We start from the raw sequence: 63,852 nt of genomic DNA on the forward strand, positions 1-63,852 counted from the left end.
AACTTGAGGTTGTGTGGTAGAGAACTTAAAATAAATGAAGGTTAAGGGAACTTAAGGTTGAAGTACATGGTGGTGCTTGTTTTTACCTGACTAGATAGTCACGGGAGAAACTTATCTTCTGTGCAAAGCTCAAAACTCGTAACTTCAAAAAGGGGTTTTCTGGACTACAGTTCCCAGAAGGCCCCAATCAGGGTGACTAGTGGTCATGCCTGCTAGGGGATTCTTTTGAGTTGCAAGACGGGATCTCATCTGATCCACCCAGAAAGAATTGCTTTGCTGGGCATGCTCTCCCTCCAATTGACTCTTCCATCTAGGCAGAGATCTCTCCAACCCGCCCTCCCCACCCCAAAAGGTCATCATAGAATCATCGTTAGGGTCGTTAGGGACCTTGGAGGTCTTCTAGACCAACCCCCTGGGGACCAAGGCAGGAGACCTCACACCATCCCAGACAGAGGGCTCTCCTGTCTTTTCTTGAAAATCTCCAGCGATGGGGCACCCAGAACATCGGGAGGCAAGCTGTTTCCACTGCTTCATCGGCAAGAAATGCCTCCTCATTTCCAGGTTGGATCTCCCTCTGACGAGTTTCCACCTGTCAGTCCTTGTCCTACCCCTCAGGCGCCATGGAGAAGCCATGCTGCTAGACAAAAAAACCCAAAAAACTGCAATATGGGCATGGATCCGGCTCATGCTATGTGCTCTGATTGCCAGGAAATACAGTGGTGCCCCGCATTGCGACGATAATCTGTTCCGAAAAAATCGTCGCTATGTGGCTTCATCGCTATGCAGGGCAAAAAAGCCCATAGGAACATGTTTAATGCGTTCCTATGGGCAAAAAAACTCACTGTTATGCGGAAAATCCTCCATGTGGCCGCGATTTTCGCTGCCCGGTAAGTGAGGAAAGGGCGCGAAAACACAGCGGGCACCCATTTTCTTCAACCGGCAGCCATTTTGGAACCACCGATCAGCTGTTGGAAAACATCGTTATTCGATAATCGGTAAGCGAAACAGCTTACCGATCATCACAAAGTGATGTTTTCCCATTTAAAACATCGTTATGCAATCGCTTTTGCGGTCGCAAAAACTAAATCGCTGTGCGGATTCCTCGTTAAACGAATCGCTCGTTAAGTGAGGCACCACTGTAGCTTAGAATCCTAGAGTCAGGGAGTGGGAAGGGGCCTAGAAGGCCATCCAGTCCAACCCCCTGCTGAAGGCAGGGAAATAAACCAAAAGATAACTGCCAGAGGATTGTCTAAATTTTTCTTGAATGCCTCCAGCGTTGGGAGTGCTCACTACCTCCCGAGGTCATGGGTTCCATTGTCGTCCTGCTCTAACCGTTAAGAAGTCTTTTCCCCCCTGATATTCAGCCTGAATCTGGCTTCCTGTCGCTTGAGCCCATTATTGCATGTCCTGCACTCTGGGATGATGGAGAACAGATCCTGCCCCTCCTGCATAGGACGGCCTTTCCGTTGCCCTGGGATGATACCACAAAGGGGTTCAAAATGCAAGCTGTTCCCACGCCCTCCCATGAAAACAGGTCTGCCCCACTGGTCCCCTCTTGCGAGGCAATTAACCTGCCTTTTCTTGCTGCCCAGGTGGAACCGGTCTTTGCCCGCGATCTTTTCCTCCATGCCCAGCAGTTGGGGCCTCGCTCGCTCCAGGACTCCCAGGTGTGGAGTTCGGATGCTCCCAGGAATGTCATCCGGATTCTGAAGCAGTTGTGCTCACCCTGATTCGGCTGGAAAGGAAGCAGAAAAGCCCACCTCAGGGCCACACTTTAAAAGACCTTCAAGTGGTGGAATTCATCTGGACGAGAAGCCTTGGGTGCCATAACAGTCGCCATCTCTGCCCCACAGCGGGTGCCTCTCCTGAAGGCTGAGCGCACACCTCTGACGACTCCGGCCTGCACGCGGCCTGACCTGGCTAAACCGTTGGGGTGCCTCTCCGATCTTCACCGAATTCTTGCCCGTTTGCAGGATGTCTGCACTGCCTTATTTTTGCCAGCACCTGATGACCTTAATGGGCTACTCACGTCAGGCTTCAGGTGAGACTGGCCTCCACGTCTCGGTGTCAAAAGCAACAACGGGTTGATGGGGGAACCAGTGGCCAAGCAGGAGGAAGATATTCGTCTGCCCACCTTTCTCGCGGTCTCTGGCGTGCCTTCCATTGGCAAGGAGGGAAGGTGAGGGGGGCGTTGTATCGGGGGAGCCTTCCCCTGCCCTCGGAAGGAGCACCGTGCGCCCAGAGGCCAGCTGGCTACCCCATCGGCTGACTATGAAAACTCTTAATGGTGTTCAGAGGACCATATTGGGTTGAATCTAGTCTCAGCACTTGCGGTACCTGGGAAAGAAAAAGGTGTGTCTCAAGGGAGGGAGAGAGTGCGTGCCTGGTCATGCTGGATCCTAGCACGGTGCTGACTGAATGATTCCAGAGGCCTTTGTCCAAAACATGTAATAACTTGAGCAAGCAGAGGTATCAGTAGTTTTCCCCCCATGAGAGGCATTCTGTCCTTCACGCCCCCACTTACAGTCTGACGTGGTCTCGTCCAGACACAAATATACCCTTCCTGTGAGGCCTTTCCTCTCTCTCTCTCTCTCTCTCTCTCACACACACACACACACACACACACACACACATACACACATGGTGTGAGCATGCCACCAGCGTTCTGGGTTAGGTCCTCCTGTACAGAGCAGGGAAAGATCCAGCGTGGCATTAAAGTTCATGTCTTGCTTTTGCCACAAGGGGGAGACAAGGGTCCGTTTAGCATGCTTCGCAATGGGCTGTGGTCTTAAAGGCTTCCGTGTTTTGTTTTAAATCGTTCAGTTCCAGCCCCCGGCACAGTCTGTCATCCCCACATACAAGCAGAGGAGTCAAGAAAGAAAGGTCCATCTCCTGAAACCCTTTTCACCTTCGTTCTCTCCAAGAGGCATTTGTAATGCCAATGAGCAGCCTGGATGATACACTTTTTAAAAGACCTGTAGACAGTCCGTGGGAAAGCATGTAGAGCGAACAGGCAGCTATTCTGCATCTTGACCCTCCTTCTAGACTGCCTGACCCGTTCGCTCTTTGCATACCTATAAAGTCCCCCCCCCCCCCTTTTCAGGTATCATGGGATGAAGTCTGGCTTCTGTGATTTCATCTTTGAGGTCCCTGGAAACCTTATACTTCCTCTTTGTAAGCAGGATATTGCCTGGAGAAGCTCATTTTTGTGGGGGGGGGGGGAATGGCAGCTTCTAGAATCTTCTGTCCACCCAGTCTTCATAAGAAGTGACTTTCTCGGTCTTTAGAGAGACCCCCGAACGTTGTGCGTCTACCAAGCTCCAGTTGGTCTCAGACTCCTAGGATCGTGGAGTCAGAAGGGGCCTCGAAGGCCATCAAGTCCACCCCCCCCCCCCCGCTCTGGGCAGGACTACAAATCAAAGGAGATCTGTTGGGAGGGGGGGTCACCTAAATCACAAAGAATCACGACACATTTGTGTACACACCAGGATCCATGTACCTGAAACGTGGACAAGAAGACCTGGCTTGGGAGGTGGGCGAAGCTTCCCTTTGGGGGCTCCGTAGGGCTTTAGAGCAAACGTCTCGTCCCCAGCGGTGACATGAGAATAAACTCTCCTAAACTAGGTCAGAGAAAGCCGTGGAGACCATCCGTGCTTCTGTCTCTTACGCCGATGGGTTCCCTTTACATTCAAACGTGCCTGTGGGGAGACCCTCGGTGATTTGTGACGAGGAGCCGCTCTTGGCAACCGCCAAGTACTTAACAAGTCTTTGGCTACAGAGTTAAGGATGTGTGTGTTTTCCCATCATGGTTTTGAGGTTTTACTTTCGGACTTCCAAGTTTTTGAATTACTCCTACATAATAGTTCAGGGTGTGTGTTTTCCTCCCCCCCCCCCCCCACTTTAGTGAGGTTCATTTTCCTTCCTTGGCCTGGCATCCCAGCCAGAGGGGAGACCCACGGAATCAGCTGCTGACACTTCTGCAAACCTCCGTAGTTTCAGTAGGTTTGCTCTAATTGCACTTCCCAACCCGATGGAGCCCCCCCTCTTTTTTAACTTGGTTCGGTTTGGTTTCTTTCGTTGAGTTTTCATGGCCGTCGCTCTCGTGTTGCTGTAAAGCGTGACTGAAAATGGTAAAGAGCAGCAAGGTGGCCGTGGAAAAAGGGCCAGCTTTAAGCCTTGCTCGTGTGTGCTGCTTCCTTTAGAAGGGTACCTATTTTGCAGCTGCTTCTCTGGTGGAAGGGCAGGAGACGAGGCTGTTTCACCTCAACAGTGGTTTAAAAGCAAACTAAAACAAGAGCATATGTTTTAAATAACTTTTTTAAAAATAAAGCCTTTTAAAAACTCCCAACGTTGGTGCGGCTCAGTATTTCTGGGGCAGACGATATGGGTGACCACAACTCCACCCTATTCCCAGGAGTCTTTCTGCATGAAGACGAATGGTTGTCCCTCGTTAGCAGTTGGAGATAGGATCACGATGCTTGCCACAGGGCTCACCCTCTGAGGCACATTAGATCATCCTATCGGCAGCTGGAAGGGCCCTTCAAATGGCTTGGCCACCCGTTTCGTAAAATCCCGAGCTGTAAGCTTGCAATCCGGAAAGGTGCAGCATGAAAGGAAAGCAGGAGGGGGAGGGAAGAGGAAGACCAGAATACCTGGGTGCAACTTTAAAAGGCTCCACAACCCTGTTTGAACAGCTCTTGGATGTCTCAGAGAGGCAGAGACCCCTGGAGCTGGCAAGCCCAGTCCGGGTTGAGATGTGGAGCCGGTGGGGTGGGGGTGGGGGTCACCTCTGGGACCTGGGAGCTTTGCCCATCCTTATACCAGAGTCTAGCAGAGGGATGCTGAGTTGAAAGGGTAAGAAACGGCCAGTTAGGTGGGTTGCAAGCCAAGGCCCACATGTGCGGGACGAAACCCTGCCAAATTCCACCAAGTGCAGAGGGACTTGCTCCTGAGTAAATATATCAACCATTGCACCTCGTTTGCAAAATGTTGACCACCACAAAGGTCTTGGATGTTCTGTGTCAGGCTCCAAAGGCCTTCAGCGGCGAGCAAAACAGAAGGGTGTAAAACCTCTGAGCCGATGCCAAGACATTTAAAAATGTGGAAACCGTAACATGATGTGGACCTGGCTAGGCAGGAGTCCACGTGAAAAGGGTTTCCGGAGGGTCGCTGATCACAAGCTAGGGACGTCGGCGATCTGGAAGGCATGCAAAAAAGGCAAAAGACCGTTTTTGGGCTGCGTTTCCAGGAACTCTGTTTCCTAGTCAAACCAAGATTATCCGCAACTTTGTCTTTCCAGTCACCGTTTATTGGCTGTGAAAGCCAGACAGTCGAAGAAAGCTGACGGGGGGGGGGGGGGATGGATTAGTTTGAAATGTGATACTGGAGGAGGCCCCTTCTTCATGGATTGCTGCCTTGTCGTGGCGAAGGGGCTTGAGTAACTCAGAGAAACTATGGGCTGTGCCGTGCAGGGACACCCAAGACGGACAGGACATAGTGGAGAGTTCCGACTAAACGCAATCCACCTGGAGTAGGAAATGGCAAGCCACTCCAGTATCTTTGCCAAGAACGCCCCATGATCAGAAACAAAAGGCTAAAAGATATGACGCTGGAAGATGGGCCCCTCAGGTCGGAAGGTGTCCAACATGCTACTGAGGAAGAGCGGAGGACAAGTACAAGTAGCTCCAGAGCTAATGAAGTGGTTGGGCCAAAGCTGAAAGGACGCTCAGCTGTGGACGTGCCTGGAAGTGAAAGGAAAATCCAATGCTGCAAAGAAAAATACTGCATAGGAACCTGGAATGTAAGATCTATGAACATTGGGAAGCTGGAGGTGGTCAAACAGGAGATGGCAAGAATAAACATCGACATCCTGGGCATCAGTGAACTAAAATGGACAGGAATGGGCGAATTCAGCTCAGATGATTATCATATCTACTATTGTGGACAAGAATCCCGTAGAAGGAATGGAGTAGCCCTCATAGTCAACAAAAGAGTGGGAAAAGCTGTAATGGGATACAATCTCAAAAATGATAGAATGATGTCAATACGAATCCAAGGCAGACCATTCAACATCACAATAATCCAAGTTTATGCACCAACCAGCATTGCTGAGGAGACTGAAATTGAACAATTCTATGAAGATTTACAACACCTTCTAGAACTGACATCAAAGAAAGATGTTCTTCTCATTCTAGGGGACTGGAATGCTAAAGTAGGGAGCCAAGAGATAAAAGGAACAACAGGGAAGTTTGGCCTTGGAGTTCAGAACGAAGCAGGACAAAGGCTAATAGAGTTTTGTCAAGAGAATAAGCTGGTCATCACAAACACTCTTTTCCAACAACACAAGCGGCGACTCTATACATGGAAATCACCAGATGGGCAATATCGAAATCAGATTGATTATATTCTCTGCAGCCAAAGATGGAGAAGCTCTATACAGTCAGCAAAAACAAGACCTGGAGCTGACTGCGGTTCTGATCATCAGCTTCTCATAGCAAAATTCAAGCTTAGACTGAAGAGATTAGGAAAAACCACTGGGCCACTCAGGTATAATCTAAACCAAATCCCTTATGAATACACAGTGGAAGTAAAGAACAGATTTAAGGAACTAGATTTGGTGGACAGAGTGCCTGAAGAACTTTGGATAGAAGCTCGTAACATTGTCCAGGAGGCAGCAAAGAAAACCATCCCAAAGAAAAGGAAATGGAAGAAAGCAAAGTGGCTGTCCAACGAGGCCTTAGAAATAGCAGAGAGGAGAAGGGAAGCAAAATGCAAGGGAGATAGGGAAAGTTACAGAAACTTGAATGCAGACTTCCAAAGAATAGCAAGGAGAGACAAGAGGGCCTTCTTAAATGAACAATGCAAAGAAATAGAGGAAGATAACAGAAAAGGAAAGACCAGAGATCTGTTCAGGAAAATTGGAGATATTAGAGGAACATTTTGCGCAAAGATGAACATGATAAAAGACAAAAATGGGAGGGACCTAACAGAAGCAGAAGACGTCAAGAAGAGGTGGCAAGAATACACAGAGGAATTATATCAGAAAGATGTGGATATCCCGGACAACCCAGACAATGTAGTTGCTGACCTTGAGCCAGACATCCTGGAGAGCGAAGTCAAGTGGGCCTTAGAAAGCCTGGCTAACAACAAGGCCAGTGGAGGTGATGGCATTCCAGTTGAACTATTTAAAATCTTGAAAGATGATGCTGTTAAGGTGCTACATTCAATATGCCAGCAAGTTTGGAAAACTCAACAGTGGCCAGAGGATTGGAAAAGATCAGTCTACATCCCAATCCCAAAGAAAGGCAGTGCCAAAGAATGCTCCAACTACCGTACAATTGCACTCATTTCGCACGCTAGCAAGGTTATGCTCAAAATCCTACAAGGTAGGCTTCAGCAGTATGTGGACCGAGAACTCCCAGAAGTACAAGCTGGATTCCGAAGAGGCAGAGGAACTCGAGACCAAATTGCTAACTTGCGCTGGATTATGGAGAAAGCCAGAGAGTTCCAGAAAAATATCTACTTCTGCTTCATTGACTATGCGAAAGCCTTTGACTGTGTGGACCACAGCAAACTATGGCAAGTTCTTAAAGAAATGGGAGTGCCTGACCACTTTATCTGTCTCCTGAGAAACCTATATGTGGGACAGGAAGCAACAGTTAGAACTGGTCATGGAACAACTGAGTGGTTCAAAATTGGGAAAGGAGTACGGCAAGGCTGTATATTGTCCCCCAGCTTATTTAACTTATATGCAGAATACATCATGCGGAAGGCTGGACTGGAAGAAACCCAAGCCGGAATTAAGATTGCCGGAAGAAATATCAACAACCTCCGATATGCAGATGATACCACTCTGATGGCAGAAAGTGAGGAGGAATTAAAGAACCTTGTAATGAGAGTGAAAGAGGAGAGTGCAAAAAACGGTCTGAAACTCAACATCAAAAAAACTAAGATCATGGCCACTGGTCCCATCACCTCCTGGGAAATAGAAGGGGAAGATATGGAGGCAGTGTCAAATTTTATCTTCCTGGGCTCCATGATCACTGCAGATGGAGACAGCAGCCCTGAAATTAAAAGGCGCCTTCTTCTTGGGAGGAAAGTGATGACAAATCTGGACAGCATCTTGAAAAGCAGAGACATCACCTTGCCAACAAAAGTCCGAATAGTCAAAGCTATGGTTTTTCCTGTCGTGATGTATGGAAGTGAGAGCTGGACCATAAAGAAAGCAGACCGCCGAAGAATTGATGCCTTTGAATTGTGGTGCTGGAGGAGGCTCTTGAGAATCCCCTGGACTGCAAGGAGAACAAACCTATCAGTTCTAAAGGAAATCAACCCTGAGTGCTCACTGGAAGGACAGATCCTGAAGCTGAGGCTCCAGTACTTTGGCCATCTAATGAGAAGAAAAGACTCCCTGGAAAAGACCCTGATGTTGGGAAAGTGTGATGGCAAGAGGCGAAGGGGACGACCGAGGATGAGATGGCTGGACAGTGTCTGCGAAGCAACCAACATGAACCTGACACAACTCCGGGAGGCAGTAGAAGACAGGAGGGCCTGGCGTGCTCTGGTCCATGGGGTCACGAAGAGTCGGACACGACTAAACGACTAAACACACTGGAGGAGGAGAATTTTGCAGATCGCCTGGACGGCCAGAAAGTCGAACAAACTGGATCCTAGAGCCAATCAAACTTGAACTGTCTGTGGAGGCAAAAATGTTGACACTGAGGCTGTCCTCCATTGGGCACCTCATGAGAAGACAGGAATCTCTGGAAAGACAATAATGCTGGGAAAGGTGGAAGGCGGCAGGAAAAGAGGAGGACCCCATACGAGGTGGACCCACTCCCTAAAGGAAGCCACAGGCTTGTGTTTGCAAGAGCAGAGCAGGGCAGTTGAGGGCTGGACATTTTGGAGATCGTAGGGTTGCCGTACGTTGGAGGCGACGTGACAACATAACAAAGTTTATGCTTGTTGCCACCTTCGCGTCTATTTTGTGTCCTGCTTTCCAAAAGACTCCCAAAGTCACAGGGAAAGGCATATTCCGAGCAACGTTTGGGAAAGTTACTTTTAAGGGTGACACCTCCTCGGAAATTCTGGGAGTTGTAGGCGAAGAAAGTCACTTTACAGACGGGCTCCGGGGCACAGGGCGAGCCATGGATCTGCCATGCATCCAGCCAGCCAGCCACCTCCAGATGCACACCAAGACGGGCGCCGTGGTGGTCTGGCCGAAGACCTTGGTGACGGGGATTTCAGCTTTTCCAGCCTGGTCCGTGTGGCTGGTTTCCCCCACACCCACCCACCCACCTTTTGTATTTTCCCAGTGGCAGCATGACTTGTGCATCATCTCTGTGTTCTCCGTTGGCTGTTCTTTTCCTCTCCTCCTCCTCTCCCGCCGCCACCCAGCTGTGTCTGGGAAGGATTCTGCCCTGCTGGCCGGGGCCGTTTCCTGCTCGGAGAGATGCTTGGGTTTCTTTGGCTCTGGGGGCTTGGAAAGGCTTGAGATTCTCCAGGAACGTGGCTGGAGTTGCTTCTTGCTCCCCCCCCTTCCCTCCCTCCCGGGGTCATGGCCGTGGGCAGGAGGTGGAGCCGTCTGGTCCAGCCGGGTGCCTTTTCCAGGAGGAGGAGGAGAGGCTGGACCTGACAGCGTTTAAACCAAGCGATGGGACTGTTTTTTCCACCAGACTCTGGGCTGGCTCTCTCCAGCCTTCCACCTCGCCGGCTGGACGATGCAGCTCGACGCTCCCAGGCCAGCCTCTTCTTCTCACCCGGTCCGGCCTGCCGTCGGCCAACCCTCCGGAGCCGGCCAGCCGGCCATGGGGCTTCTGGGCTACTGCGCCTCCGAGCCTTTCCTGGGGTCCCGTCTGCAGGGGACCCCCAATGACGGTGGCAAGCCCCCCTACAGCTACATCGCTCTGATCACCATGGCCATCCAGAGCACCGCCGAGAGGCGCATCACGCTGAACGGCATCTACCGCTACATCATGGGCCGCTTTGCCTACTACCGGGACAACAAGCAAGGCTGGCAGAACAGCATCCGCCACAACCTCTCGCTCAACGAGTGCTTTGTCAAGATGCCCCGGGACGACAAGAAGCCCGGGAAAGGCAGCTACTGGACCCTGCACCCGGAGTGCTACGACATGTTCGAGAACGGCAGCTTCCTGCGGCGCCGGCGGCGGTTCACCCGCAAGCGAGGGCCGGGCCCTCATCAGCGGCCCTTGGCAGAGGCCGGGGAAGCCCGCCCGAGACGCCCAGCCTGCCCGCCTGACCCGGTGGGCCAGCTTTTGGCAGAGAAGCCGATCAAGACCGAGGACGCCGGTTCTCCGCCCACCCCTTTGAGTGCCCTCCGCAGCTCCTGCCGGGAGGTGCCAGGCCCCTCACAACCTCTGCCCTTAGAGATGCCCCCAGGCGGCCAGAGGGACCGAGAAGATGGCCCGGGGCGTCTGGTCTGCGGCAAGGTCTTCCCGCCAAGGCCTCGGCCACTGGGCCTCCCGGCAGGATCCAAACCCCAGCTGTGCCACCGAGCCCTCGGTTACTCCTCCCAGACGGACGGGAATTCCCAGAGGATGGAGGATGCTTTTGGGGACCCCCCGGGCCCTCCCCTGGAGGAGCGGGCGGGAAGTCAAGCCCCCCAGCCCGGCAGGGAGGCTGGGCAGATTCTCGACAGCCTGCCCAGCGAAGCACCCCGAAGGCTTTCCGAGGGCGGGCATGGCGGGAAGGAGATGTGCCAGCCCTCGGACTCCGTGGCCCCATCTTTCCCGGCCTTCCTGGCTTCGTCCAGCCGGTCCTGCCAGACCTCGCCCACCTGCCCGTCCGCCTTCGAGGACGAAGGCTACCCCAAGGCCTCCTCGGGGCTGCCAGTCTTTGGGTCTCTGGGCTACCCTGGCCCCGATGCCCGCAGCGGGAACTACCAGTGCCGCCTGCAGGCGCTGAACTTCTGCGTCAACGACCACAGCTATGGCGCAGCCTTGGACCACCTCTTGGCCGGACCCCCAGCGGCCGCAGCCTCTTCAGCGCCAGCCCTCCAGCCAGCCCCCTTCACGCACCTCCTGGGGGAACAGGAGACTTGGGCTGGGGGGCCCTTCTCCCTCCCTGGGGGCAATGGGTACCCTCTGGGCCTCCCCCACTGCCTCTACAGGACCCCAGGCATGTTTTTCTTTGAGGGATAGGGTGGAGGGGAGGGGGTTAGGGTTCGGAAAAGGGTTTAGGGGCCTTTTAAAAACCAGAAGTCTCAAAATCCCCTAAGAGACTAGGAAAGTAACTTTTCCAGACTATGGGCTGTGGCTTGGCATTCACGATTCGCTTACGGACTCCTGCCGTGAACAGTTGGAAAGGACGATGAGAAAGAAGCTGCCACTCCTCTTTCTGGTTTCCTCCAGATAAAAAAAGGTGACACGCTCCTTGCTGGATGGGACCAAGCGTTTTATTTTATTTGCATAAACATATGTGTGCCTTATTTAATTCCCTTTATCGGAGGCTTTCAAATAGGGTTCACGCTGCCCTCGGTTAGGGATTCTTGAACTCAGGATTTCCTGCATCCGCGATCGGGTAGGACTCGGATGGCTCTCGGGGGGGGGTCCCCCTTCCAACTTGACGGGTCGGTGATTCTAGTGTTTTGATTTGAGACTAGCCAGGTAAATGCACTTCTGTACAGACCCCGTTGCTCTGCTGGAAGAGAGCAAAACATTTGCTAGGGAAGGTGGAAGCTGAAAGCCATGTTTGGGAAAAGTAGAAAAAGTCAGAAGTGAAAACTTCAGCTCACAAAGGACGGCCAAATCCTGGCCAGCCTCCGGTTTCAGCTAAATAACCGCAGGACACCCTGGTCAGTAACTTGCTTGGTGGGCAGGCACTTGTTCTACCTGGTGTGGCCGAGCTCTTTGGCAGCAACTGTTGTGAACCGCTGGCATGTCCTTTTGACCAGAGAGAGTAAAATCGAGGGGATCAAGATAGCACTAGTTGGTTTCAACTATGTTGTTTTCTTCTAGAAGAATTGTTTTTTTTTAAACAAAACTGAACCAAAAACATTGGAACCCTTAAAAACAGGGTACTTAGCACATGACCCGAGGTTGCCCAATACACAATTCTTATGTCAGTGTACTGTATTCAAATAGTGTGATTGCAGATCAGCCTAGCTGTGTTATTTATTGAAATTTGTTCCAGACCACTTCCCTGTGCAAGGGGGAGGGCGCCAGTTGGCATAGATCAGTGGGTCCTCCTTACTTTGGGTGACCCAGGTTTTCTTGGACTCCAGTTCCCAGAAGCCTTCACTGCCAGCTGTGTTTCTGGAAGTTGCAGTCCAAGAACACACGGGTCACCCCAGGTTGGCAACCCCTGGCGTTGATGCTTCCTGGGGATTTAAATGCCATCTCCTAAGTATGAACCATCTAATGTCTGTGCCACACTGTTTTCCGGAGGTCAGTCTTTACCTTTTTTTAAGGCAAACACTCTTCACATGCTCAGAATCAGATGCGCTCTGTTTCTCTCTCTCTCTCTCTGAGGACCCGAAAACCACTCATAATAAAAATCAGCTGCCTTTGCCACAGCCTTTTCGCTTCCGGTATTTGACATCTCTCTCTTGGCATGGCTGACTTTATGCGTGGGATGGGTTCGTGGCGGGGAAACCGCCCAGTGGGACTGGCGTTTGGGCAGATGGCCGTGGTGGAACTCCAGAGAACCCAGTTTTCCCCAAATCTCTGGGCTGGCAGATTTGGAGTGGGGTGCGGGGGGGGGCTGAACCCCATGTGAGCATGTTTAAGCAAGAGGGAGGGAGGGATGGCTTTTTCCCACCACCTGGCCAAAAAATGGGATGCCCCTCCTTTCTTAGCATCAAGGCAGACGTGAGCCTGGCTTGGAGTGGCAAGCGAAGTGTCTACTCGCCCCGGACAATGCCATGCGTGTATGTTTGGGGGGGAAACGGGGGGGGGTGTCCCTCTGTCAAAGGATTCCTCTTGTTCCCAGAGCTCAGGAATGGCTACAGGACAGGACCCCCAGCCAGCCAGAGGTCCCCTGGGGTGGTGGCCTCGCCTGCATCCCCTTCAGAAGAAGATTGAAGAGTTAAAGAGACCCTTTCGGGTGCGGATCCTGGCCAGCTGGGGGCTGAAGGGGCAGGGGCCCATTTGCTGGCTTGTTAAAACCATCGGGCGTCTCAAGGAGGGAAAAAGCCCCAGAGAGGGAAGGAACCGGGTTCCCGAAACCCTAAAAGGAGGGGTGCCGGAGAACAGAGGGCAAAGGTCGCCCGGAGGGATTGGCATTCCCCTCTTTTTTTACACAGGAAAAGAACCTCTTAAAAATCGGTACGACAGGATTTCCAGTGCACGCAGAGCTGTCTTTTTCCTCGCGCCTGTCATCAGGAAAGCACCAGCCATGGAAGAGGGTTAGGTGTGTGTCCGTGTTGTAACTAGCATCACATACAGACTGGGTTTTGCAGATCTTATTTCTTGGCCATTCCTATGGGGTGGGTGTGCGTGTGTGCCCAGTGCGGTGTGTCGTGGACAGAGTGACCAACTGGCGAGACCTGAGTTCGAATCCCTGCTCAGCGATGGACACTCACTCAGGGTAGGCAGAATTGGTTCAGTGCCCTGATGAGACTCTCACAAACTTGGGGGGGGGGGCCCTGCAAGCCAGAGTAAGGCCACTTCCGGCAGCTGCACAGTTCCTTTTTTTTCTTTATTCACATGGTTCCCATCCATGCCCTCCCTAGCAGTGTGGGCAAACTGTGCACTTTGCCACTGGCCGTCGGCTTGCTGGGGCAATCGCTGCCGAGCGAATTGCCCCCCTTTTTTTTAGGTGGCTGAGCAACGCCAAGGACTGGGAGCCATAAAGAAGGAGGAGAGGCAGGATTTATCCTCCTTCAAAAGACGGTGAGTGACTCAGAAGAGACAGCTTGTGGTTCAACACGCCGCCCGTCGGTATCTGGATAGCCAGCTGGAGAGAGTCCACGGGCAGGAAATGTGTTGGCTGGCGCTTTCCGTCTCCTTTCTTCCTCGGAGACATCAGATCTGACTTAAGCCCGCTTGACAGAGTCCGTCGCCTGGCTCAAAGGAAGCCGGCGCATCCCAAACAAAGCGGGTTAGCCATGCCAAAGCCCATTCAGCCGTGGGCGTGGGGGTGTGCGCACATGAGCATCGTGGGACATTTAAACGATGCGCTGTCTTATAAGTGGCTGTTTGAGTGTTGCGTTGACTTCGGAGAGGTCTGAGTTCAAATCCTAGCTTAGCCACATAGGATGATTGTAGGCTGATGGGGGGTGGGCAGCCTCTCTCTTTCCTCTCTCCTTCCTACCTTCATTGGCAATTTGAGTGCGCTACATGACAGCAGGGATGGGGAACATCCTTCCCTTCCGGAATTAACCCCCCCCCTTCCCCGATGGTTGTGAAAGCTAATGGTCTGGGTGAGGTGAGGCTGGGTCCAAATTAGGAAACGCAGGGGAGCTTCGGACTAAAACCCTCAGAGGTCCAAAAGAAACCCAGGATCTCCGAACCTTTGATTGGGGCATTTACTTTTGCGATGTGAGCAAAATGTGTCTGGGGTGAGGAATGAGAGAGAAGGAGAGCATGTCTTGACCAAGCTCGGACGTCTTCCCTCAGGGCCAAAATCTCCTGACGGACACCCCGATTGACTGAGCAGTGGGGCAGATTCAATGGGGAAATCCCTCTTTGAGACACAGATCACTCTTTGGAAGGAAGTGATGACCCAAATGGAGGATCCTCCCCAGGGAGAGGGGTGGTCATCCGGGGTTCCTTGGCCGCTCCCAGTTTCCTCCACGACTGTCTGCCCAGCCTGCCCAGCGTGGGCCATGGAGTTTGTTAGTTGGTGCCTCTCCCACCCCTCCAGCTTTTCCGGTGCCTCTGAGCAGCTCCTGGCCTCCTCCTGCTTGGAACGGGTGCCACCCCTTTCCCTTTCTCACACCATCTTGGATCTTTCCAGCCCGAACCCAGCATCCTCCCCTTGACCCCTTGACCGGGTGTCAGCTTAGCTGTTCTGTGACAGTCAAGCAACCTCCAGAAGCGGGGGGGGGGGGTTACGGTGGCTCTCGGAAGGAGAAGCTCACCAACCCATGAAGTCGTGCTGCGTGAGCCCGGCGCACCATCCTTGGGGAGTGCGACCAGCAGGAAGGTGGTGAGACGCAAAGAAGGCTATCCACATTGTGGCCAAGGGCTACAGGTCCCTCAATGGCTTTGCTGGGTCACCCTAAAGTGGCTGAAACTCGGAGGCCTTCAACCGGATGGGTTTGCTCAACGCAAGAGGTCCCTTCAAGAGAGCAATCATGAGCACATGAAAGATTTACAGTGGTGCCTCGCTAGACGGTTACCCCGCATGACAGTTTTTTCACTAGACATTGACTTTTTGCGATCACTATAGCGATTTGCAAAACAGTGATTCCTATGGGGGAATTTCGCTGGACAATGTTTGGTTCCTGCTTCGCAAACCAATTTTCGCTAGATGACGATTTTGACAGCTCCCTCCGTGCTCGCAAACGGGTGTTTTCGGGACCTAAGCTCCGCAAGACAGCGATTTAAACAGCTGATCGGTGGTTTGCAAAGCGGCTTTCCTATGGCCGGTCCTCGCTAGACAACGATGATTCTTCCCCATTGGAACGCATTAAACAGGTTTCAGTGGGGGGAATGCTTTTTGCTAGACAATGATTTCGCTAAACAGCGATTTCAGTGAAACGGATTATCATCGTCTAGCGAGGCACCACTGTATTTTATTCCTTCCTGCTTACGAGACAACCCATGGATGCCTTTTCTAAACAAGTGGGGTTGTGCGTCCTTAGGTGTCATATAATGCTTTAGAATGACTACTTCTTATTGTGATATTTTATTTTAGCAGGGATGGGGTGTGGATTTGGGGGGCTGCCGTTATATAACATAATAAGCCTGGAAGGGGGGGAAATCCTGACCTCTCTGTTTTAATCAGAGCTTGGAACAGTTACGGTATCTTTTGGGATAAAAACATCACAGAAGACTCCAGCCAGCATGGCTACTGGAAATCTTAAGAACACAGGGAACAGTAGTTTTAAAAAAAATTAAACTTTTCTGAGCAGTGCAGTTTTGCCCGGTGGCTCCTGCAGCAAAACATTCTTTTTACAGCTTGCTTATTGTGTTGCAGCTTCCTCTCTGGTTTGTTTTCTTCCCTGTGCGGTTGCACGGTTGAAACCCACCTTTAGGCCATCGTCCTATAGATAATCCTATGCACATGTCCTTGCAGACGAAGTCCCAGGGAACACAGGAGAACTTAACGTTTTGGATAGATAGGAATGCTGGTAGCAAGGAACCCCAAATAATCTCAGACCTACATGTTTGTGTGTTATGTGCTGTCAAGTCGTTTCTGATTTCCGGTGACCCTATGACCTAGTGATCTTCAAGAGATCCTGTCGCCAACAGCTCAGGTCTGGCATGCTGAAGGCCATGGTTTCCTTATTGAGTCCATCCATTTCACATTTAGCCTTCCTCTTTTCCCGCTTCCAGTTCTTCTAGCATTATTGCCTCTCCCGATGAACCTGATGTGGCAAAGTACAAGAGACTCGGTTTAGTCATAAGTGCTTCTCAGGAGAGTTCAGGCTTCATTTGATCTGGCGCCCAGTTCCCTGTCATTCCCGAAGCTCTCCTAACACCACGTTTAAAATAAATCAGTTTCTTTCCTGTAAGTTTTCTCCCACGATTCTGCTTTCGCATGCATGCATCTTAGCTGAGAATCCCACAGTATGGATGATCTTGGCCATGGTCTCCAGCAGCCCCTCCTTCACCCTTAAGAAACGTTCTTGGACCCTCTCAGATTATCGAAATCCTTTTAATTTCTTGGTGGCTGTCTTCATTCAGGTTAATGGCTGAATTCAGGTACAAAAAAAATCTTGGAACAATTTTGATTCTTTCACTGTCCTCACTACTAAACTTACACAATTCCTTTACAAGCCTCATTTTTGGTCTTCTTCGGATTCAGTCACAACATTGATTTTGTTCTGTTACACACTCCCGACATCCTTGGACGTGAATTTCCTCAAGTGCCATTCTGAACAAGACCTCTGTAAGGTTTTCCTGCAAAATTCCTACAACTTAGGAATTTCAAATAAGATTTCTTGACTTGGGTAATAGCCCCAAACCGGTCTAGTGAGATTTGATTAGAAGTTTTTGTACCCTTTAAAACTTCCCCAATTCCCAGTGTACATTTATAGGGGAGTTATCATTTGGAGAGGGGCTGTTTTTCAGAGCCATTCAAAGGGCCTTTCAGGACAATGTGGTGAAGTGGATAGAGCAATGGACTTGGAAATAAGGAGGCCTGGGTTTGAATCCCCACCCAAGCCATGGAAACTGACTGGTGGGGGGGGGTAAAACTGATAAAACCGATCCTTAAATATCTTATTTACCTTAAAGCCCTACTAGAGTTGCTGTAAGTTCCGACTTAAGAGGACAACACACAGAGAGAGAGAGAGAGAGACGGGGGATTTCATTTTAACTATAAAGCCTTTCTTTAAAAGTAGAAAAAGGTGACGGTGATACATTTCAGGACTTCAGCAGGGAAGAAAGGAGGAATCGGAGCCCTTCCCTTTCTTCTGAAGCTGGCATTTGCCGACGCTTTTCTGATTCAAGTATTTCCATGTACTTAAAAAATAAAACAAAACCCTGTGTGTTCAATGCAAAGATGCAAGAGCAACTCTCATGCGGTCCCCCGTGTGTGTGGAATTTGCTACGGAGTCTCCCAAGTTCAATGGCATCTACAGATGTTGTATTTCTTCTGGGAGGGAAAGGGGGCTTTGGGCCTAATCCTGTTGCAGGCTCGACCTCCTCCTTTGTGTGCCTTTTAAAAAGCCCAATTATGTCTGTTTCTTCCAGTGCTGGCAGTCTGGATGTTGCCGTGTAAGTGTAGATACAGCGGACCTGTTTTGAGTCTGACTCTCACATGGAAGGGAGCGCTTTGCAACCCTCCTCCAAGCCTCTTCACAACAGCCTTGCAAAGGAGGCCACCATCCTTCCTACTACGCAGAGGAGGAGCTAAGGTTGAGGGAGAGAAACCTGGAGCGGGATGGAAGTGGAACTCTGGATCCGTGCCCGGGGGAAAAAAGTCCCTGTCGTGGACTATAGCCCTCTTAAGTCATCAGGCTGGCTCAGGAATTCCCGGTTGGAAAAAAAGGAACTTTCCAAGCCCTGGACTAGGGCAGGCCTCAGTCAGCAAAACACTTTGGGTCAGCCGTGACTCTCCCGCCTGTCCGCAGACGGTGAGGCTGCCACCCTGGTTCCCCCTTCGGACCTTTTGCTCTTGACAGGAGGGCAGCGTTGGGGTGCCAGAGGGACCAGCAACATCCCATTCTCCCCTCTCCTCCGCAGAAGCTTCCCACAGCCCAACCATGCATGTGTCCCCCCCCCATGCTCAACCCATGCGCCTTGATCCCACTCCGAGCAGAGAAAGACTCTCCCGGGGGCTCTCTCCTCCGCTGCTCCGCCGTCCCCCCTTCTTCTCCTCCCCGGGCCTGGCTCTCCAGCAAAAAGACACAATATTTTGGGACAGACATCATGTTGGCGTCCAAACAGGCGCCTGCGCGGGGAAGACTTGGCCCCGGCTGCCTCCTTTCTACGGTCCCCCGGGGGCACCGAAGGAAGCCAGCGCGGATGAACTGTGCCTGGGGGGGGGGGGCTGTCTGGTTCCCACAGACCCAGCTGGGGCCTCGGTCGCTCTTGGGCCGGAGGCTGCGAGGATGAGGCTGGGAACACACTCTCCCCCCCCCCCAATACAGCTGCCTGCCTCTCCCCTCGGTCCTTGGTGTGTGTCCCCCCCCACCCCACCCTGGAGAGGCAGGGATGGGAACTTGCAGCGTGAGAGCAAGCCGGGGAGAGGGAACAGTGTCCCCCCCCCCCCGGGGCATCCTTGGGGACCCTGGCTCTCTGCTGGCCGGGAAGGGGGGTGGAGGAACCGAGAGGCTGGCCGAGGGACAGAGAGAGCATCCCGAAATGAAGGCCTGGAACCAGCTCTGAAGAAGGGGTTCGGACGCTGGGGATAAAGGTCGGCCTTGTAGGATGGATGCCCTGGGGAAAATTTCCGTTTGGATGACGACTCGCGGAATCCCCCAGGCGGCAAAGGGTGCTTGGACTTTTTTCCACCTCCTGTTCTTCCATGTCCTGAAGTCTCGGAGACACCGGGTGGTTGTTACAGGCTGGACTTTGTCCCTGCCTCCTGGCCCTTTCTGTTTTGCTTATGTCCCCCATGCCCCATCATCGTTCACCCTGGCCATCTCCCTAATAAGGCCCGGGTGAGGGGCCCGTTTCCAAAACATCTTGCATTTTAATCCACTTTGTAGGTTTGTTAATTTTTTTTTAAAAAATGTATAACTTATTCTGTTTTTTAAATTCTATTCTTTTCAATACTGGGCGCCGCATTGGGTCCCCGTATGGGGTGAAAGGCATCTTATCCTTAAGACAAATAAATCCGTAAACCTTATCCCGGAGAAAAAGAGCAGTTTTAGGAAAGCGGGGGCCTCCTTGCGCAACGTTCCTAATTTTTAAAAAAGAAGAAGACGGCTTTGCTGGAAAGCTTTTGGCGCAGCCCGGGAGGGCACGGAGGGGAGCCTGGCATCATCTGGGCACCCCTGGAGCAGAAACAGAAGGGATCTGTATCGCTTGGAGAACAGAACGACAGCTCATCATTTTCTTGGCCATGGTCGGGAGCAGACGGCCAGACCTCTGGGCACCGCCTGATGTCTCAGGCTAAGTCTTCCCAGGGGTCTCCAGGTGGGGGGGGGGAAGAGATCTCGCCTTGAGCAGTGCCAGGGGATGATGAGAAAGCCTGGTCGGGGATGTGTGGGTGGGATGCAAACCCTAGAAGGAGCAGCACCAGATGCTGAGCTCTTGGGGGGGCCATTTGTTTGTGTTTAGGGGGGGGTGATGATGCTGGCTCAGCCTCTTTGGCAGGGAGTCAGGAGCCGCTGGAAGGCTAAAGAGGGCCATCGTGGGCTGGCACCAATGCGCACGGTTTCAGCAGCCAGCAGGCAAGAGAAGCGACCGGATCCAGAGGTTTGGACGCTAGTAGTCAGCCTGCGTCCTGCTTTCACCTGGTCAGCCACGAGGGGTGCTTGGGGGGGTGTGTCTCTTCTTCCCTTCCCAGCATTATAATGATCCTCAAAAAAGACATTGTGGAACTGGGAAAGGGGCAGAAACAGAGCGACTCAAGTAAGGACTGGGCTGGGGCACATTCCCTGATGAGGAAAGGCGACAGCCCTTGGGGCTCTTGAGTCTAGAGAAAAGGCATCTGACCGGGGGGGGGGGGGACGACATGATGGAGACTTATGAAATGATGCAGGGGATGGATCAAGTGGAGAGAGGGAAGCTCTTTTCCCTCTCATGCGATAGCAGAACCCGGGGACATCCACTCAAAATTGAGTGTTGAGAGAGTGAGAACAGACCAAAGAAAATATTTATCGACCCAGCGTGTTGTTAGTCTGTGGAACCCCTTGCCACAGGATGTGGGGATGGCACCTGGCATCTAGAGGCCTTGAAAAGGGGATGGGACAGATTCTTGGAGGAAAAGTCCATCGCGGGTGACAAGCCATGATGGGGAGGTACAATCTCCAGGCTTCGAAGGGAGGGACCTCCAAAGGCCAGATGCAGGGGAAGAAGGGGCTCAAGAGACAGGTCTCTCGTGGTCTTTCATGTGCTCCCAGAGGCATCTGGTGGGTCCACCATGAGATCCAGGGAGCTGGACTAGAGGGGCCTTTGGCCTGATCCAGCACAGGGCTCATGTTCTTATGTTCTTATCCTTGCCTGGCAATGATGGTGGTGGACAGAGGCAGAGACATTTTCCTTCTTCTAGAACTCCAGCCCCTGGAATTCTTTTCCTGTACTACAGGTCCCAGAATTCCTGCTGGCTGGGGGGGGGATTCTGGGAGTTGTAGTTAAGGAAATGAATGGATTCAAGCCCTGCCTTAGACCACCGGCTGAGTTCCTGGGAGAAGCCCCATGGCCTCTGGGGCTCACGGCAGGGAGGAAGGAGAGCAGCCTTGATTCCTCGGGGCGGGTGAGTGAAAATGCCTCTTTGCTCCCTTCAGGAACAGTCAAGTAGAGGAGAGAGGCTTGTTCTAAAACTGAAACCAGTGGCGCAGTTTTACACAAAAGCCACGGTTTCTCCACACCACTAGCTCACATAATGAGCATTAAAAACTTTCTCTGCGTGAAAGGTGGAAACGCTCTACTGGGTGAGCGCTATGGCACACTGGCTTTAGCGCGGAGTGGAATTGGCATGTGGTTTTCCCTCTTGCCTGCCAGCCGCTTGCACATGCCTGCATGCCCAAATGCCTTATCAGAAGGCAACAACCGGCCCAGCTGGCCAGAGGAACTACCGTCCTGCTTTGTCTTGAAAAGCAGCACCGTGATGTGCAGAAGCCACTGGACGGGAGCTTTTTGGAGCAGGCTGAGAAACACTGTCAAGGGCCGGTGTTTTCCAAGAACACCACTGTTTACGGGATGGCCACAGAGACCAGTGAAGGCATTGGCAACCCTAAATATGCTGCAGCGTTTCCCCCTTCAATCGGTTGCCTTCCAGATGTGCAGGACAAGAAGCACGTCTGGAAGGTGCTGGCGTCCGGGGAGGGGGGGAGGCTGGGCACCGATAGGCCCTCAAGACGCTTCTCCGTCTTCAAGAGACATGAGGAAAGAGGACAAAACCTCACGCTATCCTGAGCCCAGAGCTTAGAAAAGTTACTTTCGGGAGAATGCAGTTCTCACCGTATTGAACCCTGCTGGCTTAGGAATTCCGTGACGGCTTGGCCAAAATCTTAACTTTTCTGGCTTCTGAAAGCTTTTTTTTTTTTTTAACAAAATGGACGTGGGGCAATCTTTTAGGCTGATGAATGGCACTTCTGAACACACACAGAGTGCATTCCTCTACACTCTTTCCTGCACCCCAAATATTTTACTGGCTCCCACCTTCCTCAGCCGCAGCCCCTTGCCCCCTAGAAAGGTTCAAAATGCCCCAAAGCGAGCCAGGCTCAGCCACCGGGACCAAAAGGGACCTACCAGCTCCAGAGCAGAAAAAACAATGATCTCTCGGAAAAAACAATTGCATGCCCAGCACACCCTTACGTGCATAGCACATGATGCGCACATAGGCGCCTACACTCACAGACTTGGGCTTCTATTCCTGCCTGGATTTCCCACCTCCTTTCTCCCTCTCTGTGGGTGGCCTGGAAGGGAGCCGGTGAGGAACCTGGCCCACGGAAGGTTCACGGGGGCTCAATTCCACGGGGGAAGCCGGGTCTTGGCCGCCGGCTGCAGAATCAGGAAAGGGTTCCTGCCTCTGCGGTGGGCCCCCGGGCGGCTCAGTGGCCAAAATCAACAGAGGGAGGGTCTGGGTTGAAGCCTCGGATGGCTGCCCCACCCAGAGCGCTGCGGCGTGGGCTAAGAGAAAGCGCCACAGAAATGCCAGGCAGGCGTGGAGAGTTCACAGAGGAGAGGAGAAGGCAGAACGGGGTAGACACAGGCAGGCCGCACCAGAGTGGTCTTTTCTGTGTGTTTGCTGTGTGTACGTATCTCCTGACTCCCCCCCCAAGCTCAAGGCACTGCCTGCCCCTGCCTTCCTCTACTCTTTTATTCTCACAACAGCCTGGCGAGGTAGAGCACACCAAGAGAGGAAGGTCCCAATGTCAACGGCTGAGCTTCATCACTCAGAGAGGAAGAGAACCTCAATCTCCCCTAACCCCAGAGTCCAGGGCTCTCGCGGCTACCCTGCCCTGGCTGTTCTATAAATTGGGGGGGGGGAATATACATTTTGAAGCATGGGAGTGCGCAACGCCCTCCCCTTCAACACGACACCCATTCGATGAGGATGAGCACATCTGCCATCCCATGCATGCCTTGGGGATTCTGGGAATTAGTGTAGATCCCAAGAATTTTTCAGGAATTCAGACTCCCATCCTACATCCACATTTCCCTAGGAAATGAGTCCCGTAGTAGAACACAGGGGGGTCTTTTCCTTCCTTTTACAAAGGCAGGCATCCAGGTTTCCTTGGTAGGGGGAAGATTTATGGCCACCCTAGCAAGCGGCCTCTGGCCTCTGTGCGCAAAACCGGCATCTCCTTTCCCTGCCTGGATTCCAGGGGAGAAGGAGGTGGGCAAAGACGCAGACTCTTCACCCTATCTGTCCCCCCCCCCCATGGTCGAAGCCAAGGCTGCTGTAACAGGTGTGAACGGCTCCGGGCCACCCCGAAAGCATTTCACAGCCGGAGTCCAAGAAGGATGTGGTGTTCACTTGGGCATCTTCCCTGTTTGAGCTAGGATTGGAAGGGTCCGAACGCCGCCCGCAGTTATTTTGGCACCCGAGGCAGCAAAAGCCGCACCCGCCTCCCCCCCCCCATTCCTGAGAGCAAAACTCCAAGAAATTAGAAAGGAAATTACTAATCATCTCCTGATCTTTCGTGGCAGTCCAAAGGGAAAAAAAAGAAAAAAGAAAAAACACTCCCCGAGATGCTACCTCACTCTGCCCAACGACACGAGCGATATCCGGACTCTTGTACGCTTCGTATATGATGTTCCAAAGAGCACTTTCCGGTGTTGGCTGGCGGGCTTAAAAGCGGCCTCTTGGCAGCCTCCAGATGGGCTGGACTACAATTCCCATCAACTCCAGGTGGCCAAGCATTCCTGGAGGAAGGAATCCGTGATGAGTCACAAAGGATGAAAGGGAACCTCCAGATTCAGGAGAAGTGTAGCTTTGTATACCAGAGGTGTCTTCTCCCCACAGCCACTATCGCCAAGAAAGCACCCATAGGTCACTTCCCCCCCCCCCCCGTAAAGAACTAGGCTGAGGTATGTAGGAAGCTGGAGAAGGGATTCTAGTGTTTAAAAAGTTACTTTTTTTCAAGCCCTGACCTAGGCAAAAGACTGTCCACTTAGGCCAGTCTTCTATTCTAGAGGTAGGTGGCTGGTGGATAAAGGCCTTTCTTCCCTTCACCTGCCAAGTGGATCTTTTTAAAGTGAGGCATGGCTCTCCAGAGATGGTTGGACTCCAGCTCCCATCACCCCTGGCCAACACAGGCAACGGTGAATCACACTGGCAAGTTACAATAGCCTAACAACCTTTGGTCTGGCCAACTCTGGCTTATCTGTTGCAAGCCCTGAGATTTAGTGTTTAAACAGCAAACAGCAAGCTCCTAGCCCTCATGAGGCAAATGATATTTGAGGCTTCCTTAACAGAAGCAAGGAGTTCAAATCCCGTGAGTTACCAGTCCTCTGTTCAGCACTGGTGAGGCCTCATCTCAAGTGCTGTGTCCAGTTCTGGACACTTCAAGATGGATGCTGGCAAACTGGAACAAGTTTCAGAGAAGGGCGACAAGGAGGATCGGGGGCTGGAAACCAAGACCTAGGAGGAAAGGCTGAAAGAACTGGGCATGTTTTGCCTTGAGAAAAGAAAACCGAGGGGGGTGATACGATGACACTTTTCAAATACTTGAAGGATTGCCATACAGAGGAGGGGCTAGATCTGTTTTTGATGATCCCAGAGTGCAGGACACACAACCATGGGCTCAAGTTAGAGGAAGCCAGATTTCAGCTGAATATCAGGAAAAACTTCTTAACTGTTAGAGAGCAGTACGATGATGGAACCAGTTGCCTTGAGAGGTGGCGAGCGCTCCAACGCTGGGGGCCTTCAGGAGAAAATGGGGCAACCCTCGGTCCAATCTGCTTGGACTTAAGATTCCTGCCTTAAGCGGGGGGGGGGGGGGTTGGATTGGATGGCCTTCGAGGCCCCTTCCAGCTCCATCCTTCTTTGATTCTAAGACTCTGTGACCATCAACCCGGAACGTGCCAGCTGGATTGGAGGCATGCCGGGCACCCCGATGGAAGATCAAATGTCTGCCCTTTGGAAACGCTTACGACGCGGCCGAAGGCGTTTCCTGGGACCCGAGATGGGTTCCCCGTCCCTGCCCTATGGCTTTGGTCTCTGACCCACATGTGTCCTGCGTCCAGTGCAAGAGGCACTCCCCTGCTACACCCACGGGGCTGTTTCACCTACACCATTCAGACACCCCCCCCTCCTCCATGTGGCCCCCATGCTTGTTTGCTGTGATTATGCATCACTGTGTGGGGGGGGAAGAGATCAGTTTGAGCGTCCTGCAGAGGTGGGTGAAGCGCTCCAGGTCGTTCCTCTCCAGAGCAGGAATGACTCCCTCCAGGCCTTCGTCTCCATCCTCCAGGCCTCGGCTGGGTTTGCCTCGGCAAGGCGGCGTCTGTCCTCAGCGCCATCCAGTCCAGGGCCATTTTTAGCCTGGAGCCAGCCTGGCAGCTGCCTGGGTTACCACATGTCTGAAAGGAGGGAACCCATAACCCCAAAACCACTGGAGTGTCTGGGAAGCTCCCCACGGGATGTGGGGTGAAAGGGATGCAGAGGTGATGGGAAGCAAGACCAAGATGAGCCCGGCCGGACCAAAGAAGCCGCCGGTCCCGGAGACTGCCGGGGGGGGGGGGCCTTCTTGCCCACCACCTCTCCCCCCCTCCCTCTCCTTGTGCCTTTGGCCGGCTGGGCCTCCATTCCCCGTCTGACACGCCTGCCGGCCCTGCAAGGCGGCCTGGCTCGGCTCCTTTCTTCTCCTCTTCCGCCTCTCCTCCCCTGCCAAGCCCTGAAAGTGGGCGACAGAATTTCGGGCAGAGCCAAACCCGTGGGAACCCGACAGGAAGGAGACGTCAGCAGCTGCAGGGTCTAACTCGAACCAGATGTGCTCCGCTCGCCCTCCCTTTCCCAGCCTGCCCGGGGCCGCCGTGGTGGCCAGCGACAGGAACTGGTCAGGGGCGGTCAGCAGCCAGGAAGCCTCCCTCGGCTCCGAAGGAGACAGGAATGATGTTGGCTGGCGCGGAGGCAGAATCCGTCCCTCGGCCTGCCACAGGGGCTTAGCAACGTCTCACCTCTCTTCCTGACCTCGGCTGGGCGTCCTCGGCGCCCTACCTGGGGGGCTCAAGGATGCTCCAAGCGGGGAGGTGGGGAGTGGGTGTGGAGGTGCATCTCAGCACACGAGGATGAGCCCAGCGGGGTCCCACGCATCCTTTCCTTTCCCATCCAGCCTGCTCCCTTCTGCGGTTCATCAAACACCAGACAGTGATGCAGCAAAAGCGTTTGCCACCTGCCGGCCCCGTGGCTTCTCTCCTAGTGGAACCAACGGACTGACGTGACCCCAGACCACAGAGGGCCTTCTTGCAAGGAGGGAGAAAGGATGGGTGTGGGAAAGGACGCAATTCAGGTCACTCCAGCCAGCGGGTCAAGCTGTATCCACCCAAACATGGCCCTGGTTTAGAGATTTCTGGATCCTGCTGTGTTTGGGAACTTTCCTTTTTGGGCTACAACTACAGACGTGCCCCTCCTGACCGTGCTTGGCTGTGAGAGATTCATGGTGTGTGTGTGTGTGTGTGTGTGTGTGCGCGCGCACGCGCGCGTCCCGAGTGTAACTGCAGAACCCTGGTGCCTGCCTCCCACAGAGCCGCCCAAGACCGTTGGCTGCCCGAGTCAAGGAACAGACAGCAATCCCAGAGTTTAGGAAAGGTCCTTAAAAAAAAAATAACTAAAGGAGACCTGGGTTCGGATCCCTCCTTACTGGGGTGGGAGGCAGGGATGCCAGATCAGCTAAACCCCTCCTTAAACGTCTATCTCAATGACTTTGAAAGCCCTATGAAGATCATGATCAGTTAGTTCTGAATATGCAAGGGGGGGGGATTGGCCAGCACGTTTTGTGGCTCTGCGTTCTGAATGTTTAAAAAATCACTGTGGCTGACTGCAAGTCCCAGATGGCCCTGTGCTGGCTTGGGGAGTCAAGAAGCCATCGTCCTCAAAGAAAGAAAGAAAAAGAAGTTTCCAAGTCCTGTTTGAATCATGCAGCGAGTGATTAAGCACATCAGTATGCCGGCTACCTCCTTTATGAGGAACAGAGGCAAAGTCTGTCGTTCGTATCGACACTGTGCCCAAGTATGTCACCCATTTCATCCTTTTATCTTGCTCCCAACCTCGGGTGTCATTGCCAGATGGAGCGCCTCGATGGCCGTCCTGGCCCGGACTGAGGTTTGAGTGGGGTTCTGGAAATGCTTTAAAAAAGCTTTAAAAAGGACAGTGTTCTCCTTAGGTAAGTAAAGATAGGCCCCTTGCCCCCCCCCCCCGGGGCACTTCTTCTGCGGCTTCTTCCTTCCTTTTGCAAGAGGGTCGAGCCTTTCTTCCCTTCCGCACTTGGGAGGTGCTGCTCTGGTCTCCGTTGACTCACCCGAGCGAGCGTGGTGGGTGGCGGAAAGGAGCCGATTCCACACAGCCCAGGATGTGGTGGGGTACCGAACGGAGGAGACATCCCAGGGAGTGCAACGCTTCCCGCCAGGCTCTCAGGCTAGGGGTTGAGCCGCCTGATCCTGAGTCAGGTTCTCCCCCCTTCTCTCTCTCGCCCCCCCTGGGTGACCCTGCCAGCCAGGGCTCTCCAGAGTTTTCACACAAGGGTTTTCCCGGGAACCCCCTTCTAGAGAGGCCAGGCAGAGTTCCAAGCAGGGCAAACGACTGGGCTTTTTGGTCTAGGATTCGGAGATGTCCCCCCCCCGCCAAAAAAACCCCCACAGAGAATGCTCTTGAAGAGCCTGAACCAACCTGCCCAAAATGCAAACACTCCTTCTAGCCAATCCTCCCCTGGCAAAAGAACATGCAGAGCCGGTCGCCCCCCTTCCTTCTGTCCCATGTGACCCAGGATGCATGGATGGAGCAGCAAAGCCCTGGGTACCCAAAGGGCTGGCCAGCAGCTGAGTTGCACCCACAGCTCACCCCCTACCCCCCAGCAGAAAAAGACTGTGGTCCTGTTCTCTTGCTGATGGTCCCGGTTGTTTCTCTCCCCCATCCACCCCCCCGCTTGGCTCATGCACAACTGTGATTCTGCCTAGAGCAAATCCATTGAGTGGACTTCATGGCATCCACAATCATGTAAACCCTGCTGCTTATTAATAGCATTTCACCCTCCTTGAGGTCACTATTCCCTGCCCTTGAATAAAATCTCCTATCTTCTTCTTCTTCTTCTTCTTGGAGTTTTATTTGCAACCTCGCATGCTGTCAGTCGTTCATGTAACCCATTGTTTCCACGCACCTCTGAATTCAAAAAGAGCCCCGCCTCTCTTTCTCTGGTTGTTTGTTTTGTTTGCTGTTGATCTGTTCGGTTGGTTGCTAAGTATACATGCGGTAAAGAAAGCAGCATGCCCAAGTCTGTAATCTCAAGCAATTGTAAGTAAAGAAATGTTTTTATTCTTTCTCCTACAAATGTCTCAGAGTGAGTTATTGAAACTTTAAGTGCTGGTTCATGAGAAAGGGGTGGACGACTTAGGGAGCTCGAAGCAGCTGTGGATCTAGGTCCTTCTACGCTGTAGCAAAAGGGGATTTTTTTAAAATCAGAAATTTAACACTCTGCAACATTTTTTCCCCCAGCAAGGTGGGAGGAAAAAAAAAAACCCAATTTGGGATGTGTGGGGAGGCAGGATGACCCAGTGTATCCCAAAACATCCAGCACCAAATTTTCTTCCCATGTGGTCTACCGGGACGACCTCTTCAAATCTGCAACTAAAAAACCCAAAATGACCCAGAAGATATAACACCCTTGTGTGGATGAGTCTCGTCAGTTTCATTTCCAAAATCCAAAGGGAAGGGTGGGTGAGGTCTCTATTGACCCACGAAAAATTACAAAGAGAAGCTATGTAGCTCTCATTTCCAAAAGTTATCTGCATGATTCTCCCTGAGGAATTAATTATCTGCACCCGAGACACAAGGTGATCCTTCCTGTGTAAACAACACAGGGGCCCAGTGGCACCTCCCGGGTGAACCCCTTTAATAAGCTTTCACATCTCCACTTGCGTAGAGGGTTTACTACGACTCTGCTGGCAGAGATTTATGCCTGTGTAGGAGCATAGGATGGGGACTGCAAAATGCAGCAACGAGCTGTGATCTTCAGAGCAATCCTTTGAGAACGATGGGGGGAGATCCTAAGCCAGTTAAGGAGTGATGCCACCCACACATAAGAGACCGAGGGTGGGGCTTCCTGGGTCAATGAGAGCAGTTTGCATTGGCTCAATGTTTATACTGTCAGGCCCGCCGCTTTGCCTCCATATCATGTTCATTATTGTCAGTTACATTTCTTGGTGCACAGGGGTATAATTTTGATTTTACAATTATTACGTTTATTGTTTTAATGGTTGTTTGATGTTATATTTGTTTAACGTGTAAACTGACCAGAGTGGTCTTTGCAGCCAGATGGATATTTCTGTCCCCTCTGCTTTCAAACTGTGCACAGACAATACTGCCTGAGTAATGCTCCAGAACCCCTGAACTCTCCACACACCTCACTATGCTTTTGGATCTGAACCTCTGCACAGCACTCAGCACATTCACGGCGTCCAGAAAGCTATGCCCACAAAACGCCAAGTTAAAGTGGAGTTTCCCCCAGGCAGAGACGGAAAGCAAGCCATTGAGACAAAGGGCTGATGTATGGCCTGTACATTTATTTACATTCAGCCGGGAGCTGTAGCTGCATTCCAGAGAGACACACTGGCACTCCAAGATGGGCAGACAGAATCCATACTCCCACGGGTCGGACAGACGCAGGTCAGAGGCGACTTCTCCGCTTGGGACACGCGGCAAAGAGCCTGGATAGAAGAGCGGGACATGGGGGGGGGGAAGCATCAGGCCTTAAGAGGAGCAGCTGCGCTCACCCTTCCTCTGGTACGGAGAAAGCTCCCTTCTCTTCCCACATGCACACACCTCCACCACCGGGGCCAAAGGTAACCTCAGAGCTTGACCTTTTAAAAGTAAGCGTCCGGATTCCTAGCTGAGATTCAAATGGACAGGATACTAATCTTCACCAGCCATTTCCATCAGGAAACGTCCTTAGTGGACACCACAAAAATATATATATTTCTCTCTCTTTTCTTCAGGGGCCTTACTGCAGAGCACAGGACGCCTGGCCCCCCAGCCACCTGTCCTTTGGGGAACCCCAGTCCCAAAACCCAAAACGAGATGCACCCCGGGGACATCCAGCTGCTCTCTCCTCCTCTCCCTGCCTCTAAAAGGTGGAAGGAAAAGAACGGACACTGAGCTCATTCCGTGGTCGCTTGCTGGATTCCAAACACCTGGCACGCCAGGTCCTGCAGCCATTGGGAGTCCTCACAACGGATCCTTCTTGCGCCTGCCTCCACTGTGAAAGTGTGGGGTGAAAGTGTGGGTGGTGGTGGTGATGGCCTGACCCGAGACGCTCTCTCTCTCTCTGCCACGGGCTCGGCCTTGCTTCCGTGGAGGCCACCTTCCCAGATTCGCTTCCCGACGGGGCCTGGGACCCAGAGCCTGTGGGGGAGAAACACGCCACGCACATGGCAGCTCCTGTCTGTTGGTGGCCGGCTGTGAGGCATCCTTTTTTCAATGGACGGGTGAGGAGGAGGAAAGGAAGTGAGCGCAGATGGTCGGCATAAGGATAAAAGCGGGCTGTCGGAGGGTGGCTGCCAACCCCCCGCCCCACGTCTCCGGTTCCCCTTCTCTGCGGCTCTCAGGAGGGCAAAGGGTGTCGCTCACGGGAGGCTTACACCACTGCCGCTGGCCATCTGGGGGAATCCTCCCTCAAGGCTGGGAGTTCACTTCCTGCACATCCATCCTGCCCAGGACCGAGCGAAAGAGCACCAGGGCTGCTTTGCTCCACCGGGAAAGGGGCCGTTTCCTGCCCAAAGATCCTCTTTCCCGCCGCGGTGGTCCGGAGCTTGTTCTGCCGGAACTCACAAAAAGCCCACCCTGCTTCGGGGTCAAAGGAGGTGATGGTGGTTCGCAGAGACGGCTTCTCCCACACAAGAGAGAGGAGCTCAACCCCTCCCTTATAGACCTTGCTGTTGGCGCAAGGTCCAGCAGCAAGGATGTGGCCATCAGGTGCCTCTCCTGGGACCAAGAGGGATGGGGACAGGATCTTTTTTGGGGGTGGGGAGAGGTGGGATTCTCCGGCTGCCATGACAAGCACAGAAGGGAGAGATGCCAGAAATGGCAAAGCCAAGGCAGCAGGGGCCGAGCAAAGCGGGCCACCCCATCCAAAGAAGAAAACAGCTTCAGGGTTTCAGCCAGGCAGTCCAGTGGGAGCAATCAGAAAGCAAGCCAAATGTGGCCCCATCACAAGACAACACAAGCGGTTGCACAAGGAGACCGGGAAAAACTCCTGGGGTGGCTTTTCCCACTTCAAGCATGGTTGATGTGTTTTTTTAAAAAAACAACAACAAAGAAAGTTCTGTTCAGGGTCCAATTCTGTTGCCGGCCTCATTTCCAAAATAGAGAAGGCATTTTGCAAAGCGGGGAGAGGTTCTCATCCTAATCAAGAGGTTAAAATCCCGACAGCACAGTTTTTTGGCAGCTCCTTTCCTCAACTGGAAGAAAGCAAACGCCCACACAGAGCAGTGGGGAGGGGGAGAGAGAGGAGGGGGGTCCTGCTGCAGGGTCCTCCAGAGGCAGAGCTCAAGACGTCATTCCCCTGGAGCAAAAAGCCAAGGTAGCAAATGGGGGTTAGAGAACAGAGTCAAGGTGAAGCCTGGGAGGATTCGGTCGACCGTGGTGTGGTGGGAAAGGTCCAGACTGAAAGCCGCAAGCCTCTTGAGCGCAGCATGGGTGAGGTGTGCCATGGGCGTGCGATAGCAAGGAGCATCTGCGGAAGCAGGCTTTGAGGATGGGGCTGAGTCCCGCGGGGGAAGAACACAACAGTTGGGATATCCAGGGAGTAGCAGAGACCAGAAGAGGAGAAGGCTCACGTCGGCCAGTGGGGGACAGGATCCCCGACTGGGAAAATTGCACAGGGAAAAGAGGACAAGCTTCGTAAGGCACACCGATGGCGCCTGCCCCCCAGAGTTTGCAAGCCAGGCATCGGCCCAGCTTCCTGGGAGGCAGAAACAGCCGGCCAGTCCCGAGAGGGTGTGTGTGTTGTGTTTGTGTGTCTCTTGGAGGCACAGTTTCCAGGATTGCACGGGGTGCTCCAAACAAAATGCAGTTCAAGCTTCCCTTTGGGGATGGTTTTTTTCCCCCTCCGCCCTTCCATTGGCACATCGCTCGATGCTGACAGGAACGTCCGGACGCCTCCCCTCGATCAGACCCCCAGCGCGGTCAAGGAGCCCGAACTGGTGATCTTCTTGAAGCGGTTCGCCGCGCAAACGCCAATGAAGTTTTTCTGTTCGAGGTTTCAAAATGGAAAGAGAAACAAAGAGCAATAAAAAAGAGAGAGTTATTATCGCCACTTCAAAACCATGCACGATAAACAAGGGTCACACCAAGGTTTTTGCTTTCAGAAAATTCGTCACTGCGCTTCAGCAGGCCCTCCGTAAGGCGGAGAAGAAAGATCGGCCCGTCAGGCACAGTTGGCCTTTGAAAGTTCTTTGGCAGAATTTGATCAGCTTCTGTAATCCACAGAGATGGAAACCGAGCAAAGACTCGACCCTCTGTTGGATTCTGAAACTGCCCTCAAGGTTGTGTACACGTAACTAAATCTTATTTTTCCAGGCACCCAGGCTAAAGATGCCTGTTCTCTTTTAGAAAGCTGAGGTTCACTGCAAGTCCCAAGCAACGCACACCACTAACTGTGTTTGTCCAGTCCTGCCACAGACAGAGGGGGACGAACACACCCCTGGGTCCTGGGTTTGCTTCCAGAACCATCTGCATGACAGCTGCATGGTGACAGAACTCCTTGCCTGCATGGGCCCATGTGTGTGTGAAGCTTCCCCCCCCCCACCTGATATGATGGCCAGACCACCTTGGACCCACCAGATCTTGCCTGAGTTTAGAAGCTAAGCGGAATCAGGAGATATTAGTTGGTTTCTCCTTGGGTGGGAGACACCCCCCCCCTCGGGAGATGCCCAAGGACTTCGCGGTAGGGCAAGGCAAAGGTTCTCAAGCTGCAACCTGGGAGAGCCACGTCAGTGGCTGCCAGGCCAAGCTGATCCACTCAAGTGAGCGAGCCAAGCCGCACAGAAAGCACCCGTCTCTTGGTATCTCACTTCTGCCCAGTCCTCCTGCCCTCCCCACTCCTGGAACCAGGTCGTGCTGTCTGTTACCTTCCAGCGCCTCCGCATCACATATTTCCGGAGCAGGACTTGGGATTTCAGCCGCCGGTTCACATGCTTTGCCTTGTCTGCCAAGTTGTTCAGCCATGGGTGCTGGAGGCACTGTGCGGCATTCATACGTCCACTGTGGGATTGGCATGAAAAAAGAGAAGGGGGGGGAGAGAAGAGGGAGGTTGTAATGGAACTGCTGCATAAAACATGTACGTCCCGTTCCCCACAATCTTCCCCAATCTCTCTCAACAGAATCCTGCAAAATCCTGAATTCTGCCATGCGTGTGATTTTTAAGAAACCTGTTGTTTTGTAGATTTTACCTAGTTATTGCTTTCTATGCAGGGGGGAGCTAACTAAACTCACAGGCCTCTATGGAAAACTTGGAACTTTTAACTTTTTGAGGAATTGATTACTTTGTTGTTGTTGTTGTTGTTGTTGTTGTTGCTGCTGCTGCTGCTACTACTACTACTGGTTGTTGTGGGTTTTTCAGGCTCTTTGGCTGTGTTCTGAAGGTTGTTCTTCCTAACGTTTCGCCAGTCTCTGTGGACGGCATCTTCAGAGGACAGCATTCTGTGCTCTGGTGTAGTTGGCTTGGGAGTGCAGTATTTATGGCTGTGAGATAGGCTTTTGTCCTTTTCAGGAGATGGGTGATTAGTGTGTCTTGTTGTGGGTGTATTGTTGTGATAAGGAGAAGAGATTATCTGTCATTGTGGTTGATGGGTGTCATTAGCTGGTCTTTTGTGTGTCGTGATTCCCCTGTCCTTGTGGCTGAGTAGAGAGTTCGTTGACCTTTTGCACGCTGTATTTTTGAGAGCTGGGAGCCAAGTTTTGTTGAGCTTCACACTTTCCTCTTTTTTGTTGAAGTTCTGCTGGTGCTTGTGGATTCCGATGGCTTCCCTGTGCAGTCTGACATAATGGTTAGATCCTGGCCGTGAAAGCCTTCTTGAATACTACTAGTACTACTACTACCACCACCACCACCACCTGTGGGGTTTCCATGGGTGAGCAAGGACTCGAACACAGGTCTCTTGAGTCCCAGTCCATTTATTCTATCCAGTACACCACACTAGGGACTTAAAGCACATGGAGGGGGCTGTTTTACTTTCTAGCCGGCCGCAAAGTGAAGGTTTATCCGTTCCTCAGCTGGGGCCCAGACCTTTTCTCCTTGATAATCAAGTTGGAGACAAAGTCCTTCGCTTCGTCAGAGATTCCTTCAAAGGCCTCCTCGTCGAAATACCAGTTGGCAGCCAAGACGTTGTTCAGGGTTTCCGTATCGTTGTCCCCCAAGAAAGGGGAGAGTCCGCTCAGCCTGGGAAGAAGGGTGGGAAAAGAAGGCAAGGCCGTGAAAATCAAGAGTTCAACCACCCAGGAACACGATTAACACCTCGTTCATAAGCCGGATTTTTGGCAGTAAAAACGTAGGGACTTTCCCTGACGTAAGCATACATTCCCAGTAGAATTTGGGCCCATATCTAATGCTTGGCACGTTGCTAGATAATCTCAAATATTCACCCCGTAGTACAGCTCAGCCTTGGGTCTCTCAGCCAAAAAAACCCCCACAGGCTCCACAACAGAAAAGACCCTCTTAAAAAATAACAAGGGATGGGGAGGAGATGCTGGCTGTAGGATTCTTGGACTCGTGGCCCAAAACAAGCCGAATTTTAGAGCCCGGCTTGTTTCCACTCAGCTCTTGCCTTACAGAACCACATCATGCGAGCATTGGGAAGGGCGCCACGTCCAGGTCCCTCTCTAGACGCAGCGGAAGGCATCATGCGAATGAGCATCCCATCATCTCTGCTTCAGCAAGGTTCTGGGGGTCATGGGTAGGGAGAGGGGGTCCAAGGGAAAACAGCCCCCCCCCTCTGGCATTCAATCCTAGCCCCCATAAGTTAAGCCCCCACAGGCAGAAAAGGTGGACTCTCTGCACTGCCATGGCCACATCTCAAATAAAGCCAAATAAATAAACAAACCTCGCCCACGCCCCCCCCTCTCTCTCACTCACAGCATGTAGGTGATGACCCCCATGCTCCACATGTCCGTGGTGTAGGAGACCTGCTCGTAGCTGACCACCTCCGGCGACAGGAACTCCGGCGTCCCAAAATTCACTTTCAGCTTCTCTCTGGGGTTGAACCTGAGAGGGAAGGAATAGAGAGCCATGGGCACCCTCTCGATGCCCGCAGGTGCCCGTGCACGTTGGACAACCGAGGCAGGAAATAAATACCCCGTTTCCCCGAAAAGAAGACCTAACCTGAAAATAAACCCTAGTAGGATTTTTCAGGAGGCTCATCATAGAAGCCGTACCCCAAAAATAAGCCCCAGTGAAGTGAAAACCTGCCCTCCACCCTTGTGCAGCCACCAGAAGAAGAGGACAGGACTGTCTTTGAATCAATGTAGGCAGTTGTACATGAAAAAAAACCATCTCCTGAAAATAAGCCCTAATGTGTTTTTTGGAGCAAACATTAATAGAGGATCCTGTCTTATTTTCAGGGAAACATGGTAGAAGGTGACAATATACCCAGGATGTTTCTGTAGGTAGCGACTTATTGATCTGTAGGTGGTTACTCTCAAAATGGTCCATCTTGGACCTCGTTTCTCTCTTTTACTAGAGAAAGTGAGAGAGCCACATATATGGGGTTTCCGCAGCAGCGATCAACTCTGAACACCGCTCTAGGGGCTTCTGTCACTAAGTTTAGGATTCTTTCCTCCCCCTCTAACTCTGTGAATGAAATTCTTGAAACCCTAAAGCCGACATCTTTTGTTTATATGCAATTATCTGTTTCTGGAGTAGTTACTTCTCTTCAGTAGCTCTAAACGGCTGTCCTCTGCCCTTATAAACACCAAACGATCTTGGCCACATACACCCAGCGGGCAGTAAAACGGGCATCCGCTTGGCACGGTTTTTCGGAGGAACTTTGACCTCTTGGAGCTTCACCACCAGAGCCCCAAAGGAAACCGTGCTGATGTGGTCCCCAGCCTTGGGCCTCCAGATGTTTTTAGACTACAACTCCCAGAAGCCTTCACCACCACTTCTGCTGGCTAGGATTTCTGGGAATTGAAGTCCAACAACATCTGGAGGCCCAAGGTTGGGGACCACAGGGCAAGACCACAGGAATTCATTACCTTCTGGCGAGTCCAAAATCAATGATCTTCACCATGTGGCCGGTGGCGGTGACACACAGGATGTTCTCGGGCTGCAGGGCAGGAGAAAACGGTCAGTGCCTTAGGAAAGACATCCTTGCAAAGGGTCCCCTAGGACAGGTGATCAGGAAGGTGGTGCTGATGATGGTTTGGTGATGAAGGGGGCAAAAGGGGCAGGGGGCAGCAGTAAACCTAACATGAGCCTCCACTCTTGCTAGGGCGCTGATGTGGCTAGAGCGCTGGACCGGAGGTTGGGAGAGCCATAACTAAGTCCAGAACTAAACCATAGAGATCCCAAGATGGCCAGGGGCCAGTCGTTCTCTCTCTCTCTCTCTCTCTCTCTCTCTCTCATCATAGCCCTACCTAACAAGAAGGTTATGTTGAAGAGACCGGTGGGGAGGAGAAACGCCACCTATGCCACCTGGCCTGACTGGCCTGTAGTTCCCAGGTTCCTCTTTTTAAAAAACATTATTATTTTTGAAGATAGGGACAACATTAGCCCTCCCTTCAGTCCTCTGGCAGCTTCCCTGTTTTCCATGAATATCCAGCCTGCCTGCTGTGCTTTTTTTTTAACTCTGCATCTTTTGCTGATTTTAAATTTTTCCTTAATTTTAATAGCTATTACAGTGAGGCTGGTTTGCATGATTGTGTCATGTTGTTCTTGTTGATGATGATGATGCATTTGGCTAAATGTGATTTCAGCTGCTTTTATTCTTTTTGGAGTGTGCGAACGGCCTTGAGTGCTACCTTTTGCTGGAAAGGCAGGGAATAAAGAAATCAATTCATAAATTGTTCATCAGGAAAGGAAGTGGCCCGGGGGGGGGGGGGGGATTCTCCCAAGGCTGTTGGGTACATGGCATGTCTGTACCCTTATATCTGAATTATTTTCCAGGGAGCTCAAAGGGGTTTTCCAGCTCCCACCGGTTTATGGGAACGACCACCTGGTGCAGTGCGCTGAAGTGACCCAGAGCCATTGGTTCATGGCCACCCTGTGAGTTTTGTGACCCCCCCCCCAGGACTGGGCTGGGGTCCAGAATCATTGTGAATGGGAAAAAACATGGATGCGAAAGCCGTCTCTTGGGGTCTGAACTGCAGTGGCGGGAGGTGGCGTCGGAAGGGGGGCAGACTTTTCCCCCTCTCCCTGTCCTGGAAGTCAGGATCACTCAGTGAAACGGGGTGGCCAGCATTGAAAGACCCTGCCGTCTCTCTGAGCGCCTCTCCCCCAAAACGCCCATCCCACCTCCGGGATCTCATAAACTGGGATGCCGAGGGTGGTGGTGACCCCAAGAGAGGGAGGCTCAGGAATCTGCCGCCCTGAAGCCAGGCCTTTTTTTGCTGTGCCTGCAGGACTCTGGAACTCCCTCCCACCTGAGTTCTGATGAACCCAGTGGGAGACAAGTTAAAACCTGGCTTTTCTCACGAGCCTTTTATGGCCTAACCCCGGAGGAATCTCACTTGAATGGCCAGCGTTTTTCTTCGTGCTTATAAACTTAGCCTGGTTTTCCCGCCTAACCCTCCCATGCTCAAGATTTATCACTATTTTACAGCTATTATTCTTTAACGCTTGCTTTATGTTTAGACCTTATGTTTCCTGTTGTTCGGGTGAATTCTCTGCTGGGTCTGTTGCTCAATTTGTGTCATTGTGTTATCTTTGCCTGCCCAGAGGAGTGGCTCTGCCACAAGTTGGGCAGTAATAAAAAAATAAAGTAATAATAGTAGTAATAAATTCACAGTAACAAGTAATAATAAAATATTAATTATTGTAATTATTATTAATAAAATATTGGTTGGTTGGTTGGTTGGTTGGTTGAGTGATTGATTGATTGACTGACTGACTGATTGGTTGATTGATTGATTGAGTGAGTGAGTGAGTGAGTGAGTGCTTGCTTGCTTGCTTGCTTGCTTGGTTGATTGATTGATTGATTGATTGATTGATTGATTGATTGACTGACTGAATGACTGACTGACTGACTGACTGACTGACTGATTGGTTGATCGATTGATTAGGTAAGTAATGATGGAGAAGGAGTCTTTGGCCTTTCCACTTTGGAGGCAGGGAGAGGGTTCCCACAGCTAGCACCTTCCCAAGCCATGTCCCCCCCCCCGACCTCCTCTCCCATTGCCCTCTCTCGGCAAGGCTGCCCTGACCTCTGCAGAGGACGGCGGCTCCGTACCTTAAGGTCGAGATGCAGAACCCGCATTTGGTGCATAAAAAGGATGCCGTCGCAGATCTGCCGCACAAACACCATGCAGTCCACCTCCGTTAGCTGGTAATCCTCGTCAATGATCCTCTCAAACAGTTCCCCACCTGGAACACTGGGCGCAGGAAAAGGGGTGTGTGGGAGGGAGGGGATTTCATGTGACCCCTGGGCATCACTGCCTTTGAGGTTGAGCAAGCTGAAAACCCAAGCTTGAGAGAGTCCTTTTTTGGACTGCAATTCCCAGAATACTCTGAGAGAAGTAATTTTTTTTAAAGGAACTTTTCAAAGCTCTTATTAAAACTCCCTTTTATTCAAACTCATCTGTGCAACTCGTGCTGTTCAACCAAGGGACCAAGGTTTATATTCAAGAGCTCTCCAAAAAGCCTCAGATCCACACACACCCCTGCAGCATCACCCAAAGGGTTGAAAAGGCTGGCCTGTCTCCGCACTGCTGAGGACTAGAAGCATGGCCTTTCCAAACCAGGACACAGATGAGATTCCCCCCCTCCCCAATTCTGCCAGGCACTGAGGCTTGAGCTGGGGACACCACCACCACCCCGTGCAACACCTGCGCCAGCCCCAGGGACTTACAATTCCATGAACAGCATCAGCTCTCTTGGGGTCTCGATGGCGTCATATAACTGGATGAGGTTCCTGTGGTTGAGCTGATTCATCACGTCGATTTCCACCTCGGCCATTGCCTGCAAGAGAAAGGCTGGCAAGGTCACAGAGTGGAACCTGGCAAAGGGTTAGGTGGGAGCAAGGTACAAGAAAACCAGGTTCGGAAAATGGGCAGGTGAGCCGAGGCAGCTGTGAGACCAGAGGAACCGAGGAGAATGCCCAAATTGCTTAAGCAAACAGTGGGGGGGGGAATCTTCCTTTCAGCCTTAAGTGGCTATGCTGGCTTGGGGGGGGGGGTTGAAAGAGGGAATTCCCAAAAGTAACTCTTCTGCAAGCTCTGTAATATCCTGTTTAAAACATGAAGGCCCCCTGCAGCAGAAGGGAACATGCTTTCTTGCTTCAGCAGACAGAAAATGCTTTCTCTCTCTCTCTCTCTTAGGTCTTGAACAGGATTTTAAAGAGCTTGCAGGAATGGGAGGTGGGTTGTTGTTGGTACAGGCTGCAAAATGTTATGACTTATGGTGAACACTGCAAATCCATGGCCCCCAAAAGGTCCTATCGTTAATACCCCAGTTTCCTTTATTGAGTCAGTCCATCTCCTATTCAACTCTCCTCTTTTCCTACTGCCTCCAGATTCTCCCACCACTACTGTTTTTCTTCAAGTGAGTCGGATCTTCTCACAACGTGCCCAAAGTATGGCAGGCTCAGCTTTCTCGTTTTGGCTTCTAGTTGAGAATACTGGCCTCATGTGGTCTAGAACCCGTTTATTTATCTTTGGAGTTGTCCATGGTGCCCATGAATGTCTCCTCCAACACCACTCTTCAAGACTCCCAAAATGGGCAGCTTCTGGGTGGTGGCAGTCATGGAAGGGGGAGACGTGGATTGAGCCTCTTTCACATACAATGACAGCGGCTCTCAAACTCACTTGGCATCAGTACGGTGCAGAAGAAGCAACGGCAAATCATGTCTTGACATTTTATACCTTGAAAACCGTATGGCTTCAGGGGACCAATAATAGCAACAATGATGTGCCAAAGAGGTGATCTGCAATTCCCAAAACCTCCTGCCGGCACCACCTGACCATCATGAAAAAACAGCCTCTCTGGATGTGGTTCACATCTTGGAAAATTTCCCTCCCTGGAGATTAAACTGGGATTGGGACCTTACTCGACGTTCCACTCTTGCCTCTTGCGTCCTTGCGGAGCGTGGCAAAAGGCTGTGGGATTCTGGGAGTTGTATTCTGAACCCTAACTTTTCTCAACTTTGCTTAGGGCTCAGGAAGTGACGGGAGAGAGGCACAGGGCGCTAGACGTCCGGGTTAACTCGCTGATTCGAAGAGCATTCAGCAAACCCTTCGAACGACCTGGCCTAAGAACTGGCACAAAGCAAGACCTGGCAAAGGAGACACACCCACAGAACCACACAGATATGGTCCTGGGATCACCCACCCTCCTACGCATGGGATCCCCGCCACCTGAGAGCATACCGTGTCCTTTGGCCCCTGCTTCTTAATAATTTTCACGGCAAGCTGGAGGCCGGTCTCCTTCACGGTGCACGTGCGAACTTCCCCAAACTTCCCCCTGCAATGATAAAGAGAGGAAGGCAACGCCGCGCCTGAGGAGCATCTTCAGACTTCCATTGAAGACCCGGCGAGACATTCACTACTGCTGCCATCAGGCCTTTTGCCTCAACGCCGTCGGGACCCGCCTGATCCATTAGAACCGAGTTCTAAGGATTCCGGCTGTCTCGGTCCGTATCCGTCCGTTCCACTCCGACTCCCATAATCTCCACTGCCTGATTTTAGACCCCGGTGTGGGGCGAGAGATGCTTTTTGCCTCTTACCATTGAAGGGACTGTCAAGAATTCGATTTCAGAGTCGTTCTGGGGATGGGGCATTTCACAAGGAACAACACCAAAAGGAACAGCAGAAATTCAGCTTCAGCCTCTTACGGCCCTAGACGGTTTGGGACCTCAGAACACGGCAGGACACCTCCTTCCAAGAGGGACTTGCCCGTCAAGCAGGCTGGATGGTTGAGGGTGCCGACCCGGAAGGAGGGCCAGAAGGAGAGAAGAAGGAGCCAGGCTTTCTCGGCTTTGGAAAGAGCCACCATCGGAAATTCGCCCGGCCCTCTCTCTGGGACCTTTAAGAAATCTCTTAAACTTCCTTCTTTCAGCAGGCTTTCAAAAACAATCCAACTTGAATAGCTGCTGAGAGGAGGCGCTTTTCGATTGCTGCCTGCTTTAAAACGCAATGTCCACTTAATTTTAACTGCACTTTTAATTATGTTAGGTTACGATCACTCTTGTGCGCCGTCCAGAGTGATCATCAGTCACATGGGCAGTATAAAACTTGAACCAACCAACAAACGGATAGATGGATGGCTATACAACTTGGCCTTTTCAAATTTGGGGGGGGGGGGGTTTGAGAGATGAGGACAGACTCAGGACCTCCACCAACCCAAGTGATGGTATCAAGGAGCAGAGGGTTATGGCCATCTGGAGAATCGCCAGGGAGGTCTGGCATTGGACCCGGGACCCACCTTCCCCCTTCTTGGGACACACCGGTGACACAGACATATCAGGACTGCTGCTACCAAAGCCTGGTAAAAGTTCTTCTCTTGGACTACAGTTCCCAGAATCCCCTAGCCAACATATGCTGGGGGATTCTGGGCGTGGTACTTCAAAAGACGACCATTTCCGTACTCTGCATGTGACTACAGGTAATACAGGTGCTGCTCTTTCAACCTGCTTCTAGAAGAATACCCCCCCCCCAAAAAAAGCCACTTGATGTCCATGGCAGAAAGCCGTTGCCACTGGTGGGGATTTGGCCTCGGTCCCTTTCCTTACCCTCCCAGCATCTGCTTGGTGTTGATGCTGTAGACGTCTTTGAATTCTCCGGTTCTCAGTTTGACGATGCGATGGGGGAAAGGTGCAGGGGGCGGCGGAGTGTCGTCTGGAAGAAAGAGAGGATGAGCAGAACAGCCACAACAGGAGGGTGGGTTGGCCTCCGGCCTGGCCAGCTCCGTGGCCCACCCTGGAGAGCAGGTGGCCCACGAAAGCTGCAAGAGGACCGCTCTTAGGCTTCGTTCAGAGGGTGACACCTACTGGTCAAGCCTGGAAAGTGACCACTTAGAGGCAACCAGGTATCCTGCAGGCCAGGTCTTCAGTCCCAGGAGGGGGGGTCCTGAAGTGGCCACATGACCAGCATGACAGGACTCCTGCACCCTTGTCAGTGGTGTGGAAGATGGGCTTTCATCACAGAACTGCAGAACCGGAAGGGACCCTAGGCAACATCAAGGGGTCCAGCCCCTCTTGAGGAGGCATAAGGGGGGGGGGAATCGAACTCCCCAATTCTGGCTCCACAGCAAGAGACTTAAAGCACCAAACCATGGGTCACCTAAGGAACGGTCCTCTTCTGCGTGGCACAGGAGCCCTGCCTTCCTTGTCATGTGGCACCCTACGGCCAACCCCACAGGCACAACCCAACCAAGGATCAAATGTGGCAAGTTTAAGGGGAACACATATTTCCACCGATTCATCGGTTTCCCCTCTTGAGGCAGGTTTTCTCCAGAGATACAAACCCCACAGCAAAAGTAGATGAAGCCCATGTTTACTTCCCACCAAGCAACCCCCCCCCCAAAAAAAGCACATTAAAGGCAAGTTACACCATTAAGAAAAACCACATCCCGTGACAAGTAAATGCTTTTTGCCACTCAAGCGAGCACAACTTCTAAAAACATTCAAAGCAGATCACTATGTTTGGCCCCCACGTTGCAGTTGCATGGGGTGTAAATCCTTTTGAAAGCACTGGTCAAGTGCCTCTCAAGGAGGCATCCTGAAACTTTTGGCAAAGTTTCCCAATCCTTGCCGGATCGATAGCTGCAGGTGTGACCTAAATTCTGCATCCTTCTCCCTATAGCCAAATATATACTCCTGGGCCGGACCCAGCTAATTCAAGGGCTTGGCTAAGCTAAATCTGGGCTTTCTGTTGACCTATAGAAGTGGAAACACATGAAGAACAGGGAAGGGGATCAGGACCATGAGCGGAATCAGGAAGTCTCTTGGGAGGACGGGGTTCACAGCCCAGCCAATGTTTGGGAAAGTTAGCTTTTGAATACCGCTCCCATCATTCCAGCTAGCACAGAGACTGGGGGGGGGGGGGGAGGACATCCTAGGACGACACATGTGGAAAAGCAAGACTTGCTTTTCTGGGACTACAAGCTTCAGAATCCCCATGGTGACCGGGAGTTATGGGAGTTGTAGTCCAAAGGCAAAACAAAACGAAAACACCCACGCAGTGTTTCCAGACTACTCCCATCCCAGAACTCTTGTGCATGAAAGCATCCTCCTGAATCATCCTGTCCAGTAGCAGAAGCATAAATTTTGAATGCCAGACGCTCCGCGCGACCATTGTCGTAACCCTATCTTAAAGGATGGTCTAAAAAGGAAAGGCCACTGAGTTGATCTGTATCAAGAAAATGGCCAGCACGGATTTCATCAGGAGCAGGTCTTTTGTGAAGCTAATGGACCTGAATAAATCACTGAGGACAAAGCCACCCTAAAACATCCGGCATTACAACGAAGATTGCTGATATATTAGGTGAAACTATTTTAAAATGTTTTGCATTCCCCCCCACAAAGTATTGCACATTGATTTGATTTAGATTATTTTAAGGTGATTTTATTGATGGTTGTTATCAGGTGGCATTGCAACTAACCAATTAAATGAAATTAATGTCTATTAAAGTAATCTCTCTGAATCCTAAATAGCTCCTGCCCAACTCCATATTTGAAAAGCACAGCTCAGTAGCTAGTGATTCAATTTCTGAGTCCCAAACCTCACGTCTGTGCCCCTATTAAAAATAAGCTTTTTCTCCCAGAGATGAATTTCGTTGTATGGGTATACTGTATATATACTTACAATGACAATAAAATTATTATAATTATCATTATTATGAAGGAGGGGTGGGTGGGTTCCGAATCGCAAGGCTCCCCCCCTCCAATCCCTGCAAAGCAAAGCAATTGCTGGACTCGGCTTCAAGGATCCGCCGTAACAGTTAAAAATAAACTGAGTGAGTCAATGGGCTTAGGTTTTTGGGAAACAGGAGAGTCACTCTGTTTAAACTTCATTTAAACCGAAACTATGCCCTAACTGATTTGCAGGGAGGTGAAATCGACATTTATTCCCAATCCTGTCACCATGTCAGAATGAACGACAATGCAAGGGGAGCAGCCCCCGATGGCTGCAAGGTTTCAGCAGCTGCTCCTGCGGCCAGCTGGCTCTCCTCTCACCCTGAACGCCTCCTCGCTCTGCCGTTTATGTAACAGACCCTCAGTCCTTAGGGCTAAAAAAAGGCCCGCCAGGCCAGCCACTTAGCAGCAAATCCCACTCTATCCACTGACTTCCAGGGCTTACATGTCGTCAAATCACAGCCTCCTTCTTTCTACGCAAACTGTCCCCAGAAATATGTATTTGTTGCTGAAAAATAACTAAAAAACAGTCGGAGCAAAGGCAAGCTGTGTAACAGACCAACAAGTATGGAAACAATGGGATATCTCAATGCACCACCGTTTGCAGAGTGAAGGGACTGCAATTCTGGGGTTGAAATCCAGTGGTATGACACAACTAGAGTAGTCCCACTGAGTCCATGGAACTTGCAGAAGAGTTGAACTTGAAACCCTCATGGATTCAATGGGCTTACTGACTACTGGATGTCAGTCTGTGAATACTTTTTGTGGGAGTAAGCTTCGCGGAACATTGAAGGCAGTGCCTTGGTGCATGTGCAGAGCACAGACCTTTAAATGATTGGCCAGTATCCTACTCCGTATTCACATCCACAGATCTTCAACTGTGAAAGCTCCTGCAGCAATCTGCTAAGGTGCGGGTTAGGCGCCTCGTTGCCTCCAGCTGGCACCCCATCAGATCTCTGTGCCCCCTCCGGCTGTTGGAGCTTCGTGGACATTGCGCAAGACGTTGGCCAACCAGGGGAAGCAGAACAGAGAGAAGACTTTGCTTCTTTCGTTAGCTCAGGGTGCCAGGCTAGAAGATTTAAAACTAAGAGAGAATAAAGACTACTGGGCGGTATGTAAGGGTGTGTGTGTACCTTTTTTTTTTTACATCAAATTGGTAGTCCTCTCATGTTCTGCACTAGATAACATGAACGCATGCTCCTCATCGGCCCCAGGAAAAGAAAAGGTGAACTCCCTGAATCTACGGCTGGGATCTGCCTGAGAGTGAGAACACTCAAAAAGCAAAGATAGGAAGGAAGGAAGGAAGGAAGGAAGGAAGGAAGGAAGGAAGGAAGGAAGGAAGGAAGGAAGGAAGGAAGGAAGGAAGGAAGGAAGGAGCTAATGATGGATAGAAGGAAGGAAGGAAGGAGCTGATGGTGGATAGAAGGAGGGAAGGAAGGAAGGAAGGAGCTGATGATGGATAGAAGGAGGGAAGGAAGGAAAGAAGGAGCTGATGATGGATAGGAGGGAAGGAAGGAGCTGATGATGGATAGAAGGAAGGAGCTGATAATGGAGAGAAGGAGGGAAGGAAGGAAGGAGCTGATGATGGATAGAAGGAAGGAAGGAGCTGATGATGGATAGACAGAAGGAAGAAGAGAAAGGGAGACAGAGAAAGAGAGAGAAAGAAAGTAGGAAAGAGGGAAAAAAGGGTTTTGTGGAGGGGCTGAGTTCTGAAAAAATTCAGAGCTGGTTCTTTCAGTCTAAAATTGAAAGCAAAGAGGGAAAGGAGTAAACGAACGGATCAGATTTGTCTTTTTCCCCAAGACGTTGTTATTGTAATCGCCTAAATCAGAGTGCAACGACACAGTGGGGGGACATGTGAATGGATCCACTGGGAGGTTGCATGTGGGAAGTCAGGTTTCCCCCGAGGAATTTGCTTTCACTGACCAAACAGGGATCAGCAAAGAGAAAGGAGAAAGTTGGCAAGGTGTGCGGCTTGTTAAGGTAGATCTGCTGTGGCCGTTCAAATCTGCAAGAGGCTTGGCGACATCAGAACTGCCTTAACAAGCTGCAACTTGGAAAGAGCCACCTTAACAAGCTGATGATTAGCAATTTCCTCCTTCTGTCTTTGGTGACTCCTTGCTCTTTACCCCACCTTTGGTCTCCAGCTGCCCTAGAACACCAGCACTTGCATGAAGCTCTTTTTTTTTAATGGTTTGGAATACAGGGGGTGCTCCGTTGAGGGGAACAGATACTCCCTCAAGTGCCCCTTTGTTTTCTCTCTCCCTACTCTGAACAAGGAAGCTGGAAGAGCCAGGTTCTGGTTGCCCCTTCTGCAGAGCCTCAAGCCATCACGCCCTCTGAACCAATGGAAATGCATTCAATTCAAGAAAAAGGAGAAGCCCCAACAGTGGAGGAAAGAAGGGCAGAGGGGGAAAGGGGAACTCCAGGCTGATTTGCATCCACTTTTATGTCACATCGTTAAGCACGAATCAGACCCTATGAATCCCAGGGCATTTCCTGCATTATTGTCAATGACGTCGCCCCCTTAAATGGCAATTTAATATGCACTTCACTGTTAAAATTTTCTCCCCTCCAACTTAAACATAACTGATGACATGTTTGGTCTCTGACCCAGTGACTGATCTTTTTCTGCTACCTTTCCCATCTCTGCTTCCCTGGTTGAAATCTCTCCAGACGTGACCCACATGCCTGCAAACCACCGTCACGAGGTCAAGCACACCCACTGACCTTCTACACCCAGTTGGATGTTCATGCCGCTCAAACAAGGTGCCCACAGCGGGTTGCCATTACACCCCAAAGGGCAGGAGGGCATTACCTGGGCTCCCGGTCAGCCAGCTCCTCTTGTGGGAAGAAGGGAAGCTTCCTTACACAGAGAGGAAAAAACTCCACAGGGACTTTGGGACGTCTTACATCCCCCCCATATGTTCCTTCTAGCTCCATAGACCAAGTTGGCTGGTTCCCAACCATGTTGATTTATGTTTTCACAAGGTGTCAAGGTAAATTTACAGGCCTGAGCAGAATAAGGTGTGTTAATGAGCAGCCATAATGAACAGGTGTGTAGAAATGCTGAGTCATGTTGACTCCTGAGGGGTGACTCATGTATGATGCAATGTCTAACGTGATTGGACACAGATAGATGTGGCATTCTGCGTGGCAGTGGTCAGCAACCAAAAGTCTCCGTAGGCCAAAGGAAGAAGCTCAAAGCGGTGCAGCTGCATTTTGGGGTGCCACTCTGCCATAGGAGGGGACTGAACATGGACCTGCTCGTATAACCACTCAGCCAACGGCTCAGATGCCGCTTCCTTTGTTCAGGAAACGAAGCATCTCTGCACCCATCCGATCCGAGGGAGCTTGCCAGCCAGGGCAGGGGTGCGTAAGGGAGACAGTTGGGGGGGGCAGCAAGCATCCCCTCCTTGTCCTCTTGCACAGCAGAAGCAGCCACGGCAGTGGCAGAAACCACAGAACGACACCCAGCTCCGCGGACATTGCTGCAGAGCGGGGGCAACCAAGCAGGCCATTATCTCAAGCCCCTTCTGTCTGCTCCCCGTTTTGACCCAGCCGGTCGTTTGTTCGACCGTAGAGGGTGCCTGCCTGCAGCTCCCAGCATGGCTTCTTGCAGGCTGGGCTGGGAGTGGCTCATGGGAGGTGTGATTCAACACTCTCCGGATGGCCACACATTGCCCAGTCCTGCTCGGATGGCTGTGTGGGCTGCATTTTTGGTCCAAGAGGGAAATAGTTTAGGCAAGGAGGGTCAACGATGAAGGGATCAGAGGCAGCACCCGCCCCACAGGGGACTGCCGTCTCCGCCTCTGAACACCTCATGCTTTGGAGAAGAGCCAAATACATCACCTGCCCCAGGTGTCTAAAGCTCAGTAGGTTTTATAATAATAATTAAAAAAATAATCTTAGAACTGTAGAGCCGGAAGGGACCCCATGGATCATTGGGTCCATCTCTTATCACGGAGGCACCGTGTGGGAATCGAACCCCCAACCTTCGGCTTAGACACCTAAACCACTTGAGCTACCTCCCCGTTCTTGTTTTGTCATTCAGCATAAACAAGAGTTGGTTCTCCCGGGACAGGTCCCAGGTGGGGCCACCCAACAAACCAGTACCAACAGCATTCACAGCCTGTCTCTGCTAGAAGAAACAAGATCAATTCTTCCTGCAGCTACGGAGAGTTTTTCTGAAAGCAAAACTCAACAAGGCACGTGCATGTTCAAATCTGAATCCGGGACCGGGTGTTCTTCTGTCGGGGTAGGACAAGAAGGAGGAAAGTGCCGGAGCATGATGAGAAAATGCACATTTTACCCAGGAAAGCATCAGGGCCGGTCCCCAGTTTCATCCATTCAAGGATCTCAAGATGTAACAAGTCTGGGAGGGCCCCCGGGACAGAGCTGAAAAGACGACATTTCAAAACGAATTTGTTGCAAAACTTGAGAAAAGGCAGCTCAATATGAACAACATTTTCAGTCCGCGGTAAACCATTATATATTAGTAAAGGTAAAAATTCCCTTTGACATTTAGTACAGTCATCCCCGTCTCCAAGCCATAGAGCCAGCATTTTGTCCGTAGACAGTTTCCGTGGTCACGTGGTCAGCGAGACTAGACACGCAACACAGTTTTACCTTCCCACCGAGGTGGTCCCTATTTATCTACCTGCATTTTTACATGCTTTCAAACTGCTAGGTTGGCAGGAGCTGGGACAAGCGACGGGAGCTCACTCCGTCACATGGATTCGATCTTACGATCGCTGGTCTTCCAACCTTGCAGCACAAAGGCTTCTGCGGTTTAAATTGCAGTGCCACCACTGGATATTATCCAGTGCCATATTACTGGATATGTTTTCGTTCTTGAAAAAAAAAACCCTTCAAAGGTAAGAATTGAGCCCCAAACCTTAAACAAAACCCAACAAAAACAACACCTAGCATTATAGCTGCCCCAGCAAAGAAGAAACAAGCAAATGTTATAGTATTATATCATTATTATGTTTTTTTAAAAGGAAGACCACTAGGCCCTTCATACAACCCAACGTAATGCATGCGAAAGGAATGCATCCATTGGTCTGTCTACTAACTGCTGGGTAGCTCAGTGGTTTAGAGCCTCTAGCTGTGGAGCCAAAGGTTGGGAGTTCGATTCCCCCGTGGTGCCTCTCCTTCACAAGGGCTGGACTTGGATGATCCCCTTTTCCAGCTCTTGCACTTCAAATATTATTTCTGTAACGTAGCATAGAAATAGAAACACGTGACCCCCCCCTCCTCTTTACACAAAAGCCACCACAGCCCTGAGACCATTCAGGGTCTCAAGCACAACACCCACTTCTAAAAAATCCTAAAAGCTGAGAAGCTGAAAAAGGCGCACGGACCTCACGCTCCTTTTGCTCTCGTTCCCGGGGCCGTGGTGGCCTTACCCAAAATCAGAGGGTCCTCTTTGCCAAAGTTCGCCGTGAGGTAAGGGCTGGAGGGGGATTCTGGTACGGGAGGAGCCCCCTGGTCTGCTGGTGAGGCCGGGGCCTCCCCTTTTTCCGCAGGTGGCTGCTCCGCCGGTTGGGGCTTCTCTGCAGGGATCGTGACCCCGGCATCCGCGCCCGTGCTTTCTGGAGCCTCCTTCGGCGGCTCGGTCGAGGTCCGCTCTGCTTCCTTCTCAGCTGGGCTCGGCGGTTCTCCGGTGGGCTCCGGCGTCAGGCCAGAGTCTCCTCCTGCCACCGCGGGCATGAATTCTGCAGCTTGACTGGAGGTGGGAACGACATCTTTCTGGTTCTGCTTTTGGGGACCCTCCGACGTCTCCTCGGGAATATCTCCTAAGCTGAAACAGGGAGCCACAGGTGAGGTCTCTCCAAAATACACCCATTGTGGTGGAACCCATTCCTGGGGGGGGGGCACATTTTTACTAACCAAATTTTAAAAAATAAATTATTGACTGTTATTACACCAGCCAGCCACCCCCTAAAAAAAAGCAGAGAGCAACGGTTGGGGTTAGAATGGAAAGAGATGTTTCTTGGTGGATGTCAGGAAAAACCTGCATGCTACTCGTGGTGGGCCCAGGGTACCACACGTACTTCCATCCATTCAAATTGCCACAGCCGCAGAAGCAGGAATGGGGAGCATGAAGGCTGCCACTGAACCTAAGGGTTTTCCCCCTCCACATACAGGGCCACGCTAGACAAGTAGCTCAACCTTACAATTTCATTGCAAGAAGAGAGTCAGTTTCTCCCAGTCACTTAAAATCATAGCATGTGACAGTTCCTTATGCCTCAGCTGATGGGGAAAGGATTTTTTTTAACTAGTTATTTGCTTCCTGGATAGCTCAGTGGTTTAGGTCTTTCGCTGCAGAATCATAGGTTGGGAGTTCGATTTCCCCCACTGGACCTCCTGGGAGAAGAGCCCAGCCTGGGTGGCCTTGGGCCAGCTGCACAAAGTCCCAGGGCACCCCAGGAAGAAGGGAAGACGGGAAACCCCTGCTGAGTCTTCTCTACCTGGAAAAACTTGGAAAGGGTCACCATACTGTAGGTCCAAACTGACTTGACGATACATGATTATTATTTATTATTATTTGCTTCTAGGCTCCTTTTTTAAAACCTCATCGATCGATCGATCGATCGATCGATCGATCGGTCTGTCTGTCTGTCTGTCTGTCTGTCTGTCTGTCTGTCTGTCTACTGATCCATCCATCCATCCATCCATCCATCCATCCATCCATCCATCCATCCATCCATCATTAGCTCCATCCATCCATCCATCCATCCATCCATCCATCCATCCATCCATCCATCCATCCATCCATCCATCCATCCATCCATCCATCCATCCATCCATCCATCTATCTATCTATCTATCTATCTATCTATCTATCAACTGATCCGTCCGTCCGTCCGTCTATCTGTCTATCCATCCATCCATCCATCTGGGCCCATGTAGACGAGCCCAAAGGCATTATCTGTAACAAAGTTGAGTGATCTCTCTTTACTCCAGCACTATCCCTAAATGATTTCCCCCAAGTTAAAGAAAGGGTAGCTAAGATCCTGCTGGGATTTTACGGGCCCACCTGATAAATAACATACGTTGCTGCAGCTGACGTTGTGAGGGAGCGCTCCCTTTGGCGTGGCATCCCACCCAACTTTGGCAATGCCCTCCTTGAAGAGGTGCTTGCCTGGCACTACCACAAAAAATAAAGCAAAGTGCACCGCTTATATACCCATGTTCAGCTCATGGGAAGACATGCCTTTTCCTCTCAGCTCATTCCTTTCAGTTCTCCTCCAACCCTCCATTCAGTCATACACACGCACATATATTGGTGTGCCACGTGATGTTAACATGATGTGCATTTGATGAAGACCACGGAAACTGATGGCGCAACAAGCTTATTGTTCCTTAAGGTGGCACCACCCTTGGTGGAGTTACGGCAAGCCCACGCCAATGCAGACGAGCCAATACAGCACCGTCTCGCCTTTAACACCCTGGCAGGATGACTTTGGCATATACCCACCTTTTCTAACCCAGCTCCCTCCAGCAAGGTTGGGCTACAACTCCCGTAATCCTCCAGCCACCACAGCTGGCTGGAGGATCACGGGAGACCTCGTTCTGATCAGCGCCAGGGCGCCAGATGCGTTTCTCTTTGGGCCGACTTCCTGAAGGCATCGCGGCCCCACGAGGCTCCCATCCTTTGCAAGGATGACCCCCAAAGGCGCCTGGTGAAGAGGAGGGACCTTACCTGGGCACATTGGCCGGGCAGCTGAAGCTTTGCTGAAGGGGCAGGTGCTTCTGTTGGGCGCTTTCTGAGTGTGTTTGGTTTTCCGCCTCTCTCTTGGCATCCTCCCCCGGGCCCTGTCCCGCTCCGGCTTCGACAGGGCTCGGCTCACCGGCGTGGCCGTGGCTTTCCTCCGTTCCTTCGGCTCCACTTGGGGGGCTACTTCCTTCAGCGATCTGGGAGGACCCTTCAGGACTGGCTTTCAGTCCTTCCTTCAGCTCTGGTGGACCCACCGCCGCTTCTCCTCCTCCTCCTCCTCCTCCTCCTGTGTCGTGAGCACTGCAAGAATCGCCATCCTTTTCCATGGTTTCCTGTCTTCCGGGAGAGCTCTCTCTCTCTCTCTCTCTCTCTCTGAGACTTTGGTGTCCCGCAGAAACGTGCAGAGTTGGGGAGCCCCTACATGAGACACAAGGACAGTCACTGGGGGGCAGAAGCAGACCACAGGCTAAGCTTTGCCATGAGAAGGCTATTTCCCCCCCCATTTTTCCCTTCAGAGCAGCATTCCTTCAAAGCTCCTGTCCCTGAGCAATCATGTTTGCAAAGGGCATGTGCTGGTTGGGGAATTCTGGGGGCTGTAGTGCAAAAGGCAACACTTCCATGCTCTCAGAAAGACAGACAGATAGACAGACAGACAGGAAATAAATCATTTGCCCTGGGATTGGTGAGAGGGGGGAAGGGGAGCAGAGAAGCAGTAAATAGTACTGATGACACAGCTGAAAGTAGGCAGGAGGAGAAACCGTCCACTCCTCTTGCCTTCTTGATGAAAGGTTGTTTACGAACCTCCATCATTTGTGGAAATGCCTGCGTACCCTGCAGCTCCATTCTGTTTTCCTTGAACGATCTTTCATCGGGGGATTATCCAGTGGCCTCGGCGTCTCCCTCTCAAAAAGGTTCATGTTCCGCCTTCTGGCTCAGTCCGTGGGCTTCCCGACATCTCAGCTGGCTGCCTCCCCCCCCCACAAGCCGGCCAGAGGATCATCATGACATCCTTTGGACCTGGACTTTGCCAGGAGGGACAGAAACCCTGACCAGCAGGGCCAGCTGGAGGGAGGAATCACCTTCTCCCCGGCATGCGCGTCACCTGTGCCAAGAGAAGACGGCCCACCTCCTCTCTGGAAAGGCCAAAAACAGGCTTTGCTTGCCTCGGGCGAGAGAATGCAGTGACAGGTGAGCCTAGTAAATCAGGGTGGCAGGCGAGACGTGGCCCGCAGCCCAAAGGCAGCTCCCCGGGGTCTTTCCTCTGGCGTCCCTGGGTTGAACCTCTCCCATTTTCCCTCCGCTGCCACCGGCCACTCCCGACAGCTCAACAAAGATGGAGAGAGTGGGTTTTTTTGGCTGGAGGATTCTGGGAATTGTAGTCCAAGAAAAGGGGGGGGGCGTTTCCTAAGGTCAGGTCTGCTTACCCTTATAAATTATTTTAAAAATCACCACCACTTCCAAAGGTTATGTTACAGGGCACAGGGCGTACAGCTGACGGGCAGAGGGCTGCAGAGGAACATCCTCGGCGATGCTACAGCTGCCGTCCAGCATCTGCTGCCTTGAGGCCATTGCTTCTGCCTGCTTAACGGTAGGGCCAGTCTCGCTGGAAGACGTGCCCAGGGTGCCGAGGACTCTTCTGTCTAACCGTGCCAAGGGCTCAACGGCACCACAAATGCACCAGACCAGCATCACTCCAGGGCACCCCGTTCTGGATATTAGGAATCCTCCTTGCCCCAGGTTCGGTGACCAGATAGACACACCTGAGGCCAGGCCACGTTTTGGCAGGCTTGGCCAGAAGGCTCTCGAATGAGGATACTTAAATGGCCTGGCGGTGCGGCTCTCAGTGTGGAAAGCAAACATTCCCGCTGTCAGGTAGCAGCTGCAAGGGGAAAGAGGGCCGTTTTCTCAGGGAAGCTGCTCCAGCGGCATAGCCATCGCCGTCCCCGTCACGCTGCAGCCACGAGACACATGCACGCCGCTTGAGTTTGCCGAGAAGAAACCACTCGGCCATCCCAGCCCTTCGTCCAGCGGCTGACCAAGCCGGGTGCTTCTCAAGGGTCTATAGTGCTCATGACGGTTCCTTCTCTTTTCAGTTGCTTGTTGATCCGCTGTTGCTTGTTGATCCGCTGAAGATTCATTCCAAATGGTAACCAGACACTACCAGCCACCTATACCTGTCTCCACCCCCTATGGATCCATGTGCTACCTAACCCCCCCCCCTCTCCCACAGCTCATTCACTCAGCTCTTCTGGCTGACCCCTTCCTTGTGAGGCACGTGCGTACTTATGTTTTTGTTTAGGCGGAAAACCTCCGCAAGGTGCCAAATTATTGTGATGATGAAATACTAAACAGCAATCTTCGGAATGTTTTCAGCCACACCGTAAATCAAGTTGCAACCATTTGGGGTGCTAATCAGGTAAAATAATGATTTGCATGTCACAAAAACCTTGGCAAATTGAATTGCAAGTCACAACCACCTGAGTGAAATTAATTGCTGCCTTCTAAAAACCGCCGCCCTACAGGCTCATTGTGAAATCTTGGAAAAAAGATCAGGATGACTTAAAATTTAAAGAACCAAACTGATCACGCCTTGATAGGAAAATACACTTTCATATGCTTTTGTCTGTTCCCTTTTATACAAATGCAATACAGCAGAAAACAAAATACATCTACTTCATAGCTTGAAGCTGTACAGATTATCTATCTATCTATCTATCTATCTATCTATCTATCTATCTATCTATCTATCTATCTATCTATCTATCTATCTATCTATCTATCTATCTATCTATCTATCTATCTGTCTGTCTGTCTGTCTGTCTGTCTGTCTGTCTATGTCCATCCATCCGTCCGTCCGTCTTTTGCCACAGCCATGTATTTTCAAGCCACTATGCCGGGAGGCTTACGTCAGATTACATAAAATAAAAAAAATAAAAATTCTTGTCCTCAGTCAACTAAGACCTTATTATACAAAACCAGTCACTGGCTTAATTCCATTAGAGTTTGCTACCCTCTTTGTGATCTCCTGGAAACACACAATTACTATTTCAGAATATTTTGGGGACCTGAAAGAATCAAATCCAGCTTCCAAAGAGAAAAATGGGTGCCAATATTCTGATCGCGTCCACAGAGAGCCTGTGGGTATTGCAGGGTGTTTTCCCACTGACTCTGGCTTCTTTTCTTACACGGCATCTGATGCAAGTCATTGCCCGATGTTTTAAGCACCTTCATTTGGAATGTGTGCCCCCTCCCAACCCCCCCCCCCAACAACCTGGCTGCACTAGAATTCAAAGCTCTGGAGGAATTCATCAAGGTCATCTCTCCTTCTGCTTCCTTCATGCAGACTACAAGCTGAAAGCAGCTGTGTGGTGAGAAGCCACCACCAACCCCCAAGTGAAGGGCACCCGAAGGCTGAAAAGAGGACACCCCGCTTCTTGCCATCAGCCAAAGAGCAACCAAGATTTCCCCCGTCTTGTCTTGGGAAGCTCCCAGCCATTCCCACCAGCACAAAGAATCTTGACCCTTCCATCTGCTCCGAATGGGTGAAGGGGACCCCAACGGCCATGGGAAGCAGCCCCCCTCAAAAAAGAAGGGCCAAGGGTTTGGGGAAAGACCCCTAAGGCCCCCTCATGCCCCAGAAGCTCAACTGTGCATCGGGCGACCCCTGCACCCGTTCAGAAGGGACATGCGCCTAGACTTCCTCCCTGTATCGTCAGCTGCACGCCCACCTTGATGCACCTCAAACGCGTCTCCTCTCACCTCAGGACAAGATCCCACCTGCCGTTTGGCCTGCCTAACTTACCTGCGTGAGCAGTACTTACCTAAACTGGGGCAGCCCTTGCGGTGGGAGCCAAGGATGGGAAGGGAGATGCCTCCAGACAAATCCAGCAAGCGGGGGTTCGGGAGCGATGCTGCCGGCTCACGCACCTGGACCGCTTTCTCCCCACCACCACCACCAAAGGAAGCAGGGCCACCCTAATTTCTCCCCGGGCCAAGCCGCCCCAACGGCCGTTACTTACCGTCCCCACCGTCCCCGAGGGCCGCCAGCCGAGGATTAAAAGTAGGACGGCGCTGTCCCGCTTCTATACTCGGTGTAACGGAGCCGGATTAAGTGCCGGGAGAGGGACAGTATCTTTTACCCCAGGACTCAGGCGGTTATGAGCTTGTTGCGCTCCCTGCCTTTCGGGCCACCTGTTCCTCTTGGCCTCGGGTCAAGGAACACGCCATTCTGCTGCTCCCGGCTGTCCCTCCTGCTTGGAGGAGGAGGAGGAGGAGAAGCCGGAGAAGGGAATTCAAACAAACAGAAACTGGGCGACCCCAGCCAGCCTTCGTGAACCCTCCTGCTTCCCCCTCTCCAAAGGAGTCCTGCCCAGGCAGCCTTCGCGCCTCACCTTGCCACCCAACGCGCCAGCCCCCCAGCTGGGAGCTGGGGCTTCTTCGCCGAGTTATTCCGGGCCCTTGCCTAGGCAGGGCGGGGGACCCATGGCGGGCCTGGAGGGAGGCCAGCCTCCCCAAGCAGAATCCCCATTGTTTAACCTTTTGTGCGGTGCCAAGAGGAGCATGCTTTGCAGATGCTTTGGCTCAGGGCCATGCCAGGCAGGCAGACAAGGGGGCTATATTAAGACCAGGAAGGAAAAAGGGGCGATTCGGATGGGGAAGAAGAGCAGAGTGAGCGAGAGCCAGCATCCGATAAATCTCTGAAGACACCTAGAAGCCTAAAGGGTCCACACCACAGGGAGTGTGCCCCGCTGTAACTCTGAAGGAGTCGCTGCTCTGGGCGTGCCTCCTTCCAACTGCTAGAGGTCAACATCTGCTAGAGGTCAACAATCCTACCTCTTTTGTCTTTTTATTGGCAAGTGTGTGTGTGTGTGTGTGTGAGAGAGAGAGAGAGAGAGATTGAGATTAGACCACTGGAAAACACAGCAGAGCTGGCTGCATTTGGAGGAGGGTGTTGGTTGGTTCTCTGTCTGAGTCGCTTGATGAGATTTGTCACCTTCTGATCTGTTTAGTCGTTAAGTCATGTCTGACTCTTCATGACCCCATGGACCAGAGCACGCCAAAGCCCTCCTGTCTTCCACTGCCTCCCAGCTTCTGATCTGGTACCATCTAAATTATTAGAGCAATCAAGACTTGAGGCATGTTTTCATTTCATAGTTTTTCTGATGTAGGAATAATACATCATAGAAAAGGGGGAGACCTCTTACATTTTGTCTTTTAAAAAAAGCCCAAACCTCCTTGAGCATAGTTTGCCAGTGGAAAGGTCAAATATACATACTGCATAGGTGTTATTTTTAAGTACTGTATATGTGCAAATTCAAAAATCATGGCAGTTTAAAATTATTGTTATTGCTGCTTGCCACCAAGTTGTAACCAACGCATAGTGACCTTAATAGCACTTTCAAGGTAGGTGAAACATTTAAGGAGGGTTTTTTTTACCGGTTCAGGCAGGATCCTGAAAAGCTAGAGGCACTAGAGATCATAGTACAAATATCGGCTGGATACTGGAGCTCACCTAGGAATTTCAGAAGATCAGCCTATGCTTTATAGACTCTTTGCTTTGGGGCCATGTACTGTATAGATGTGTAAATATTTGCCCTGTACTGTACTCGTATGTCTGAGGAAGTGGGCTTGTCCATGAAAGCTCGCGTTAAAATATATCAGCTAGTCTTTAAGGTGCCACAACATTTCCCCCTTCTTTATTTTTTTATATTTCTTTCGTTTTGGCCTTATATGCTGTCATTAACTGTCCCTCTTGGTTTTTATTTATTTTATTTATGTATTTTATTTATATCCCGCCTATCTGGTCGGATCAGGACTCTAGGCGGTTTTTGTGGACTAAAAGCCATGGCTTCCTTTACTGAATCAATCCATTTCAACTTTCCTACTACTGTAAACTCTCCCTAGCATCATTGGAAATGACAATGAATATTTTCTTCTCGTGATATGTCTCATAAGTACATCTCATGAGCTAGCCTGAGTTTAATCTTTCTTGCTTCTAGTAAGAGTTTGCCTTTCATATGATACAGAAAGGCACTTAACGGTTTTGTGAGGCCCACATTAACCGGGAAACTTTCTTCAGTGCCACATTTCAAATGATAGAATCATAGGATAATTGAGCTAGAAGGGACCCACAAGGCCATCAAGTCCAACCCCCTGCTCAAGGCAAGAATCCAAATGAAAGGGGATCTGCCAAGTGGTGGTCTAAATTTCTCTTGAATGTCTCCACTGTTGGAGAGCTCACCAGCTCTCGAGGTAACTGGTTCCACTGTCGTACTGCTCTAACAGTTAGGAAGTTTTTCCTAATATTCAGCCTAAATCTGGCTTCCTGCCGCTTGAGCCCATGGTTACGTCTCCTGGGATGATGGAGAACAGATCCTGCTCCTCCTCTGTAGGACAGCCTTTCAAGTACGAGTGCTTTCATGCCCAATTCCAAATGAATTGCGTTCATGCCCGGTTCCAGGCCTTCCAAAGGCACCACCGAAGATGACAGTCTTTGATGTCAGCCAAACAGGCAGGTTCTTGCACTCCTACAAAGAACGGAACGCTCAAGTTCTGCAACAAGTTGAGCATATGGCTCCAAGCAGAATACACCAGATGAGAGGATGCTTCCTGTGGGCAGTTCCAGAGCTCACATGTTCTCCCAGGTGAGGAACCTGGGCTTTCTCTGGACGCACACATGCAACACAGAGCAGGAGGAAAACCCAGCCTAGAGGCGGCCACCCTACCCGCCCCTCAGCAGATCAGCCATTAACGCCTGCCCAGGAAGAGACTCCTTGTTTGCAAAATGTCAGGCACGGTGTGTTTTGCTGCTCTTGGCAGGAAAAGCGGAGGACCGAAATAGGTCTTGGCAACAGACCAATTCCGGGCAAGGGGGGGGGGGGAAATAGGTTTCACTCAGGCAGGGCCTGGTTGGGCAAAGACTTGTCCTTATCTTCATCGGGGAAAACAGGAGTCGAGAAGAGGTGTGCCGGCCTTTCTGGTGGATGATGGGCACGGGCCCTGGCCGAGAAGAAGGCAGAGTTGGGGGCTTAAGCAGCCGTGTTGTGGCAAGGCGGACCAGTGGAAGGAGGGTGGCTGGGGGAAACCTGAGACAGGAAGATTGGCAAGTCCTCGGCTCCCAAGTCCCAAGTCCGAGTCCCTATTGAAAACAAGTTTTTTTTTTCACTAGAAAAAAAGGGAGGGTGGATGAATTCCAAGTCTGTCTGCTCGTCTAATTTGCACACCACCCATCTGGCTACAAGGCCACTCTGGGCGGTTCGCAGCAAGACAAGACAATAACAGCCTTAAATAATAAGTACATAAACATCACGATACTATAAAAATAAGCAATAAACATAGACTAAAAACTGAAATTAAAGTTTAACCTATACTCAACAGATACACAACAAGAAGCATTTGATAAAACTTTCATGTCGGCCGTTTCCCACCCTGTTCCAGAGGGGAAGGCGGTTGGAGGCACATCTCGCCAGGAACCGGGTGGGATTCTGTCTCTTCTAACAAAGTGCCCACGTGCAGCTTGGCGAGCCAGATCCCCGTCCTGTCAGGCTGCCAGCTCCGGCCTAATTAAGCGAGTCATCCCTCCGCTTCCTCCTTCGCTCTCGTGCCGGCCGTCGGATTTGCTCCATCAATAAGCGTGCCAAGGATCAGAGGGGCTGGAAGGGCTTTTGAGTGAGCAGCTGGCCTGGCCGGGGCCAAAGGGACGCGCAGCAACGGCGGGCGGGTGAGGAAGGCCGCCGTGGCTCCCAGGTGGGGTGGCCACACACACTCTGTGGTAGAGGAGAACCCACAAGAGAAACCTGCCTTGGAAAGGCTGGGGAGCTCAACCTTGATTTAAAGATTTTTTTAAAAAAATACACACAGAGAGACAAAGGAGGGGCATGGCCAGAGGCCGTCCGCACGTTGCAGCACCTGGAAAGCACAGAGAGCAGCCACAAAAGTCATTGAGCCGTAGGTTGTTCCCATTTGCGTGAGAGATGTGCTCCAATTCTATTTAAACTAGAAACATCCTTTCTAATTTGGCATCAGTCCAAATGAATTAGCAAGTTTACACAACTCACTGTCCTTTTTTTTAAAAAAAAAACCTTCCTTTCTTGGTGATACAAAAGTTGGCTACCTTCATCGTTAACATGTTGTGCGCGATCAAGTTGCTTCTGACTTTATGTTGGAGATCGCTCCTTCGGAGGGTCGTCGCACATTGGAGGGGACTTTATGGCACAGAACAGCAGCAGCAGCAACAGCATTATCACAAGCTGCTCTGGAGTGTCGTTATTGTTTAGTCGTGTCCGACTCTTTGTGACCCCATGGACCACACCAGTCCCTCCTGTCTTCCACTGCCTCCCGGAGTTGGGTCAAATTCATGTTGGTCACTTCGATGACCCCGTCCATCCATCTCGTCCTCTGTCATCCCCTTCTCCTCTTGCCTTTGCACTTTACCAACATCAGGGTCTTTTCCAGGGAGTCTTCTCTTCTCATCAGATGGCCAAAGGATCTGTCCTTCCAGGGAGCACCCAGGGTTGAGCTCTGGAGAGTAGGTTTGTTCCAAAAAGTGACGTAGGAATAGCAAGGAAGCAAACAATTTAATAGGCTTAATGGTACTGGAAAGAATTCAGACAGAAAAAGCTCCCTGATCCTGCGTCAATCTCGTAATCCATGTAACCCACAGGGGTTGGAAAAAGTTCCTTTTTTAGACTGCATTGCCCAGAAACCCACAGCCAGTAGGGGTGAAGCATTGTGTGTGTCCTAGTCCAAAGAAGGAGCTTTTCAAAGCACTCTGTTGTCCTCTGATGGCACAAGTTGGACTCCAACCAGAGCCTTTGAAGTACGTAATAGGACCCTTTTGTGACGTTCCCCATCCCTAAGCCAAAGGTTTGACAAGTTGGCAATGCAGTCTGATGGACTACCAGCCACAGAAACGGGCTCCCTTGCCTTCAAGCTGCCGGCTCCCCCTTTGCAGCCAGAGCTGAATGCATTTGGGCATCTGCATGGAGGCTTCTGTGAGACAACAAGACACCTCGCTCAGGATCCGGAGAGGGTACTGTCTGCCTCTCAAATAAAGGCAGAAGCACAAGAGATAGGAATGATAGAAAAGAAATTAAGTCAACTAGAAATAAAAGCTGAAGTGGGGTGCAAATTAGGTGGGAAAGGAAGAGGATAAGAAGGAGAGGGGAGGAGGGGAAGAGGCAGAAGAATGTTGGGGAAGAGAGAAAAAGAGCTAGTACAGTTGATGCTTTTGAACTGTGGTGCTGGAGGAGACTCTTGAGAGTCCCCTGGACTGCAAGGAGATCAAACCTATCCATTCTGAATTAATCAAGCCTGAGTGCTCCCTGGAAGGACAGATCCTGAAGCTGAGGCTGCAGTACTTTGGCCATCTAATGAGAAGAGTAGACTCCCTGGAAAAGACCCTGATGTTGGGAAAGTGTGAAAGCAAGAGGAGAAGGGGACAACAGAGGACAAGATGGCTGGACAGTGTAATCAAAGTGACCAACATGAATTTGACCCAACTCTGGGAGGCAGTGGAAGACAGGAGGGCCTGGCGTGCTCAACAGAGTTGATCCAGGAAGATCCTCGGGGAGGAGAGTGGGTAGAGTTCAAGGTGCCTCATGAGTATACCGAAAGGGAATGGAGGCGACAAATGTATAGAAAGCCACCCCATTGAGGTGAGACTGACGAGCAAACACAAAGGAAGGAATATGGGGTGTGGGTGAAGAGAGAACAACAGAAAGGCAAAAACGTATAGGGACTCCCAGCCCCTTCAAAGCCCAACAGAGAAAGATATATGGCTCAAGAAGGGGAGAACTGCAGGGAATTCCAACGCCCCACCCACAAACGTGAAGTGGGCTGCGAACACACCAGAGTTGACGGGTGCCAGACCCAAATTGAACCAAGAAGTGAACAGTTATTCCCTGTTGTCTTACCGTGAAGAGATACCCAGTTTTAATTATGTAAAACTTATGATTTGTTGTTGAAGTTGGATGATGACAAACAAGGCCAAAAAATTCAAAGAAGCCATGTTAAACAATAAACCGGTTTAATTAGAAGAATTGGGTGTGGCGAATTCTTCTTTGGGGGGAAGCAGAGAAGAGGGAGGTGGATGACAAGCCGCATAGATCACAGCTTCCCGGCGTCTTTTTCCTGCTCTTCCTTGAGCTAAGAAAGGAAACGGTGATTCATCGGACATTGTTGTCCGGCCCATAGCAGCACGTTAACACCCGGAGACTATGCCACTCACCTCATTAGCCCTAATCGGGCCGTGCTGTCAGTTTCAGGCAGCCAACAACAGCACACATGCAATTGTCTCGTTAGTGTCGGCTTTCGTAAAGCTAAAGAAGTTAGGCAGGCCGGCGAGCGGGCGGGGGGGTCACTGTTACAGCACCCGTCGGGCAGCAGAGGGCTGGGCAAAGCCTAGAAGGAAGCCCTGGTTCTGTACTAAGGAAGCATCAACACTGACTGTTAAACAGGGCTGAAAAATCTTTGGTTTGGACTTTTAATAAGAAGGAAGCAGCAGCGCCACCATTAAATAAATTCGCTCCCTCTGAAAAAGCAGGTGGATTACTGCAATGCACTCTCATGCGGGGCTGCCTTTGGAAAGTGTTTGGAAACTTCAGCGGGTCCAAAATGTCACAGCCAGACTGTTAACAGGGATCACACAAATCCCCTGTTACAGCAGCTCCACCGGCTGCTGATCCATATCCGCCGGGGCACTGATTCTGGAGGTTTTCAGATTGTGGGGGAAAGGAGGGCTGTGTTGGGAAGGGTTCACTTTTTGGGTGATGGTGTTCCAAACCCGGCTCAGCCAGCATGTCCAGGGGCAACTTGGAAAGACGTATTCCAGAAGGAAAAAAAGGAGTTTTCTGAAGCTCTGGATCAGCTGTCTGCCAGAGAAACATGGAGGACTCCAGGACTCATCGCCAGGTGTTTTAACACAGAAGCTGGCCTTCAAAAACAAAACAAACAGCAGATGAACACATGTACCCAGACTTTAAGAGCATAACTGTGTGTGATGTTATCCACCCTGGAGAGGGAAAACAGGAATGCACACCCTCACTCTCTCTCTCTCAAACACACACACACAGAGTGTAGGGTGGACTCTGGGCTCCAGCCAGCAGCTCGGACCAGTACACAGAGTCTCCTGGGAAAACTGGCCTGGAGTCAAGCATGCCCGTTGCCCCGGCGATGCTGTCGTCACGGTCTCTAGCAGAACACCCTTTAACCTTTCCGCTCTTTCCATGGGCCTGAGAACGCAGGACGGGCTGCCAAGGCCCTGTGTCCCAGGGAAACTCAATCCCGGTGACTAAATCCAGCCCCTCCACCGGGGCAGCGGGTTCCTTCCAAGCTGGAAAGGAGATTCTTACCTGGACCTCCCAACTGCCACCAGCCCTGTAACTGGAGAGCCCAGCTATGATGTAGTGACCAGAGTCTCTCAGCTCCTTCCATCAGCATTTTGGAGGGGGGGGGGGGACTTCCCTGGTTGAGGAGGAAAATGCCAAGAACATTTTGACAACTACGGAGGGCGGATGGGGAGAACGAGGCAGAAGCCCTCATCCTCACCCACCCCTCGCTTGGCCTGTCCCCTCTTGGCACGCTAGAGAAAGCCACAGCATCAGCAGCCCACCTGGTCCTAGGAATGGCTGCTCCGTAGTATCCTAGGTGTCTCGGCTTTAGAGGCAGACGCCACGGGTCTTCTCCCACCTGGTTTAAGGGTGACACTGCATCTACTGGCTCTGGAGTGCAGAAACGTCTATCCCCTTGGTGCAAAGCAAGTCCAGAAGCATATTCTGGTCCCTTCTGCTCTGTCCCTTGACTAAGGAGACCAAGAGAGCCATAAGGGTGTCGTCGGGGAAACACCATGACAAAAGCTTGGAAAACGACTCTCAAGAGTCCTCCCGCCTGGCGGGAGATTCCAGGATGTGTCATCAAAGGCATCTTATTGGTATACCTGTATGAGGGAGCTTCGTGTCCCGTTTCTGCCACTACAGGCAGTGAAAATGGCTCAATGCCCTTTCAAAAGGGAGCCTCAGACACGGGGGTGGGTGATGGAAGCCAGCAAGAGGCTCAGACACCTCCCCAAATTTTACTTTGCAAGGTGTACTGGCCAGGCCCCATAGGAGTGGCAGTCAAAGGACTGGAAAACGATGCCTTGTTTCCCACTCACTCCTGGCGTATATT

At 51.5% G+C, this 63,852-nt stretch overlaps 3 protein-coding genes across 3 annotated transcripts in view; 2 read left to right on the plus strand and 1 right to left on the minus strand.

Annotated features, from left to right (window-relative positions):
* LOC110086716 (interferon regulatory factor 4) overlaps positions 1 to 1,882 on the plus strand; it is a 16,583-nt gene extending 14,701 nt beyond the window's left edge. The window contains exon 8 of the mRNA XM_072996621.2: positions 1,593 to 1,882. Coding sequence (XP_072852722.2) covers positions 1,593 to 1,730 — 138 coding nt within the window. The 3' untranslated portion in view covers positions 1,731 to 1,882. The remainder of the gene's footprint in view (positions 1 to 1,592) is intronic.
* A 7,659-nt stretch (positions 1,883 to 9,541) lies between these two features.
* On the plus strand, positions 9,542 to 12,532 carry FOXS1 (forkhead box S1). Its single transcript, XM_020807846.3, has one exon. The coding sequence runs from the start codon at positions 9,720 to 9,722 to the stop codon at positions 11,157 to 11,159; it is 1,440 nt and encodes a 479-aa protein (XP_020663505.3). The 5' UTR covers positions 9,542 to 9,719; the 3' UTR covers positions 11,160 to 12,532.
* Positions 12,533 to 31,490: 18,958 nt separating this feature from the next.
* On the minus strand, positions 31,491 to 55,785 carry MYLK2 (myosin light chain kinase 2). Its single transcript, XM_020807833.3, has 12 exons — positions 55,707 to 55,785; positions 51,673 to 52,104; positions 49,373 to 49,767; positions 41,838 to 41,943; positions 40,477 to 40,570; positions 38,961 to 39,070; positions 38,343 to 38,484; positions 36,151 to 36,221; positions 35,033 to 35,161; positions 34,187 to 34,339; positions 33,030 to 33,162; positions 31,491 to 32,149 (listed from the first exon to the last, which is right to left on the minus strand). The coding sequence occupies exons 2-12, from the start codon at positions 52,011 to 52,013 to the stop codon at positions 32,069 to 32,071; spliced, it is 1,755 nt and encodes a 584-aa protein (XP_020663492.3). The 5' UTR covers positions 52,014 to 52,104; positions 55,707 to 55,785; the 3' UTR covers positions 31,491 to 32,068.
* Between the last annotated feature and the right edge of the window lie 8,067 nt (positions 55,786 to 63,852).

This window comes from Pogona vitticeps, chromosome 4 (assembly GCF_051106095.1).
Source record: "Pogona vitticeps strain Pit_001003342236 chromosome 4, PviZW2.1, whole genome shotgun sequence".
Lineage (NCBI taxonomy): Eukaryota > Metazoa > Chordata > Lepidosauria > Squamata > Agamidae > Pogona > Pogona vitticeps.

What these genes read in the sequence shown, in the direction of transcription:
- MYLK2 (XM_020807833.3), bottom strand. Translation starts at nt 52,013, where the DNA reads ATGGAAAAGGATGGCGATTCTTGCAGTGCTCACGACACAGGAGGAGGA. An exon ending in TGCCCGGCCAATGTGCCCAG is followed by an intron (nt 49,768 to 51,672) that starts GTAAGGTCCCTC and finishes TCCCTGTTTCAG; the next exon opens with CTTAGGAGATATTCCCGAGG. An exon ending in ACCAAGCAGATGCTGGGAGG is followed by an intron (nt 40,571 to 41,837) that starts GTAAGGAAAGGG and finishes TTATCATTGCAG; the next exon opens with GGGGAAGTTTGGGGAAGTTC.
- FOXS1 (XM_020807846.3), top strand. Translation starts at nt 9,720, where the DNA reads ATGCAGCTCGACGCTCCCAGGCCAGCCTCTTCTTCTCACCCGGTCCGG.